Genomic DNA, 72,089 nt, shown 5'->3' on the forward strand with positions numbered 1-72,089 from the left:
CTCTATCACATGTGAGAACGCAAATGTTCTTTATTTTCAAGATAAAAACACGGTAAGAATTTTATACAGGCAGATGTAATTACCATATGTAACAGTATAGACTTTACGTCCGTCCCCTCGCCCCGACCTGGGCGCGAACCAGGGACACTCTGCACACGTCAACAGTCACCCTCGAAGCATCGTTACCCATCGCTCCACAAAAGTCGCGGCCCTTGCAGGGCAAGGGGAACCACTACTTCAAGGTCTAAGAGCAAGTGACGTCACAGATTGAAACGCCACTAGCTAGCCATTTCACATCGGCTACACATAGGTACATACAGTTGAAGTCGGAAGTTTACATACACATTAGCCAAATACATTTAAACTAAGTTTTCACCATTCCTGACATTTAATCCTCGTAAAAGTTCCCTGTCTTAGATCAGCTAGGATCACCACTTTATTTTAAGAATGTGAAATGTGAGAATTATAGTAGAGAGAATGATTTATTTCAGCTTTCATTTCTTTCATCACATTCCCAGTGGGTCAGAAGTTTACATACACTCAATTAGTATTTGGTAGCATTGCCTTTAAATTGTTTAACTTGGGTCAAATGTTTCGGGTAGCCTTCCACAAGCTTCCCACAATAAGTTGGGTGAATTTTGGCCCATTCCTCCTGACAGAGCTGGTGTAACTGAGTCAGGTTTGTAGGCCTCCTTGCTCGCATATGCTTTTTCAGTTCTGCCCACAAATGTTCTATAGGATTGAGGTCAGGGCTTTGTGATGGCCACACCAATACCTTGACTTTGTTGTCCTCAAGCCATTTTGCCACAACTTTGGAAGTATGCTTGGGGTCATTGTCCATCTGGAAGACCATTTGCAACCATGTGTTGAGATGTTGCTTCAATATATCCACAAAGCACCCCCACAACATGATGCTGACACCTCCGTGCTTCACGGTTGGGATGGTGTTCTTCGGCGTGCAAGCCTCCCTCTTGTTTCTCCAAACATAACAATAAGCATCTCCACAAGATCCTTTGCTGTTGATCTGGGATTGATTTTCACTTTTCGCACCAAAGTACGTTCATCTCTAGGAGACAGCAGGTGTCTCCTTCCCGAGCAGTATGACAGCTGCGTGGTCCCATGGTGTTTATACTTGCGTACTATTGTTTGTACAGATGAACGTGGTACCTTCAGGCGTTTGGAAATTGCTCCCAAGGATGAACCAGACTTGTGGAGGTCTACCATTTTATATCTGAGGTCTTGGCTGATTTATTTTGCTTGTCCCATGATGTCAAGCAAAGAAGCCCTGGGTTTGAAGATAAGCCTTGCAATACATCCACAGGTACACCTTCAATTGACTCAAATGATGTCAATTAGCCTATCAGAAGCATCTAAAGCCATTACATAATTTTCTGGAATTTTCCATGCTGTTTAAAGGCACAGTCAATTTAGTGTATGTAAACTGGAATTGTGATACAATGAATTATAAGTGAAATAATCTGTCTGTAAACAATTGTTGGAAAAATTACTTGTGTCATGCACAAAGTAGATGTCCTAACCGACTTGCCAAAACTATAGTTTGTTAACAATACATTTGTGGAGTGGTTGAAATACAAGTTTTAATGACTCCAACCTAAGTGTATGTAAACTTCCAAATTCAACTATATCTTAAATTAGTTCCAAGGTGTTAACCATTATAAAATGGTTGGGTCTAATCCTGAATGCTGATTGGTACAACCGCACTCCAGTCGGTGTCTATTACACAAGTTACCACTGGCTAAATCCATGACGTTAAATTGCCTATCCACTCTGTTCCATCTGACTACGCAATCCCCTGTCTCATCAGCGCAAACAAGCAATTTATAAACTTGATCTCCACTTTAAAAAACATTTAGACATTATCTCACATTTCCTTCAGACTAAAATGTAGTTTTCAACAGAGGGGATATGTATAAAATTGCGGTCTGTCTCTCCATCATTTGCAACATTGTTTCAATATTCAAATTTGATCTCCAGCTGTCCCATAGTAATGAACGCGCGGGACTCGGGACGAGACTGACAGACAGCCAGTGTTTCTCAGCCAGTTGAAATCATGAATCAGCTGGCATGGATATATACAAGTGAAATGTCAATTTAAAAAGGTCAAATGAAACGAAGTGCAGCTTGTTGTTTGCGCTAATAACATTTCAATCGGTGACTTCACTCGCTCTGAGACCTTGAAGTAGTTGTTCCCCTTGCCTTTGTGTGGAGCGATGGGTAATGATGCGTCGTTGGAGGCAGTTGTAGATGTGTGGAGAGGGACGGAAGCTATACTGTTACAATAGTATGAATCAAAATAACGTTTTTAATTAAAATATGTCAATCATTATTTGAATATGTTGGTAACCCATTGTATAAAAGTGATAAGGCCCTCGAAGCCGGTGTTTGGAGGATATATTGGCACGGTCTGCCAGCCCTCAACTTAATCTCGGTCCTAACAACACCCATGCCAATATCCTCCAAACACCGGCTTCTTGGGCATTATCACTTAAATATACAATGCCGTCTTGTGTACAAATTAAGTAGGCCAAAACGGCTCCTACATCTAATTGTTAATTTGATTGAAGGAGATAAATTACCAGCAAACGTTCGTTTCAAACAGTATCCTCCTTAGGCTTCATGAGTAAAGGATGGTATTCCAGAATAGGTTCTCTATCTACACTGGTTATGCCTAATGGAACAGCCTGCACTGTGTCTCTCCCTGCTGCCACACCATCAGTGGAGTGTACATTTCTGTGTCTTATGCATTTATTTAAATCAGGTCAAATCACAGCAGACCAGAAGTGACACTCAGTGTAACAGGATATCTGAGAACAGAGGTCTCTAGACACACTCACCCATTTTTGGATTAAATGAATCAATCTGAACCTCTCTCAGGACACGCACACAGAGAGAACGGAGGGGAGGGGGGAGAAAGAGGAGAAAGTGTGCTTTTATAACACTTCAGACAGAGATGGGCTATTTGAAGCTAATTCCATAGAAACTGTTCCACAGCTAACTGAGACGTGCATACAAAAACATTAGTTGATATGGAAATTAGCTGGCACCGTCACCTGCAGTCCCTTCTTCTCATATTGAGCAGGTCTACTAACCCAAACATGAGTATCAAATGTAATGTTTGCTTCCCTTGCAGGGAAATTTGATATTAAATGTAACAGCAACTTCAATGGGGATTTGGACAACATTGCAGGTACCTTGAGCCCAGGTCTGGGGAAAATAGCCATGCCCCAATGCCTACAACCACACAACAACAAACTACAGCGAGTATAGACAAAGCAGAACCTGACATGTCCTTTCTACCATAGAATAAAGTACAGTAGATCATAAGAGGGACAACATACCCTTACATCCATCTAAAACCTCTAGCAATAGCATAATCAGTAGCTCATGGTGAGTGGTTAGGTTATTTTAAGCAGTGAAACGTGTGGGCCCAGTCTGAGCTCCACTACTTTAGACTGACAGTAGATGTCATCACTGAGCTTCAGTAAAACATCAATGGATTTCACTGCTATTCCTCTGATGCCATACTACCACGCAATCACAATGGAGCCCGAGCCCATATGAGCTTATACTTACAGTATCTCATCCTATAGGATCCCCTCACAAGTCCGAGGCATGCAGTGCATGAAAAGTACATGGAAGATCATAGACAAATTAAGATGGTGAAATTAGGACACACAGGCATACCTTAAATCAATGCTTACAGTACATGTGTCCCAATCCCAAATGGTAACCAATTCCCTACATAGGGCTCTGGTCAAAAGTAGTGCACTATGTAGGAAATAGGGTGCCATTTGATATGTAGACATTAGAGCAGAATGTCTACTTTGCCCTTCACAAACACATGATGGCACACGACTGAGCCCAGGCAAGACACTAGGCCTGCAGTGAGACTGTTACCTCTTTTCTTTAGACAAATCAAAAATGCATTCCTGCTCTCCATACTGTGTCTGTTTGCCTGCCAACTCATCTGCTGAAATTGTTTTGGTCGTTTACACACACACACACACACACACACACACACACACACACACACACACACACACACACACACACACACACACACACACACACACACACACACACACACACACACACACACACACACACACACACACACACACACACACACACCCTTAGTGACAGCACTAACTGACTCCAGGCTAGGCAGAGAGGTAGAGAGTCATTGGGAACAGTCACTGTACAGCAAGCAGCACAAGCATCATCTCTCTGTCATCGTGAAGATCAAACATCATTAAACATTGAGTCTAATGACTGGAGCTACCACCACATCATCACAACTTAATGTCAAGGTCATGATCCCCCTTCTAGTGTAATCCTCCTCTCTAATATTCAACGAGTTATACGGATCATGACTGCCATCTCAATTACTGGACTACTGTTTAATTGCTAGGCCTAATAATCAATGATTGTTTGATTGCCAGTCGTGTCTGCTCATGCATTTTCAGCTAATTATATACCATTGTCCAATGGGCGATTTGCGTATACAATAGAGTAGCCTAACAGAGAAATAACTCCATTTCATTTCAGCAAGCCATGACACCCACCATCTCAGATTGTTCTGAAGTTTCTGTAGGTAGAAACAGGTAAGATTGCCATTGCTGCAACACTATTTAATTGACATTTAATTGTATATCTGAGAAATTAAGCTAACTGATTGCACCCATATTGGATAATATTCAATAACTATAGTACCCACTGGTGTACCGGACAGCCCCGCAGGAGGGGGGGGGGGCGCCTGTCATCGATGTCTAACCCTCCAAAAAGTAATTCATTAATAAACCATTCTCATTTCCATATGTACTAGGTAGCGAAGTGTTTGTTTCTTGGGCTTCAGGAATGTGATTGAAATATAACACATTCAGGGGGATATCAGCGAACAAATTCTGTGGTCAAGGCTACGACGGCGCCAGTGCAATGGGTGGAGCTTAATCAGGTGATCAAAAGCTCATATCAGACCGAGAGCCTAGTGCTTCTTATGTAGTTCTTTATGAGTTTTAGTTTCCGCAGAAGCGACAGTTACAGGGATGGTAAAAACAGCTTGATTGCCGTAGCAACACCAGGGAAACTGGGCAAGAGGGAGGAGTGCTTCAAATACAGCAGTACTGCAACATCTTACATTGAGCCTCTCATTCTCATTAATTGCCGGCCTCAACACGTTACGGAAAGATATTAACTGTATAGGAAGCTCTGGGAACAGGTCATCTGGATACTGGACAGCCAATAAACTGGCAAATGCAAACAGATTATCATATTTGGCGGACAACAGTTCTTGAGGGTTTGAACAGTTTAGTTTTTTTCTGGCTAATAGCCTACACAAATGGGCTGCAATATTATAGGTAAATTCAATTAGGCCTAAATCAAATTAATTTGCAAATAAATTCATTCAAAATCCTACAATGTGATTTTCTGGATTTATTTTCTCGTTTTGTCTGTCATAGTTGAAGTGTACCTATGATGAAAATTACAGGCCTCTCTCATCTTTTTAAGTGGGAGAACTTGCACAATTGGTGGCTGACTAAATACTTTTTTGCCCCACTGTATATATACACTACTCAAAAAAATTAAGGGAACACTTAAACAACACAATGTAACTCCAAGTCAATCACACTTCTGTGAAATAAAACTGTCCACTTAGGAAGCAACACTGATTGACAATACATTTCACATGCTGTTGTGCAAATGGAATAGACAACATGGAGGAGACGTGGAGGAAGACGTAGGAGGGCAACAACCCAGCAGCAAGACCGCTACCTCTGCCATTGTGCAAGGAGGAGCAGGAGGAGCACTGCCAGAGCCCTGCAAAATGACCTCCAGCAGGCCACAAATGTGCATGTGTTTGCTCAAACGGTCAGAAACAGACTCCATGAGGGTGGTATGAGGGCCCGGCGTCTACAGGTGGGGTTGTGCTTACAGCCCAACACCATGCAGGACGTTTGGCATTTGCCAGAGAACACCAAGATTGGCAAATTCGCCACTGGTGCCCTGTGCTCTTCACAGATGAAAGCAGGTTCACACTGAGCACATGTGACAGACGTGACAGAGTCTGGAGACGTCGTGGAGAACATTCTGCTGCCTGCAACATCCTCCAGCATGACCAGTTTGGCGGAGGGTCAGTCATGGTGTGGGATGGCATTTCTTTGGTGGGCCGAACAGCCCTCCATGTGCTCCGCAGAGGTAGCCTGACTGCCATTAGGTACTGAGATGAGATCCTCAGACCCCTTGTGAGACCATATGCTGGTGCGGTTGGCTCTGGGTTCTTCCTAATGCAAGACAATGCTAGACCTCATGTGGCTGGAGTGTGTCAGCAGTTCCTGCAAGAGGAAGGCATTGATGCTATGGACTGGCTCGCCCGTTCCCCAGACCTGAATCCAATTGAGCACATCTGGGACATCATGTCTCGCTCCATCCACCAACGCCACGTTGCACCACAGACTGTCCAGGAGTTGGCGGATGCTTTAGTCCAGGTCTGGGAGGAGATCCCTCAGGAGACCATCCGCCACCTCTTCAGGAGCATGCCCGGGCGTTGTAGGGAGGTCATACAGGCACGTGGAGGCCACACACACTACTGAGCCTCATTTTGACTTGTTTTAAGAACATTACATCAAAGTTGGAATCGCCCTTTAGTGTGGTTTTCCACTTTAATTTTGAGTGTGACTCCAAATCGAGACCTCCATGGGTTGATAAATTTGATTTCCATTGATAATATTTGTGTGATTTTGTTGTCAGCACATTCAACTATGTAAAGAAAAAAATATTTAATAAGAATATTTCATTCATTCAGATCTAGGATGTGCTATTTTAGTGTTCCCTTTATTTTTTGAGCAGTGTATATAAATGTATGGCACACGAGACACCCGTCTGATTCACACCCGTCTCAGTGGACAAAGTCACTGTGGAGGCTGCAGGGATGGTTTACCAGTATCACCAGCAGTACCTTTACTGTTCTAAATCTACAATGTTTGTTTGGCTATGGTCATTTCTGTTAACGCAGTCAATATATTATTATTCCAGGCATTTACCATTTTCATTGTCAGAGTGGACACGTTGTTTGCGGACCGCACAACCCAGGCTACGCTTGTAAGGATCAAGTTTTGGTTTATTTCATTCAATTTATGAGTTGTCAATTTATGAGTTGTCTTTTGTTTGTTGGGCTCCTGTTAACATTGATTAAGTACGCACACCTGATTATGCATAGAAGTAGGCCTAGGTTACCTGCCCTCCGTGTAAATGTAGGCCTATAAATGTGCCCATTTGGGGATCTGATAGTATTTCTGATGGTCTTATCTCACCGCCCCTATGAAGCTTCCAAATAAATGTATTCTTCACCTCAAACAGCAAGTAAACAAAGTCTGTTTTCACATCCATTGAGAATGGCAATAGTTCCTCAATTTAGCCTACTTGAAAAATCTTTCTTTCGATAACCACCCCCGTGAAAGGAGTGGATCTTTAACAGTGGATCTTTTTCAGCCTGGTCCTTGTCGAAGATCTTCTGCATGAAATCATGAAAATGTTCTTTCATGTCTGGCTTTCTCTTCAGAGTACGTCGCAGAGAAGTGAGTCGTTTTAGTGCCTGTTCTGTGTTGTTAGGGAGTTGACGCCAGGGTGAACGGAAAGGGAGAGGAGCTACCTAGCCTTTAGATTTGTCCATGAAGACTTCTCTGTCCATGAGTCAAGGAAGATGCTATCTTCAATTGATGGGGCTGGCTTGTGTTCTTTCAAACACTTTGCATCGGAAGTCGTCCGTATACCTACTCCTCCGCCCTCCCGCTCCAAGAGTGCACTCATCTGACTTGCATGCAGGGGCCACTGGCACCGGGCAGGTGACTTGAATACTAGTAGGAGGCAACTTTTAAGTTGTGGGTCTCTCACTGTTAGTGACAAAGAATGGGATAATTCGACTGTTTGTTAATAAGAGGCAGATGTCAGCAGCAGAACAAAACAAAAAAGTTTAAAATTAGTATGTTTCACTCGGATCTTTTCCAATGTCAATAATCTCTCGTCTTCTCTAGGCCTAGGAGTCACTGGCACTAGCTTGCAAACAATTTATGATAAGTGAGTGTGTTGTTGCAGAAATTAAATAGGCATATATATTGACCTAGAAATGTTTATTATGAAATAGAAATGTTAAATATATAAATAGGCCTATAAATGTTATGAATTATGAAAGTCACATTTTCGGAGGAGGGGAAGCTTTGTTATTGGGCACAGAGGGTTAGTTTTAGGTGCTTCAGTACAATCAGGGAGATATAGTAACATGTTACCAGAGAGCATCAAGTTGAAGTGTGAATAACTTTGTCCCAGAGCTAGCTATTGTTTTTAAGAACAACCTGCTGTGACCCAGTGTAAACATAGAACATGTCAACAATTGTTTACGGAAAGTTTCTACAGTTGAAGAAAACAAAGTGCGTTGTGTTTAGAGAGAACAAGGCTTGGGAGGGAAATAGGGGATGACCAGAGAATACCATACAGCACTCTCAAGACATCACAGAGACAGACAACACTCTGATCCTTTGTATTGAAGCTACAGGACACTTGACAGGACTTCCACTGTGGAGGAAAGGGAAGTGAAGCTCCAGCTGCGTTTCTCATGTCCCTCAGAGGTCATTCTTCCTGCATGACATCACGGCAGCTCCTCTCGCACTGTCATCACACAGATGCTCCTTTAACCAATTGACTATCAACAACCAATATGTTATCAATTATCAGTAAAGCATAACATTTCTTCATACTAAACAATTAAAGGTGTAGTCAATAGCATCCATTTTGCTTTATTGTAATAATGTGTAAGAGGTTGTTGTCCCCATGATAGTGTTAATCTGTGCTGAAGGTCACAGTGTGTTAAAGGATCAGCCCCTTTTTTTTCCCAATTTTCGCCTAAAATTACATACCAAAATCTAACTGCCTGTAGCTCAGGCCCTGAAGCAAGGATATGCATTTTCCTGTAACCATTTGAAAGGAAACACTTTGAAGTTTGTGGAAATGTAAAAGGAATTTAGGAGAAAATAACACATTAGATCTCGTAAAAGATAATACAAAGAAAAAAACTACATTTTTTTGTATTTTGTTTTGTACCATCTTTGAAATTCAAGAGAAAGGCTATAATGTATTATTCCAGCCCAGCTGGAATTTAGATATTGGCCACTAGATGGCAGCAGTGTATGTGCATATTTTTATTCTGATCCAATGAACCACTGCATTTCTGTTAAAAATGTTGTATCAAGACTGCCCAAATGTGCCTAATTTGTTTATTAATAACTGTGCACTCTCCTCAAACAATAGCATGGTATTCTTTCACTATAATAGCTACTGTAAATTGGAAAATGCAGTTATATTAACACGAATTTAAGGAACGTTCTTCTCAGTACAGAACAGGTCTTTGAAGTCCTGTGCATTTCCACTGCATCCGGCCTGCTGTATGTGTGTTTTTGTGGATGTTGTTATGTGTCATCATGGGATAGTTTACCCTTTAGGGGAAGTGCTCCTCAACAACAGCCTTTTATGGATGTAGAAAGACAAATAAGTCCCCATGCAGCTTCAGAAGTCACATCTGTCTGATCATCTCCAACAGGAAAGCTACGTATGTTCCTCAGAGTGGGACACTTCCTACAAAAGGGCTTTATGTGTGAATTGTATAACATCCTCAGAAATGAAAACCCTTACGTCAACCAGTACTGGTTGACATGGCTTTTTAGTGACCCTATCTGCTCATACTAAACCTGCTACAACGATAATAACTTAGCAGTAATTCAACAGCCAATGTTTAGTGATTCGTTCCTTTTGTTATAGCTGTAGCTAAGTCACCTTCTGCTTTTTCCTTCCGAGCTCTAGAGTCATTAATCCTCCCAGTGGATCTGCATTTGTCCAATTAACAGACTGATAAAACATCAGCTGAGAAATGCTACACAGAGATAAACACTAGTTAAATAATACACTACACCTAGGAGAATAACATGGCTTTACCTCCATGCCTAAGAAGTTCTTGAAGTTTTCCGGATTGACTGACTTTCATGTCTTAAAGTAATTATGGACTGTCGTTTCTCTTTGCTTATTTGAGCTGTTCTTGCCATAATATGGACTTGGTCTTTTACCAAATAGGGCTATTTTCTGTATGCCACCCTTAACTTGTCACAACAAAACTGATTGGCTCAAACGCATTAAGAAGGAAAGAAATTCCACAAATGAACTTTTAGCAAGGCACACCTGTTAAATTAAATGCATTCCAGGTGACGACCTCGTGAAGCTGGTTGAATGTCAAGAGTGTGCAAAGCTGTCATCAAGGCAAAGGGTGACTACTTTGAAGAATCTCAAATGCAACATATATTTTGATTTGTTTAACACTTTTTGGCTAACTACATGAGTCCATATGTGTTCATTCATATTTGGGATGTCTTTATTTTTTTCTATTTTCTACAATGTAGAATAATAGTAAAGAAATCCTGGAATGAGTAGGTGTGTCCAAACTTTAGACTGGTACTGTATATTTTGAATCAATGTTTGTGTGGTGAGAGACATTTACAATCCAAATGAATGCATAGCACTATGTATAGCACTTTGTGACATCGGCTGATGTAAAAAGGGCTTTATAAATACATTTGAGTGATTGCACATTGACAGGTTTTTAATAAAGAACTGTCTACATTACAGGTCTGACCAGTTTGGAGTTTTGTATGGAGAGTTGTGAAAATGTACCACATACTTGTGAAAAAAGTCAACACAGACATTCATTATGTATGCTATCTGCCTTGCTTTGCTGTCAGAGCATTATGTTTCAGTGTGTATTAAAAATACTACCAGTGCATCATAAGATGTGATAATCAGTGTAAAACAGGGGAGAAAGGACATCCCTATTCAAGGGAAAAGGACAAAACGTGATATGTGGAGTAATGTGTAAGCCTTGATTCTCTGTCGACCCTGTGAGTTGGTGCTCTCATCTGCCGTGTGTGTAATCTGAGTGGGTTCAAGAAGGCTGGGGAACATTTGCATGCTAGAGGTCAGTACCACACAAGGCTGTGTTCCACACAACAATGGGTCTGAGAGCATTTGACAGGTGGATATTAAAAATGATACCGGGCCAGGATTGATTCGATCCATGGTCAATGTCAATAGACCTGGACTTGCTAGACCCCAGGACTACAGGGCATGAACGATGATACACAATCTCCAGTGCAATCAATCATATTGAAGAGGTAGACATATGGAAAATCCTCTCGTCTCTAACCTACTGAATTCAACCCTTCAATTGGAGTCATAATCTGTGCTGTGGCCCATATGCCCAGACAACCCAATAGACAGGAACCGAGAGGGTAGAGAGGGTCAGAAAGGGGAGAGAACCACAGAGGGGTCCACATTCTTCAGACTTTCCGATGGCTTGTGCAGTAATATCTTCATGGCTGTGGGTCTATGTCAGTTGATATACTATTTTATAGACTGTGCAAGAAAGGAAGGGACAGGATAACGGCTGAAGGAAACATGGAATCATTCCATCCCTGAAGTGGCTGCACAGTAGAAAACTCCTCCATGGATTCTACGTCTATAGATTGACTGCCAATTCATAGTCTCTTTCTGTTCCTTTTGGATAATATGACTCCTAAAGCATACAATGTTTTTCCATGTTAACAAACTGCTCTCACCAACAATAAAACCAATGCAAGACAAACAAGGCAATGATTGATTAAAATAATAATCAATTCTATAAGCATGACTACGGAGATCCAGGGAGTAATTCCAGAACAGGGCTACAGAGCTGCTGAGCTGTTGTCCCTGCGATGGAGGGAGGGTGGTTTCTGGGCATTGCTCTGCTCCACATTGCTGAGTTTAATATGGAAAACTCTGACACACACACACTGAGGAAGCATTACAACACACCAGCTCTATCCTAAAACCCCTATAAGTCTGTGGCCTGAAGTTAACACAGGAATGAAAACCAAAGTCATTAATAGACCAAAAGCTATATTTATTTTTAACGTACTGTAAATGGTGGTAATGTTTGGTCTAAAAAAAATCCATCTCTGGAAGAGATCAGTGTTTTGGGGATAAATGTATGACTGCAGCACACTTGGAGCAGGTCTATTAATAGCTTAACATTGGTAGTAAAATGATTGCATCTGAGCTCCTAGAGTGTGAGGCTGTCCTTTTCTTTTTCGAGTGTTCTACTCCACTAGCCATCGCCTCAGCTAAAAAGGTGTGTGTTTTTTCTCCTCCCTATTAATAGCGTGTGCCACCCTGCAGCCTGAAAGTCACACCAGAAGATTTTGGGAGGGAGACCTTGGGCTACTCCATCAATGAGATTTGATGCAGTGACAAGTTTGCTGATGAGCTTGGTCAAAGTAAAGTCGCAGTGCACCTTTCCCTCATAAATGCATTCTATAAGTCCTCTCTACACGCCTACACATGCATGTACAAACACATACAACCTCACACACAATCACAGATGCCACATCAATATTGACAGGAATGTCAATATGTCACACGATTGTGTAGGGTTTCCAAATCACTAGCTCTCCCTCACAGCATGTGCCACATGTAACTTTACACACATCCAGCGTCTTTGTGGGGAGAAGGAATAGGAAAGTAAAAAGGCAAAATAGCAACTTACTTTTTTCCTTTGGAGAGGAAGAGAGAGGCTGCAGCACAGTGTTTTTTCCTCACTGTGAAATTGCCAATATAAAAACCCAAAACAAACAGAGAAGTATCCGCTCTCTATGCATCTGTTATCCAGAGCAGTCCCGCACTGCTGATGCTCCCTGGGACAAGGATGGAACTCAACTCAGAGTTCTCAGGCTCTAAGCCAAGGAGCTGAGAGAGGTCCCCGCCTCTCAGCCAATCCCACAGCTCCTGCAGCCCCCCTCCCCCCCCTTGAAATATCCCCATGGTGGTAGACAGGGAAGGAACAGAGGATGACAGAAGAGGAGGATGTCACAGTGACGAAAGAGAGAGTAGGATAGGACAGGGAAGGGAAGGGAAGAGAGTGGGATAGAGGTGTGAACTGAGAGAATGAAAAGTATTTCTCTAGAATATACGGGATAGAAAAATGAAGAGGAGGAGAATAGAGGGGATATTGCACTGTAGGACTCTCTTTCTCTAGCTCTCTTTATTTTGTAATCTGCTTTGCTGTGCTAGACACCCATTCACCAGCTACAGACTGTGTAGTACCGGTAAGGCCATATCACATTACAGAGAGGACTGCAGGGTGGAGAGAAGCAAAGCCTGTTTGGGGCACTTGTATTTTTTTTGTTGCAAAATGTTCCCATTAATAACTATTTAGAAAGCTTGTCTCAAATATTACTTGTTACTTGTTTATAGCTACAGTGATAGTCAATCAATCAAATGTATTTATAAAGCCCTTTTTACATCAGCAGACATCGAAGTGCTGTACAGAAACCCAGCCTAAAACCCCAAACAGAAACCAATGCAGATGTAGAAGCACGGTAGCTAGGAAAAACTCCCTAAAAAGGCAGGAACCTAGGAAGAAACCTAGAGAGGAACCAGGCTATGTGGGGTGGCCAATCCTCTTCTGGGGGGTTTTCATAGCCGATCATTCAGAGTTAGAGACAGCAGGTGTGGTAGAGAAAGAGTCCAAAACAGCAGGTCTGGGACAAGGTAGCACGTCCGGTGAACAGGTCAGGGTTCCATAGCCGCAGGCAGATCAGTTGAAACCGGAGAAGCAGCACGACAGGTGGACTGGGGACATCAGGCCAGGTAGTCCTGAGGTATGGTCCTAGGGCTTAGGTCCTCCAAGAGAAAGAGAGAGGGAAAGAGAGAAAGAAGGAGAAAGAGAAAGAGAGAAAAAGAGAGAGAATTAGAGGGAGTATACTTAAGAGCATACTTCACACAGGACACCGGATAAGGAGAAATCCTCCAGATATAACAGACTGACCTTAGCCCCCAAATGATTGCAGCATAAATACTGGAGGTCGAGAGGAGTGGTTGGGAGACACTGTGGCCCGTCAAAAAAATACCCCCGGACAGGGGCAAACAGGTGACAGTAACAGGTGTTCACTGTTTTCATACCAGGTTCAGTAAATCAGATGAACAACTGTCTTTATATTTCCCCTCATTTGGCTTTAGTATACAAGGATCCACACGTACACAATGTTTCATGGATCAGAAAACATATAGCAAGAGTGAACCGTGTACATATAGTCTTGGGTTGTGTGTTTACTTTAGTAACAACGAGTTGAATTCTGCTACATCCCTCTGACACACACAAACACACACAGCCATATTATCAGCAAGACAACTCTCCCATTCGAATAACTTCTGTATCTTCAGCTGCTGTCATGAATTTAGACCATCCACATAGCACATATACATTAAATAAATTACATGGCCATTCATGCTGATTTTTCTATTCTCATCATTATACAATAAGAGGAAGGCAGGATTGACATACTCAGCATGTTTTGCAGTGCCACAGAGACAGCCACAGAGTTGCTTCATTTGCATGATGCTGAGGCATTGCCTGTCATCTTCACTTTGGCTTTCTGTGTCCTAGCGTGTACACTAGAGCTGACCGCAATTAGTCGACTAGTTGATTGTTTGATCGTTAGGCTGTTGCTCATATATATATATATATATATATATGTATATATATATATATATATACACACACACACACACACTGCTCAAAAAAATAAAGGGAACACTTAAACAACACAATGTAACTCCAAGTCAATCACACTTCTGTGAAATCAAACTGTCCACTTAGGAAGCAACACTGATTGACAATAAATTTCACATGCTGTTGTGCAAGTGGAATAGACAACAGGTGGAAATTATAGGCAATTAGCAAGACAAGACTCTCCTTCCAGACTCATATTAAACATATCCAATCCAAAATTAAATCTAGAATCGCTCACGCCGCCAAACATACCCTAGTAAAACTGACTATCCTACTGATCCTCGCCTTTGGCGATGTCATTTACAAAATAGCCTCCAACACTCGACTCAGCAAATTGGATGCAGTCTATCACAGTGCCATCCATATTTGTCACCATAGCCCCATATACCACCCACCACTGCGACCTGTATGCTCTAATCGGCTGGCCCTCTCTACATATTCGTCGTCAGACCCACTGGCTCCAGGTCATCTATAAGTCTTTGCTAGGTAAAGCTCCGCCTTATCTCAGCTCACTGGTCACGATAACAACACCCACCTGTAGCACACGCTCCAGCAGGTATATCTCACTGGTCATCCCCAAAGCCAACACATCCTTTGGCCGCCTTTCCTTCCAATTCTCTGCTGCCAATGACTGGAACGAATTGCAAAAATCACTGGTTGGAGACTTATATCTCCCTCACTAACTTTAACATCAGCTACCCGAGCAGCTAACCAATCGCTGCAGCTGTATATAGCCCATCTGTAAATAGCCCATTAAATTTGCCTATCTCATCCCCATATTGTTTTTATTTACTTTTCTGCTCTTTTGCACATCAGTATTTCTACTTGCACATCTATCACTCCAGTGTTAATTTCCTGAATTTTAATTATTTGCTACTATGGCCTATTTATTGCCTTACCTCCTTACTCCATTTGCACACATTGTATATAGACTTTATTATTTTCCTATTGTGTTATTGACTGTACGCTTGTTTATTCCATGTGTAACTCTGTGTTGTTGTTTGTGTCGCACTGCTTTGCTTTATCTTGGCCAGGTCGCAGTTATAAATGAGAACTTGTTCTCAACTAGCCTACCTGGTTAAATAACGGTGAAATAAATAAATAAAAGTATACTACTTAAGTCGTTTTTTACTTTAAAAAATGTATGGCTACTTTTACTTTTACTTCACTACATTCCTAAAGACAATAATATATGTTTTATTCTATATATTTTCCCTGACACCCAAAAGTACTCGTTACATTTTGAATGTGTATCAAGACAGGAAAATGGTCCATTTCATGCACTTATCAAGAGAACATTGCTGGTCATCCCTACTGCCTCTGATCTGGAGGACTCACTAAACCCAAATGCTTGGTTTGTAAAGAAAGTCTGCATGTTGTACCCCTGGCTATCAGTAAATACAATTTAAAAAATACAATTGTTTGTCAGGTTTGCTTAATATAAGCTATTTGAAATATATTTTTTTACCTTTGATACTTAAGTATATTTATGCAATTACATTTACTTTTGATACTTAAGTATATTTAAAACCAAATACTTTCAGACTTTTACTGGGCAGCTTTGACTTTTTCTTGAGTCATTTTCTAGTAAGGTATCTTTACATTTACTTAAGTATGACAGTTGGGTACTTTTTCCACCACTGGAAGCATTGTAGGGAAGATGCGCTTCCCTTTCAGGCCCCAGAGCCTATAGAGATTGGAGTAGACCTTTGAATCTGAATAAAGGAGTACGTTGAAAAAACATTTGGGGGGGGTAATATCAGTACGTTTAACTTTTTAAAATTTATTTGTTTACCCTTTCTCTATTTTCCCGTCTTCTTCTGCCTGAAGTTCCCCAGTTTTCACCCCACACAGTAGGGAGCGACATGCGACTTTAACGTATGTTTGCGGACCGCCAAAAATACCATAGAAGAAGAAGAAGAATAATGGCTTCTCTGGTTGGATGTGAACACTACGTGCGCCGTTGTTTGTTGAAAGTGAGAAATAGTTTTTATGAGCAAGTGTTAATTCTACCAGATATTAAGACACATGTTATTGATTGCCTTATTTATGTTCACGTATGCTGCTTTGTGTAGCTAACGTGTTTTGCTCATAAAATACCTGTTATTAACTTAGCCAACTAATGCGTTAGCTTGCTTGCTATCTTAATTTACCATCTAAACGGGAGATGGATTTACATACGTCAGATCAAATGAAAAACCTTGTTTGGCAACCCATCAAGAAATGTATTTAACAAAGAAATTGGTGTAGTTGGAAATGTTGTATCTATATTTTACATTAATGGAGCAGTAGTTTCCTTGATGTCATTCGTATATTATACTAGCTAACTATCGCGGCTTGTCACCGGCGTTAAATTGATTGTCAGCGAAAGTTAGCTAGCTAAGTTCATATTGTATATATATTTTATATTCATCTAGCAGTTGTTTGCTTGGTGTCATTCGTATATTAATCCATTCATATCTGAGTAGCTATCGGCTTGTCACCGTCGAAAATGGTTGTCAGCTAGCTAGCGAGCTAAGGAAGTTCATGTCAGAGTTAAATCTTTCATCATGAATAGAGAGGTAAGCCTGAGCCTGGTTACCCTCGCAAAGTTATTACCATCAAGGTTCTAAGAATAGAAAACATGAACTGGCGCACACCCAGAAAAATTATTTTGTGTGTAAATCGCCGGTTTGGCATCACTGTGCCTTCCATCAAGGTTCTTGACACCAACAAATGAATGTGTTGGTTTGTTTAATTAAGCCCGTTCCAAACTTGGTTATATCCCTCAGGCTCCGTGTTGTGGTAAAGCATACGTTTGTCGCCTGTGCCATGATGCTGAGGAGGACCATCAAATGGACCGCTTCCTGGTCAAAGAAGTGCAGTGCTCAGTCTGCACAACAGTACAACAGGTAATTATGTTAAAGGGGAACTGTTGTCTCTCACTGAGTCCCATCTGTACTGTTCATTCAATATATCAAAATGGTCCCATTATTTGTTTATTTCATTTTTTTCCTTTCAGGCACAACAAACTTGCGTGGAGTGTAATGTGACCTTTGGGGAATATTACTGTGACATTTGTCACCTGTTTGATAAAGACAAGAAGCAGTATCACTGTCAGCCCTGTGGAATTTGCAGGTGAGTAACTCTGCCCTGTTTGACTTTGTTACAACTAACATTCTCATATATAGCTCACCCATATTCATCAGCGGATATGTTTGGCCAGCTGCTGGCCACCAGCATGTTTTAGATGTTAATTTTATTTGCATATTTGGTGTCTTAAAACACATGAATAGCGTAGCCACTATGTACAGTCATGGCCAAAAGTTTTGAGAATGACACATATTAATTTTCAAAGTTTGCTGCCTCAGTTTGTATGATGTCAAATGTGATGTGAAGAGTGATCAGATTAATTGCAATTAATTGCAAAGTCCCTCTTTGCCAAGCAAATGAACTGAATCCCCCAAAAAACATTTCCACTGCATTTTGGCCCTGCCACAAAAGGACCAGTTGACATCATGTCAGTGATTTGTCTTGTTAAAGAGACTTCTCCTTAATGCAACCGCTGTGTCAGATTTCAAAAAAGCTTTACGGTGAAAGCACACCATGCGATAATCTGAGTACAGCGCTCAGCCACCAAAACAAGCCATACAGATACCCGCCAAGTTGTGGAGTCAACAAAAGTCAGAAATAGCGTTATAAATATTCACTTACCTTTGATCTTCATCGGAATGCACTCCCAGGAATCCCAGTTCCACAATAAATGTTTGTTTTTGTTCGATAAAGTCCATCTTTATGACCAAATACCTCCTTTTTGTTTGCGCGTCTAGTTCTCTAATCCAAATGCACAAATCGCGGGCACTGAGTCCAGACAAAAGTTTTTAAAAAGTTCCATTAAAGTTTGTAGAAACATGTCAAACGATGTATATAATCAATCTTTAGGATGTTTTTATCATAAAGCTTCAATAATATTCCAACCGGACAATTCCGTTGTCATTAGAAAGGAAAGGGAATGACCAGCATGCTCACGGCCACACGCGAGACTAAACTAAAGGCTTTCAGCCTGACCACTTTTCGAAACAGCTCTTATTCGCTCCCCTTTCACAATAGAAGCCTGAAACAACTTTCTAAAGACTGTTGACATTACTGGAAGCCTTGGGAAGTGCAATCTGACCCCATTTACAATGGATATTGGATAGGCAATCACTTGAAAAACTTCAAGCCTCAGATTTCCCACTTCCTGGTTGGATTTTCCTCAGGTTTTTGCCTGCCATATGAATTATGTTATACTCAAGACATTATTTTAACAGCTTTGGAAACTTTAGTTTTCTATCCAAATCTACTAATTATATGCATAATCTAGCTTCTGGGCCTGACTAACAGGCAGTTTACTCTGGACAACTTATTCATCCAAGCTACTCAATACTGCCCCCCCATTCCCAAAGAAGTTAACACAGGTGTGAGTGTTGACGAGGACAAGGCTGGAGATCACTCTGTCATGCCGATTGAGTTCGAATAACAGACTGGAACCTTCAAAAGGAGGATGGTGCTTGGAATCATTGTTCTTCCTCTGTCAACCATGGTTACCTGCAAGGAAACACGTGCTGTCATCATTGATTTGCTCAAGGCAAGGATATTGCTGCCAGTAAGATTGCACCTAAATCAACCATTTATCGGATCACCAAGAATTTCAAGGAGAGTGGTTCAATTGTTGTGAAGAAGGCTTCAGGGTGCCTAAGAAAGTCCAGCAAGTGCCAGGACCATCTCCTAAAGTTGATTCAGCTGGGGGATCGAGGCAGCACCAGTACAGAGCTTGCTCAGCAATGGCAGCAGGCAGGTGTGAGTGCATCTGCATGCACAGTGAGCGAAGACTTTTGGAGGATGGCCTGTTGTCAAGAAGGCCAGCAAAGAAGCCACTTCTCTCCAGGAAAAACATCAGGAACAGAATTATATTCTGCAAAAGGTGTAGGGATTGGACTGCTGAGGACTGGGGTAAAGTCATTTTCTCTGATGAATCCCCTTTTGTTTGGGGCATCTGGAAAAAAAAACTTGTCTGGAGAAGACAAGGTGAGCGCTACCATCAGTCCTGTGTCATGCCAACAGTAAAGCATCCTGAGACCATTCATGTGTGGGGTTGCTTCTCAGCCAAGGGAGTGGGCTCACTCACAATTTTGCCTAAGAACACAGCCATGAATAAAGAATGGTACCAACACATCCTTAGAGAGCAACTCTCCCAACCATCCAGGAACAGTTTAGTGACGAACAATGCCTTTTCCAGCATGATGGAGCACCTTGCCATAAGGCAAAAATGATAACTAAGTGGCTCGGGGGAACAAAACACAAATATTTTGAATCCGTGGCCAGGAAACTCCCCAGACCTTAATCCCATTGAGAACTTGTGGTCAATCCTCAAGAGGCGGGTGGACAAACAGAACCCCACAAATTCTGACAAACTCCAAGCATTGATTATGCAAGAATGGGTTGCCATCAGTCAGGATGTGGCCCAGAAGTTAATTGACAGCGTGCCAGGGCAGATTGCAGAGGACTTGAAAAAGAAGGGTCAATACTGCAAATATTGACTCTTTGCATCAACTTCATGTAATTGTCCATTTTAAAGCCTTTGACACTTATGAAATGCTTGTACTTATACTTCAGTATTCCACAGTAACATCTGACAAAAAATATCTAAAGACAGAGACAGCAGACTTTGTGAAAATGAATATTTGTGTCATTCTCAAAACTTTTTGCCATGACTGTACAGTTAGTTATGTTTTGTACTCCTGCAGGATCGGACCAAGGGAGAAATACTTCCACTGTGAGAAGTGCAATCTCTGTTTAGCAGGAGATCTAAGAGGAAATCACAAGGTGATTGGCTCTTATTATATCTGTTGCTTGTGTGGGAATTGTCAATGCAATACTATTAATGCCATGGCTCTTGTCTTTCACTTGATTTATCGGTAATAGACTGTTTTGTTTCAGTGTGTTGAAAATGTTTCAAGACAGAACTGCCCAGTGTGTATGGAGGTAAGTTAGTGAATAGTAAGATCAGTAACACTATTGCTGTCCATTTCACTTTGTTAATGTAATTTAGCATACAATTGTGTAATATAGAAATTCACACAGCCTGTATTTGACAATTTCACCAGTACTTCACCTCTAATGGTTTATCATAGATATATAATGTTTGCGTCTTCTCTCTAACTAAGGATATCCACACATCCAGAATAGGAGCCCAAATTCTTCCATGTGGCCATCTTCTACACAAGTATGACCTTTTCCTTATGAGAGATACTCTCAAAACCTTTGTCATTAGCCTATAGGACCTACACAAGTTTGTATTGATGCCACTGTTAATCTGATGGATGATACAGAAGGTGCAATACTGGAGTCTTACTCTTGTCTTCTGGTATCAAACCATTTTTAGAATGTTCACTGCTTCTTTTGTTTTTCAGAACATGCTTTGATGACATGGTCCAAACTGGGTAAGGTCCATTGTCCTTTTCAAATATTGTGCTAGTTATGATGTATTTATCCTAATTACTGTCATTATCTTATCAATCATGTCATCTGCATGACATTCATATAAGCAATGACGATCTGCGTGACCAGGAATATGTCCTCTATATGTCCTCTTCAGTGCGTATCGATGCCCACTCTGTATGCACTCTGCTTGGAATATGGAGCACAACTGGGAGCAGATGGACAAGGAGATCACTCAGTCACCCATGCCCACTGAATACCAGGATGCCACTGTGAAGGTATGACACAAATGTATTCACTTTGAATGTGAATTGGAACTTTAAAAAGCAAAACATGATGACCTCAATTCTTGTGGTCCCTTGTGTTTTGGGGTGTACTGTAACTACACTGATCTGGTATAGATTTACTACACTTATCTGGTATTATGATTCACTTTAGGCTTATATTCAAGGGATATTTAAACTTATTTTTAAGTTTCAGTATTGAGCACAATTTCTGCCTCATGACATGGTTTGGTCGGTCTCTCCTTCTCCCTGACCTGTAGATCATATGTAATGACTGCCAAACCCAGTGTACGGTGCCTTTCCATGTTCTGGGAATGAAGTGCAGTGGCTGTGGGTCCTACAACACAGCCCAGAATGGGGGACTGATACGGCAGTCCCGGGAACCACAGCCCCAGGAGCCAGAGCAGCAGCCCCAGTCCCCATTGCCAGAACCATAGAATATGTATAATTTTAATTACATTGGGACTCCGCCCCCTAGTTCTCTATGCTCCACATTACTTCCCCAGTCTACGCAGACTTAATTACACTATCCAGCTCTTTCTCAACATTGCTCTGCCAAGAGTACAGGTAGTCGTGTCTGGGTTCCAGAACCTGGTGCCAGGACCTAAGGGCAATACACTTGGATCCCTCTCCTACTGTGTTGTACAGCAGTTTTGGGGTTGAATTTCTGTTATTACATGGCTATTGATCCATTTGTTACTCAGATAAAAGCCAGCATAAGATAATTGTGAATGAGGAATTAAATATAGTCAGCCACACAATTTATTTCCCATTTTGTCCCAAGTTGGAATGGATTCGTTTCTGTCATTAATGCTTTCACCAAATTATTTAGATTTTTGTTGGGGTGAAGAATGCTGTTATGTGAGAAGTTTGTAAAGCACTGCAATGTTTGACTGGCTTTGCGTTTCTAAAAACCTATGTAAATGCTTCAGACTGACATTTTTACAATGGTAATGGATTTCAATGTCTGTTTGCAAAACTCAGGTATTTGAAATAGTTTAGATACGGTTCAACATCAAGTTGTGTTCATTCTATGTTTGAGTGTAATTTTGATTAGACGAGTGGATTATCATGAGTAACACGTATGTAAATTATTGAATAATTACTACAGTTAGACAATGGCTGTTGGCAACTATCTCTCTCCATGCTTAGCTCATATTGTCAGTATTATCACTCAAATATGAGAGAAATAGAGTGAAAATATTGCATCTGTATTGCCTTTGGTGTCATTCATTGATGCAGGTTTTGGGATGGTGACATTTACTGTAAAGACTAATAAATACTATGATTGTTCTGAATAATGTTATTTAAGATTTGCATCACAGTAATTTCGAAATAAATCAGATAATAGTAGCTGGAAAGTGTTCTTTACAAAAACTGCAATGAACATTCTGAAAAATATAGTTGAAGTCGGAAGTTTACATACACTTAGGTTGGAGTCATTAAAACTCGTCTTTCAACCACTCCACAAATTTCTTGTTAACTATAGTTTTGGAAAGTCGTTTAGGACATCTACTTTGTGCATGACATAATTTTTCCAACAATAGTTTAGACATTACTTCAGTGTTTCACAAATCCAGTGGGTCAAGTTTACATACACTAAGTTGACTGTGCCTTTAAACAGCTTGGAAAATACCAGAAAATTATGTCATGGCTTTAGAAGCTTCTGACAGGCTAATTGACATAATTCGAGTCAATTGGAGGTGTACCTGTGGATGTATTTCAAGGCCTGCCTTCAACTGTACATACATACAGTATCAGTCAATTTTGGACACACCTCATTCAATAGTTCTTCTTAATTTTTACCATTTTCTAGGCGCACACAGACAGAGTATACAAAACAGTAAGGGCACACTGCCTGCCCTCCAGGACATCTACAGCACCCGGTGTCATTAAGGCCAAGAAAATTATTTATAACCATGCAAGGCCTGTTCACCCTGCAATCATCTAGCAGACGGAGACAGTACAGGTGTATCAAAGCCGGGACTGAGAGACTGAAAAAACAGCTTCTATCTCCAGGCCATCGGACTGCTGAGTTGCCATCACTAGCCGGCCACCGCCCGGTATTCTGCCTGGCACCTTAGAGACTGCTGCCCCATGTATACTTAGTGTTGAAAATTAGGAACACACATGGCAATTTGTAGGGCCTTCCTCTGACACCGCCTGCTATAGAGGTCCTGGGTGGCAGGAAGCTTGGCCCCGATAATGTACTGGGCCGTACGCACTACCCTCTGTAGTGCCTTGTGGTCGGAGGCCGAGCAGTTGCCATACCAGGCAGTGATGTAACCAGTCAGGATTCTTTCGATTGTGCAGCTGTAGAACCTTTTGAGGATCTGACGACCCGTGCCAAATATTTTCAGTCTCCTTGGTGTCAGCTTAAGGGGCAATGTACACAGCTGCAGATTTGTGGACTCGAGCCACATGACTTGGACTCGAGTCTGACTTGAGTCACAAATTTGATGACATGACATAAAATGACATGACTTGACTTGAATTTGAGAATGATGAATAGAAATCTAGCCAGGTTTTGTAATGCTTTGTCATTCATTTTGTGGCACAGAAGACAGTAGCCTCGCACTAGCACAAATGTTTAACAGATTGGCTAGTGAAACGCACACTCTTCCCTCTGATTGGACCAACAAACTGTCAATCAACAGGTCGGGTGAGCTAGTGATCAGATTGCTGATTTAATGTATAGCCAGTGTAGACTCGTCATTCAGAGCCCCACCTGTTTAACACTTTTTTCAAGTGTTTAACCTGATTTGCATGTTATTTTGGCATTAATGTGTCACACACCAGTTTGCAAACCATAAAATAAAAAACATCTAATTGAGTTAATGAAGCCGCATACATACATGGTCTCTATTAAGGCAGCTTCAAACTGCAGGCGTTTCAGCCTAGCTCAATGCTTTCTCTGGTGGTGGGGAAACAGCAGAAAATACATAGCATAGGGGTTGGTAATCTTCTCTAGTTGTGCCGTGATTGGCTCAGTGTTTTGTCGCTCATGGGGACACTACGTCACTGCAAAATCTACGGGTAGAGCTCGAAAATGAAAGCCCCTTGGGTGCTGCCATAGAGTTACATTAGAAGTGCCCATCCAAGAAGGCTCAAGGTCATTGTCCACAGATAAAATGACATCAAATCACGTTATATCTACAATAGCTTTGATTGGATTGATCATGTCAACATCATACTTTCAAAATCTTAGCTCGGAGGCTAGTGGTCATCTCCTTTTCATATGAAAATAAATTATAGATAAAACGTATCGGTCCTCATTGGCCATTGGACATAAACACAAGTTGGAAAGGGCAAATTCAACTTTGAGTGGCTTGGAAGGAATCCGTGGCTAACTGCAAGCGCTGCAAAGCAATCACTAGCCTGCTATTCAGTGGAGTGGGTGTGTGGTCCAAGTCTGCGTTTAAAAGTCTCTTTTCCAAGCTCAGAAAGGATAAACATTCAACACCATGGGCCGGAAAAGGTTGAATACATAGGCCATGCTATAAATCCAGCATGACTTCTGCTGTGTTCAAAACTTCAGTGAGTTCAAGACAACTGGGAACTCAGAAAGAAACTGGCTCCGACTGGGAAAATATGTTTTGAACAGTCATCCAACTCGGAATTCCAAATCGAGAACTCTTCCTAGAGCTCCAACCTGAAGATCACTGATGTCATGATCCGACTTTGTTTTTTTCCAAGTTCCCAGTTTTCTTGAAAGCACCATAAATCCAGAGAATGCCAGACTTTCATGACAAAGTTTGATGACGAAATTTGCCCACAAAGGACCACCGTGCTGCCTTCCTGTTCAAGTGAGCACTGCACAACAACGTCCAAAAATGTCTTGTATGCTGCTGCAGAAATGATGTTATATGCCAAGGAGATATGTATACTGCAGCTAAGAAGGTAATACTAAGTGTATGTTGTGTAGTAAGCTGTTAGTAGCCTATGTGTCTCACCCTAATAATTTGGTCCCTTTCCCTCTTCTAACTTAGCCTACTGTCTTCCCAGACAACTGGGAACTCTGAAGAAAACTTGGGGGGGGGGGGGGGGGGGGGAACGTTTGGAACGGTCATCCTAATCTGAATTCAAAGTCGGGAACTCGGGCCTCTTTCTAGTCCTCCGACTTTCTGATTTTCAGATCACTGATGCATTGATTTGACCTCGTTTTTTCCCTGAGTCCCCAGTTGTCTTGAAAGCTCCATGTGTCCTGTCCCTGTCATTCTGGTTGTGCATAATAGGATGTCATGGGCCCCAGCACGCATAGAAATACAGTCGTTTTGAGAATGACACAAATATTCATTTTCACAAAGTCTGCTGCCTCACTGTCTTTAGATATTTTTGTCAGTTGTTACTGTGGAATACTGAAGTATAATTACAAGCATTTCATAAATGTCAAAGGCTTTTCTTGACAATTACACAAGGTTGATACAAAGAGTCAATATTTGCAGTGTTGACCCTTCTTTTTCAAGACCTCTGCAATCCGCCCTGGCACGCTGTCAATTAACTTCTGGGCCACATCCTGACTGATGGCAGCCCATTCTTGCATAATCAAAGCTTGGAGTTTGTCAGAATTTGTTGGGTTTTGATTGTCCACCCGCCTCTTGAGGATTGACCACAAGTTCTCAATGGGATTTAGGTCTGGGGAGTTTCCTGGCCATGGACCCAAATTATCGATGTTTTGTTCCCCAATCCACTGAGTTATCACTTTTGCCTTATAGCAAGGTGCTCCATCATGCTGGAAAAGGCATTGTTCGTCACTAAACTGTTCCTGGATGGTTGGGAGAAGTTGCTCTCGGAGGATGTGTTGGTACCATTCTTTATTCATGGCTGTGTTCTTAGACAAAATTGTGAGTGAGCCCACTCCCTTGGCTGAGAAGCAACCCTACACATGAATGGTCTCAGGATGCTTTACTGTTGGCATGACACAAGACTGATGGTAGAGCTCACCTTGTCTTCTCCAGACAAGCTTTTTTCCAGATGCCCAAACAATCGGAAAGGGGATTTAGCAGAGAAAATGACTTTACCCCAGTCCTCAGCAGTCCAATCCCTGCACCTTTTGCAGAATATCATTCTGTTCCTGATGTTTTTCCTGGAGAGAAGTGGCTTCTTTGCTGCCCTTCTTGACACCAGGCCATCCTCCAAAAGTCTTCGCTCACTGTGCGTGCAGATGCACTCACACCTGCCTGCTGCCATTCCTGAGCAAGCGCTGTACTGGTGGTTCCCCGATCCCGCAGCTGAATCAACTTTAGGAGACGGTCCTGGTGCTTGCTGGACTTTCTTAGGCACCCTGAAGCCTTCTTCACAACAATTGAACCGCTCTCCTTGAAATTCTTGGTGATCCGATAAATGGTTGATTTAGGTGCAATCTTACTGGCAGCAATATCCTTGCCTGTGAAGCCCTTTTTGAGCAAAGCAATGATGACAGCACGTGTTTCCTTGCACCACCTCCTTTTGAAGCTTCCAGTCTGTTATTCGAACTCAATCAGCATGACAGAGTGATCTCCAGCCTTGTCCTCGTCAACACTCACACCTGTGTTCACAAGAGAATCACTGACATGATGCCAGCTGGTCCTTTTGTGGCAGGGCCAAAATGCAGTGGAAATGTTTTTTGTGATTCAGTTTATTTGCATGGAAAAAAAGGGACTTTGCAATTAATTGCAATTCATAACATTCTGGTGTATATGCAAATTGCCATCATACAAACTGAGGCGGCAGCCTTTGTGAAAATTAATAATAGTGTCATTCTCAAAACCTTTGGCCACGACTGTAGGCTACATGGCCTGTAAGAGAAAATGATTGCTCAATGTATTAACAGTGGTGGGAAAAGTACTCAAATGTCATACTTGAGTAAAAGATACCTTAACAGAAAATGACTCCCGTGAAAGTTACCCAGTAAAATACTACTTGAGTAAAAATCTAAAAGTATCTGGTTTTAAATGTAGTAGTAAAAATAGTTCTTGATTTGTCATAATTGAGAAGTACAAAGTAAAAGTAACACATCAAATTCCTTATATTAAGCAAACCAGATGGAACGATTTTTGACCACACATCATTTACAAACACAGTATTTGTGTTTCGTGAGTCCGCCAGATCAGAGATAGTAGAGGTTACGTTATATTGATAGGTGCCATAATTCTGTTCTGCCTGAGCATTCTAAATGTAATGAGTACTTTCAGGTGTTAGGGAAAATGTATGTAGTAAAAATAACATTATTTTCTTTAGGAATGTAGTGGAGTAAAAGTAAGTTGTCAAAAATATAATTAGTAAAGTACATATACCCCAAAAAACTACATAAGTAGTACTTAAAAGTATTTTTACTTTAGTACTGAAATATTAATCATCATTAAGTCTTATTAAGAAAAATCTCCCAATGTAACAATGTATGTGGAAATTGCCTTTGTAGAACCAGTTTAATGGTTGTAATTGTCAATTGGGTAATTGTATGGTCCCAGAAGGTGCAGTGCTTATGTACCTGTTTGAGCTCCTTTTAGGCTGCGTTTAGACAGGCTGCCTAATTCTGATATTTTCCCCCACTAATTGGTCTTTTGACCAATCACGTCAGATATTTTTCAGAGCTGATCTGATTGGTCAAAATGGGGGGGAAATATCAGAATTCGTCTGCATGTGTACACAGCTTCAGACAGATTCAATTTCTCAAGGGGGGGGGGGCTGTGCAGTTTTGCCCTCTACCTGTGTCCCTTCAGATAGGACAAGTTAAGCAAGATGCATAGGCTATATCTTTTGGGCTATTTCCCATGCATATTTGGTCAATCTTCTTGCATGACATGGCACTTTCACCATTGGACATCCAAGACTTGTAGATAAATCTACACTCTAAAAATAAAAGGTTTCACTGCAGGATCCTTCAGAATAATTTAAGGTTAATTTAAGAACCTATACTCTGCCATCAGTTAGTTTCTGAACCTTTGTAGACCTAAGGGGTGCTTTGAAGTACCCTTTCCAAAGAGGAGTTTGTTTTGGAGCCAGCAGTGGAATTGTGCATATAATTCAAATTGAGAACATTGCTCAAAAGAGGAAGCCTGAAGCGCGTGGATGGTTCAGTGTTGCCAACTTAGCGACTTTGTCGCTATATTTAGTGAGTATTCAGACCCCTCTAGCGACACATTTTCAAAAAAGCGACTAGCGACAAATCTAGAGACTTTTACTGGTGTTGTTGGAGACTTGGAGACTCTGACATGAAAGCACATATCGTTCCTACACTTCTCAACGAACAGCGGGTGCTGCAGCTGGCCCCACCCCTGTCCCAAAGCACTCACAGGCGGGCGGCCCAGTCCTAGCGCAGCAGTCCCTCCCAGCTGCAGTCAGAGCAGGAGATGTTCACCCCTCCACGTCCAGACTGCAAATGAATTGCGCATGCGGGAAGCCGCCACTGGCTGATCCCGCCCTGGCTTACATAAAAATAAATTTAGCTGGTAGTTGTTGTATAAGTGTTGGTACGTTTTAGCTAAAGTTAGCTAGCTAGTTTCAATATTGACAAATGTTAGTCCTTATTTAAACCCATGATACTCTCTCACCATCTCATCATTGTGTGTGAGCCTGAGCCTGTCTCCATACTCTCCTTCTCAATCTATGCAAAGCTCTTATTCAAAAGTAGCCCTTGTTGAGAGACCAGACAGGGAAGGGCTATGTAAGAATTCTTCAGTGTTCCTACTCACATTACTTCATACTAATAATCTCTTTACACCATTCATTGTGCCTACCCAAACCATAATGTGCTAGTTTGAATTTTTTCCTTCTCACACTGCACCTCTGACCTTGGTCCCAATAATCAATCATGACATTTCTCCTCTCTACATTTTATTTTAAGGAGGCACGGCATGATAGAGAATAAATACAAAAAAGAACACCAGCCGCTTGCTCACGTTGCACAAGTACAGGAAATGCAGAAGAGGTATGGAAGGTAAGGGGGAAAAAAATAAGCCCAGATGAAACCAAAAATGAAGACCCAAGGTAATTGCATATAAATAATGGCCAATATTTAGTTTGTCAAAGTCAAACTGCTGATCCCAGATCAGTTTTAAGAGCATAAATAAGATTGTATGAACAGGTGGAGTCCTGATATGGGACATTTAGCCTTTTTCTATAGACATTGTTTGATATTTATATTTGATTTTCAGATTGAGACTGGTGAGGATTCCTTCAGTCAGAAGTTACATGGTGAAAAGAGGCAGGTGGAGTGCCAAAAGAGACATTACATAAGTTCCCTACAAGACAAAAATGAAAAAGACTGAAAAATATAATTTTTTCTGAAACAAGGCGCCAAGGACATCTTAAAACGATAACCCGCACTCTATTTGTCAGCCATTGTAAGTAGTCAAAAAGTCTGACAGAAATAAATGGTCAAAACTAATGTAACATATCCAAGTACTGTCATCTGAAACCAAGATATATTGATGCATTATAAACAAATTGACTTTAAGATTTTCTCAGAGATGAGAATCAAATCCGGTATGGATGTGGACTGAAAGATTATGTTCGGGTTCTGCACAATGGCTGACAGAATCATTGCAGAAACTCAGAAGAGGGGTGTGGCCATGGAGTTGCTGAATCTCTACAAGACGACACTTCTCTCACACAGGAGGAGGCTCACAATGGCAATTTTTTAAAATCCATGTTACTGCATTGCATGTAAAATGCCTTTCCAGCCTTTCTATTACACAGCCTCTAATTTTAGGTTTGAAGGTCACTGCAGCCATTTTGCGCCTCTTACCTCTTCAAAGAAGATCCAAGTGGGCTGTACGTCAGACAGGGTATGTATTTCCCAGCAGACAAATAAATGCAAAGTTAGTACTGTGTAAGGTATGCTGTGCAAGACGTGCTGTGCTCAGTTTGAAATATGACTTGAGTAACCTTTGACTTTTTATTTTTACTTCTTGAAATGTGTAAAATTCCTATCACTTACCAGACCAATAGAGGGGAATCCCTTTTCAGATGAGAGCCACATCCAGCTCTTCCTGGATGGAGAAAAGCTACTCACTGAAAAGCCGTAGGACATCTCCATGGGATTGGGAGTGGCAATGGGGGTCATTTCCTTCTTCATATTGAGTATGCAGCATCAGTAAAAAGAACTATGCTGTTAATTCAGAAATGTGTTCTGGGAATTGATGAGGGGTTAAATGACCAACAAATGTTGTACGAATGGCAAACCTTTTGCTGTAGAAGGATAAGGGAGACCAGAGATTTCTGTGTCTGCAAGTGAGATTTGTGACCACTCAATGTAATTTGTATTTTGTTATAATTCATAACACCCTAAAAAAGGTGCTTTGAGGAAACTTTAAAAGGCTCCTCGGGGAAAAGGTTCCTGGGAGCACCATAAGGGGTTCCGTCAGTGTTGCAATCTGAGGAACCCCTAAGAAGGTGCCTCCAGGAACCTTTTCTTTTTAGAATGTACACTAAGCACATCAACCTGCCTTGCCTTCTGATTTCATGCCCTATTTTACATCAAAGTGTGTTGTAGACAAAATATTGAAGCGCGGTCTGGTTGCCTCAGACATTTGTAGTTGAACAAGTCATCACATTTTTTTTAACTTGAGTTGACAACTTGTGAATTGACTTGCTCTTAGAATGCACGACGTTACTCAACCCGTTCTACGTGTGACTCAGTCCCACCTTTGCACAGCTGTAACAATAGACACATTCTCAGAATGTAATGGGGTCGGATTTGATGGTGAGGTATTCCAAATCGGGAGGAAAGAACTTGTTCCTGTATGTTGCGACAATCATACCATGAGTTATAATGAAACACCCCTCAGCCTTTAATTTTCCTGGAGTTATTTCTTCCTACCCGTACGATGGATGAGAACCCTGGTGGGTGGGTTGGCTAGACACGTTGAAGAGAGACCCATTTCTGCACAGATTGCAGTTCCTTATGTCCCTCTGAAAAAAGATCCTCGCACTGAGCTCGTCTAAACTATTTTACAGGGATTGTACATTAGCAAGTAATATACGCAGAAAGCCTTTGAGTCCTTTAAATCACGGACACCTGTACTTATTACCCTAGCTAATGTCATGCAAGGTCACTGACGTGTAAATTATGGGCATTCCCATGGACGCTTTACATGTCTTTTGTACCTGATTCTATCATTTATTGCTGACTGTTTTTACTGATGTTGCTATGCCATATGTTTCTGCCCCGCTGTGTTGTGATATTTGTTCTGTATTGACTTGTGTCATATGTCCCTATCCTTCTGTGTCATCTGTCTTTGCAATGTTATACAAATGTTTTTTATTTCTCCAGGCGAGCCAATTTAAGGTTAAACAAGACTTGGAAGTCTCCTTCAAGCTCCCATTTAAAATAATGTCCAATACAGCTGTTTTTATTTCTATCAAATCATCTGTTACAATTGAGTATCTTACTGTGATTAATAGTCAATATGAACTGGAAAACCAGCTGTTATTGGCTGAGAGGAACAAGTCATTGGTCTATTAACTGAGACTGCCTAGTGACTTCAACAGGCGGTCCAAAAACCCCACCCAGCCAAACAAGCTGAAATTTCAGCGGGTCTTTTCAAGCAGCTCTTACAAAAATTCTGAATGCACTTTAGTGTATGAAAATCAAATGACTGCCTTGTCCATTTAAATGTAGCTTAACCCTTTACACTCATGGGAATTGGCCTATATGGATAGTGCAAAATTGAAATGTTTCTTAAACTATGAAAAAAACAAGTTCACCTGCCAAGCATTACATATTTACTGTACTTTGCCGCATTTGTTACGATACATTCAGTAACAAGAATATTCCTGGAAAATGTGGGTTAGGTACAACGTAAGATCAAAAATAATGACTCTGGTTTGAGAGGACTAACTAGTCTCACAGTGGTGCCACAAGTCCAAGGTGTGCCCAGTTTTAATTTTAATGCACTTTGACAACTAACCACATGACTCTCAAACTGGATGGAAAGGTATATTTATAAAAATGTTTTTAAAAAGACAGCTGATTGAAACAGGAAGTGTCTTTATAAAAGCCAGCAGAATTTGTTCATTTGACATGGTGGGATCTATGGAAATGGCAGTGGAAACACCTATACGCAAAAATATGAAAAGAAACATGGAAGTGTTAGTCACGTTTCATGAACTTAAGTAAAACATCCCAGAAATGTCCATATGCACAAAAAGCTTCTCAAATTGTGCACACAAATTTGTTGACATACCTATTAGTGAGCATTTTCTTATTTGCCAAGATAATCATCCGCCTGACAGGTGTGGCATATCACGAAGCTGATTAAACGGGTGCACCTTGTCACAAAACTATGCCACAGATGTCTCAGGTAGAAGTGTGCAATTGGCATGCTGACTACTGGAATGTTTACCATAAGACACCTCCAGTTTGAGAATTTGTCAGTACATCCAATCTGTCTCAACTGCAGCCCTATGGTGTCGTGTGGGCGAGTGGTTTGCTGATGTCAAAGTTAACATAAGTGCCCCGTGGGGGTGGTGGCGTTATGGGCAGTTAAATCACATTATCAAAAGCTATTTGAATGCCCAAAATACCATCCGCCTGAGATCCAATTAAGGTGTGACTGGAATTCTAATTCCTTAGTGTCATCTTTCAAATTCTAAATTTACAGCATTATCCTTAATCAGAAAACAAATATTGCCCAATTAGCAGGAGGGATGGGGCTGTGTGTCACAAGTTAAGAACAGCTGTCAGTCAAAACAGCGCAGAGCCCTATAGTCACACACTACAGCCACGGCATTCCAATTTAGGCACTTGTCAGAGCCCAAAGCTGACATTTTCAACCTGTATATGGTATGAGTGTAAAGGGCTACATATCAAATGTAGCAACCCATGGTGCAAAGTACTATTTGCACCCATTACATTCCTAAAGGACAATGTAATTCTTTTTACATCATACATTTGACACCAAGTACATTACATTGACAGGAAAATGGTCCAAGTCACTTAAAGGGAACAGCCTTCATCTCTACTGCCTCCGATTTGGCGGACTCACTAAACACAAAATGCTTAATTTGTCAATTCTGAGTGTTTGTGTGCCCCTGCTTAGCTGTGAATAAAATTGTGCTGTGGTTCTTAATATAAGCTATTTGAAATAAATTTACATTTGATGAAGTTGATAGTACATTTGAAACATTTGAAACACTTGCTCAGGTAGTATTTTACTTGATGACTTAAAATGTAGAACCAGGAACAGATATAGCCCTTGGTTCTCTCCAGACCTGACTGCCCTTTAAAAAAATCCTATGGCATTCTGCATCGAATAGCCCGTGATATGCAACTTTTCAGGGAAGCTGAAAACCAATATACAGGCAGTTTGAAAAAGCTATCCTTGGCTTTAACAGAAATTTGCTTCCTGCAACAAACTCAAAGTCCATGGAGAAGAACATCTCCTCCCAGCTGCCCACTGCACTGAGGATACGAAACACTCACCGATAAACACTATAATTGAGAATTTCAATAAGCATTTTCCTACGGCTGGCCATGCTTTCCACCGGGCTACCCCAGTCAACAGCACTGCACCCCCCACAGCAACTTGCCCAAGCCTTCCTCATTTCTCCCAAATCCAGTCAGCTAATGTTCTGAAATAGCTCCAAAATCTGGACCCCTACAAATCAGCCAACGCTAGACAATCTGGACCCTTCCTAAAATTCTGCCGAAATTGTTGCAACCCCTATTACTAGCCTGTTCAACCTTGTGTCATCTGAGATTCCCAAAGACTGGAAAGCAGCTGCGGAACATTCTTGACCCACACTGCTACAGACCAATATCTATCCTACCTTTAGGGTCTTCGAAAGCCAAGACAAACAGATAACCGACCATTTCAAATCCCACCATAACGTCTTCGCAATGCAATCTGGTTTGAGCTGGTGCACCTCGGCCACGCTCAAGGTCCTAAACGATATCTTATCCACCATCGATAAGAAACTGTGCAGACGTATTCATTGACCTGGCCAAGGCTTGACTGTCAATCACCACATCTTCATTGGTAGACTCGATAGCCTTAGTTTCTCAAATGATTACGTCGCCTGGTTCACCAACTACTTCTCTGATAGAAGTCAGTGTCAAATCGGAAGGTCTGTTGACCAGGCAGTCTATGGGGTGCCTCAGGGTTCAACTATTCTGTATACATCAATGATGCCCGTGCTGCTGGTGAGTTTGATCCACCTCTACACAGACAACATTCTGTATACTTCTGGCCCTTTGGACACTGTTAACAACCTTCCAGACAAGCTTCAATGCCATACATCTTTGTAGCCTCCAACTGCTCTTAAATACAAGTAAAAATTAATGCATGCTCTTCAACCGATCGCTGCCCACACCTGCCCCCCCATCCAGCATCACTACTCTGGACAGTTCTGACTTAGTTGTCCACATATTCTAGGCGTCTGGTTAGACTAACACTCCTTCCAAACTCACATCTCCAAACTAAAGTTAACTCTAGAATTGGCTTCCTATTTCACAACAAAGCATCCTTCACTCATGCTGCCAAACTGACCATCCTACCGATCCTCAATGATGTCATTTACAATAGATCCTCCAATACCCTACTCAATAAATTGGATGCAGTCAGTGCCAGCCGTTTTGTCAAAGCCCCATTTACACACTACCCACCACTGCAACCTGTACGCTCGTTGGCTGGCCCTCGCTTCAAGCCCACTGGTTCCAGGTCATCTACAAGACCCTGCTAGGTAACGTCTCCCCTTCTCACCTCCCTGGTCACCATAGCAGCACGCATCTCTGTCACCCCCCAAAACCAAATATTCCTTTGGCCGCCTCTCCTTCCAGTTCTCTGCTGATAATGACTGGAAGGAACAACTAAATCTGAAACTGGAAACACTCATCTCCCTCACTAGCTTTAAGCACCAGCTGTCAAAGCAGCTCACTGCACATAGCCCAGCTTTAATTTAGCCCAAACAACCTCATCCCCCTACTGTATTTATTTTGCCTTCTACTGCAGATCTGCCATTCGTGTTTAACTTGCTATATTGTATTTACTTTACCACAATGGCTTTTTTTTGCCTTTACCTCCCATCTCACCTCATTTGCATAGACTTATTTTCCTACTGTATTATTGACTCTGTTTTACTGTGTAACCGTGTGTCGAACTGCTTTGCTTTCTTGGCCAGGTTGCAATTGTAAATGAGAACTTGTTCAACTTGCCTACCTGGTTAAATAAAGGTGAATTAAATAAAACTTTTACTCAAAACAATGGAATACTTTCTCCACCACTGCATATAACGTTTTAGAATCATAAGCACTCGTTTTATAATTTAAATACTTGCAATGTCAAAGTCAATATACAATGTGGTCAGAACCAAATGAGTCAGTTATTGCTTGAAGGTCTATAATCTGAAAACAAGGTTTGATTCACATCTCAAATCCAGTTGCCTTTGTGTAGCTTTACACAAGTTAATCCCCATAGATCAAAATTGAGTGGAAATGTGTATCAAGAAAAAGCCCATAGAAAATGCAACATCTTTATTGATTAGGAAAAAAATATGCCGTTTAATTAGTTACGCCACAGATGATGCCACTTCCTGTGAAATAAAACAAAATTTTATTAGGTAAACCTTGGAAGTTAATTTGCTTTGAAATACAATATAAAACCTACTGTACCTCTGAAAAGTTAGTGTCGTCAGGTGAATGTTGTGTAGAGGGAGAATCTCCATGTTTCGCCAAGTCAGTCATACTGGTCTGCTTTACCACAGGACTGGATCGCTAGGAATGGAAAAGTGAATAGGGTCAATCTATTGACAAACAGCTCACATTAGAAAGCATTCTGAACACCAGCAACCTAGTAGATTGACATGTTCAACTAAATGATGGAGCCACAAGCAGTTGGGATGGCGTACCTTGCGTTTGCAGTCTTGCTCCTGACCACGGCAACGAGGACACTGATAACTACAATCGCAGCACAGAGGCCAACGGCCCCATAGATTAGTGGGCCTTGCATGGTGTTGGCGAGCTGGTCTTGGCAGGAGTCTCCACTGTAGCCTTTACCACAGGCACAGGAGGTGCCCCCATTGGTCTCCACACACTCCCCATTCCCATTACAGTGCTTCTCACTACACTGCTGCTTGACATCCAGGTTTCTCACCAGCCCACTGTTGTCCAGAGAGGTGGTAGAGCCAAGATCTGCAGATGTGGGAATGCTGGGGCTTGGAGGCAGGGTTGGAGCTTTGGACTGGACTTCAGACTGCCCTTTGAGATGGACACCTGGTGGAGAATCAGAATTGTTTTGTATTCAATTGAGGTTAGGTTATGACATCAAATCATGGTCCTGGGAACCCCAAGAGCTGCACATTTGTTTGCCTTAACACTACACAACTGAATTTAATCAAAGCTTGTGTTAAAAAAAAAATTAAAAAAAAAAAAAACACTTCAGGTGTGTAGTGCTAAGTATCCTCTAGGAGCAGGTGTGGGAAATGCTGAGTTACAGCTAAGATTGTTAATTTCAGGCATTGCTAATGAAAATCTCACAATTCTCATCCGAGGTGTCAAGGCAGTCAGGATGCCCATCACAGAACTTCTCTAGGGGGAGGCATGTGCGCCCATCCAGACAGGGTCTACTACCAGCTGGGCAGTGCTGGTCTAGGGCGCAGTGTGTGGCATTGACTGGTCGATGGCCATGGGCACACCTACATGTCCTACCACCAGGGACAGCCAGACAGAAGTGACTGCAGTCTCCATTCCCATCAGAGCAGAAGTTGAAGCCTAGAAAGAGATGTGTATGAGGAAGAGTAAAATGTGAAGAGTCTCAGTAAATAGAGTAGTGTGCAAATGTTGTGGCCTTTCTTACCCATCTGGCTGGACTTGCTGTAGGCCTTCAAACTGACAACTTCAGTGTTGACCTCAAACCAAAGTGTCTTGATCAGTTGGTCATCTCTATACCAAACTTGGGTTGTGTCTGAAACATTTGAAATGTTCAACAGCAATGAATCCAAAACCATGGTGAAAGAACCATTATCCTTAGTTCTACTTTGATTAAAGTATCAGAGCCATCTCCTGGCTACAGTAATGTGGCACTGAGTACTGGCGATGGCAGCGGTGTTAAGAAATAATTATCTAAATTACCACGGTCTGTCACCCAGATGAGCATGCTGTTGCTGAGCGCAAATGCAATCAGGCCATCCCCAGTTGTAAACTCAATGTATCCAGAACCATCAACTCTGACAGAGCTGATCACCCCAGCGCCTGGAACATAAAATCCAAGTATTCCATCACCACCTATAGATTGACTTAAAGTGAAGGTTTGTATTGTATAACAATGGTTCCTCACCGATGTCAGCCCAGTAAATCTCCCCGCCATCATTGGAGAAAGTCAGGGAGGTGGGTTGCACAGCATCCTTCCAAACCTGCACTCGCTTCCCCCCGTCCATGTGAGCACACTCCACATGAGCACCTTCCCCCTTCTTGGCAAAACAGAGTCTTCCACTAAGTGGGTGAAGAGCTATAGACTCCAGACTTCCAATGTCATCAATTAACACAGCAGTGTGTTCCCCATTGGAAGAGGTGACCTGCAGGCGTGACTGTTTGGTGCTACTCCAGTACACGTTGAGGGTTATCCAGTCCAGAGCCAGGGCTGTGACAGTGTCCCCTTCAAGTTGCAGGAACTGGCCGCGAGGCACCAAGCTGGTCTCCTTCAGCTTGAAGAGGCCTACAGAGGACTGGCCGGAGTCAGCCAGGTACAACATCTTGTCTCGTAGGGTGTAATCCAAAATAGCTGCCTCATTGACATTGGCGAGAGGTAGAGAGAGGTGCTCAGGCCAGGTCTTCAGGCCCACAGAACTGAGCATGGTCTGCAGGTAGATCTAGAGACACACATGCATATGTCTAAGTACATGGTGGAGAAGTTTGTCATTTACTCCTGAATAACTGCACACAAGTAGCACGCAAAGCCAAGGGCTCGACTCAAAGTACAGGTTATTACTGAGAGCTTGTGACCAGGCATTCTTAAGAGCTTTTCATTTTAGAGGACGGACTTCGATTCATTAACATGTAGCTAGTGGCATTGAATATTGTGCAGTATCAAGTGAAGTGGGTAAACCTGAGTGGGCAGAGTCCTACCTGTGTGACAACTGTTGGAGACAACACCAAGAGGAAGGCAGAGTTGACCAGGTTGGAGCAGTTGAGGCCATCCTCTGCTAGGAGCAGACCAGAGGGACACTTGCAGACCCCTTTGGGGCCAGGGGCCAATACACACAGGTGAGAGCAATGAAGTTTCTCACAGGGACTATCAGTGCTTGTTTGCAGCAGTGGATGAATGACCTGCATTCCCAGATACATGCAAATCATTACGCACACATTTGAATATAAACATGTTCTTTGTGCAATTACAGGAAACCCATGATTGCCATCTTATTTAGGTGAAATGAAATCTTTACAATTCAATTCACACATTAAAATTGGGGAAAAAGATACTTGCTTTGAGTCCAAAGGTTTGTGCAGGTCGTTTGAGTAGAACTTTGCAGTTCTTTCCAGTGATTTTATTAGCCCCTTGAATAGTTCCCCTCTTGGAGTCTGACCAGTAGAGCAGGTCATTGAAAACTGTGACCGAGAACGGGTTGGTGGTCTCCGGCAACTGCAGAATCTTCAGGAGGGAAAGGAATAGATAGCGGACATTGAAATATGGCTTTAATTAAGTTATCCAACTCCGGTAGGATTTAATTTAATGTACAAGTCTGATCTAGTCCTATGCAAACACCCATCCATTTGTAGTACCTTGACGTCCCCGCCATTCAGAGTGGCTGAGCCAATGCACCCAAGCTTCTTGTCCGTCCAGTAGAGCCGCTCCCCTATTGGGTCCACAGCCAGACTGCCTGGCCAGCCAAGGCTGTGACTGACCACCACTCTCCTCTCAGACCCATCCATTCCGGCCCGCTCAATCTTTGCCTCGTTACTCATCTCCGACCAGAACAGGAGCCTGCAATGAAATCCAAATCAATGTTATTGTGGATTACTGAAAAGGTCGGTCTCCTGAAAACACAATACATAAATTAAATAACTTGAGCCTACAATAGGACAGCAGTTCAGTGGAAACCAACTCAAGACCCTGATCAAGATTGTTTAGCAGCATGTATTAATTTAGTCAAAATCACCTCTCCAAACACAAAAGCACTAGAATGTTTGGGTGGGTGCTGTTCATCAGTCACAGCTACAAAATATACTTGCCCCTTCTGTGGCAGGAGTGCCAGAGAGAGAAGTTGTTCAAATTCCTTTTCAAGAATGACAGTGAGATCCAGAGCGCTTGTAATGGTAGAGTTTAATCCAATAGCAATAATCCGACCACCTCCAATACCATCAATCCAGTACAGGTTTCTCCCTACCCAGTCAACAGCAATGCAGTCAGATTTGATGCCTGTAGAGATCAAAATTGTTTAAGGTTTAACAATTGAACAAAACTTAGCACTGTGAAAACAGGTCTATTCACAGCCTCAATCGTTGTGCTTAGTTTAACCATAATACTAACCTTTGAAAAGAGTTCCTTGTTTTTTTTGGTCTAGAGAGGACCACTTTATGCTCTCTGAATCCAGGCTGACCCAGAACACCCTCTGATCCTTCCAGTCATAGTCCACAGACAGGATGGCTTTCTTAGCAGAGGACACCAGGACATCCAGACTACTGCTTCTCAGCCCAACAAGGAACAGGTCTGTCTGCACAGAGGCCAGAAGATAAGGCTCACCTGTGGGAAAAGAAAGTGGGTTGGTATAGACCGACTGTGACATACGAGTACTTCAGCCAACATACCTTGCATTCCCAAAGTCAGTTCACTGTCGTGCACAGTCATTCCCAATTCAAAAAATAAAAATCAAGGAAAGGGAATTTCCATGATTGTCACTAAGCCTTGATATTTCACTACTTTTACCCATGATCTTGCAGTGGCGGCCATCAGATTCCAACAGGTAACCAGGGTTGCAGTGACAGTGGAAAGAGCCCTGAGTGTTTACGCATGAGTGGCTGCAAACACCTTGTCTACCACCTACACACTCATCAATATCACCACAGGACACTGCATCCTCGTCAAGCTGGTAACCAGCCTTACACCCACACCTCTTTATGGGAGAGAAACAGAATCGGTAGAGGTGGTCAAACACAATGAGAAGCAGATAAATATTTGTTTTCACTTAAAAGCATTTCCCCATTACTCACTGTTCCCTGTGGTGTGCTGTCGCAGTTTTGGACACATATGGCTTTGTCTGGACACGTGGTTTTGCAGTCGCCACCCTCATCAGAACCATCAGCACAATTTCTGACTGAGTCACACACCAGGGCCATGTCCAAACACTCTGATGTATTAGCACACTGGAACTGGTGAGAGGGGCATGTTGCCCCTGGCCACCTATTAACAAATGTACAAAACAAGTTAATTGATTTTTTTTTTTTACAAATGTCTAAATAATTGAAAGGCTTATTCATTTTGTATTACAAAAATCAGTTTCAACATAACAATCCAGTAATTAACAAATCATACACAGCTGGAATAAGTTTCTCATTACGCACATCCTGCCTCGTCACTTTCATCAGCACAGTCCTTTGTTCCATCACATCTCCATGCTTTGGGAACACATTGGCTCTTTGATGTACAGGCCCACTGGAACGCGCCACACTTCAATTGAACCATCTCGCAATTCTGGAAGAAATCAATATACCGTATTATACTCAAGTTGAGTCACATCACGAAGTAAAAGCACATTAGCTACTAGCCTCGTAACTACCACTGCGCTATTGTATAGCGAACAGCCGCGCAAGCTCAGGTGGCGTGAGGCTATCCTGAGTCATTCAAAAGCAATTGAGTACTAAGGCTGTAACCCATTAAAATAACTCAATTCTACCTATCTAATATTAGCCATCCTGCCTGTCAGTTTCTGCCAACTCCTTATGGAATAGTCATGCCAAACAGACTTTCACCCAGGCCAAATATTCCCACCTCTTCATCAGAGCCATCTTTACAGTCCTGCTCCCCATCACAGACCCACTCCTCCAGCAGACACTCCTGGCTTTGTGGGCAGCGGCGGTTGGTGGTGCACTGGGGGGGCTTGTGGCAGCTCTCCTCGTCAGAGTGGTCCCAACAGTCAGGATGCCCGTCGCAGCGCATGCTTATAGATACACACTGACCACTGGTGCAACGGAACTCCCCACTGCTGCAGCTCTCATCAGCTATGGGTAAAGGAAACCAATTGGAAATTTCTTAAATTGAACTTCCTCTAAAATCGAGAAGTTTGGACAAGATTCAACATGGCCACAGTTCTGCTTAACAGTTTAGTGGTCCCTTGGAAATGGAACAAACCACAGTTGGTCTCGTCGGTGCCATCCAGGCAGTCCCTCTCGCCATCACAGAGGAAGGTATCAGGGAGGCAGCGGGTCTTGTCACAGTGGTGACCACAGCCTTCCATGGGCTTCAGGCAGTGAGTCTCATCAGAGCGGTCCTGACACTGGGCCACCCCGTCACACACCTGCCTCTGGTCAATGCACTTCTTCCCATGGGCACACTGAAACTGGCCTGAACATACAGCACAGTTTAAGAGCAGTCAATAACAATGAAATGGTGACCTGTGAGGAATATGTCTAAGATGGAACTCTAAACATGCACACCATGCAACTATGTTCTATTGGTATTTGAGTGAATTCCAGCTAGTTAAAAGTTACAGTAAAGATGCATTACACTAGAGAGCAGTATTGTCATGTACAGAACAATAAAAGCAGGGGGAGGAATATGCTTTTCAAAATGTCAAACAATTTGTATTTTTAAGTTGACTGATTCTTACCACTTCCACATTCTAATGAACACTCTTCCTCATCGGAGCCATCTTTACAATCTGCCTCTCCATCACACACATGGCTGTAAAGCACACACTCAATATTGTTCTTGCATGGTTTAGTGCCAAAAGTACACTTGAGGGGTGCTGGTACAGACATTGAGGTGGAATTCCCGTCGTTGGTGCCGTCATAATCTTCAGCAACAAAATAGCGATGATTTTTATGATCATCAGTAGAGTCTGAATCTAAGGATGAAATACTGACTTTAGTATCAAAGGACAAGAGGCAATATTATAATGCAACTTGTGTAAAGATAAATAAGGGCAATTTTGAGCAGAGCTCAAACAGCAAGTGTGACAGTGGGGGGGGCATTACCACAGTTGGCCTCGTCGGTGCCGTCCAGGCAGTCCCTCTCTCCATCACAGAGGAAGGTATCAGGGAGGCAGCGGGTCTTGTCACAGTGGTGAGCACAGCCTTCCATGGGCTTCAGGCAGTGAGTCTCATCAGAGCGGTCCTGACACTGGGCCACCCCGTCACACACCTGCCTCTGGTCAATGCACTTCTTCCCATGGGCACACTGAAACTGGCCTGAACATACAGCACAGTTTAAGAGCAGACAATAACAATGAAATGGTGACCTGTGAGGAGGAGTGGGAGTGGGTCTAAGATGGAACTCTAAACATGCACACCATGCAGTAGTCTATGCAACTATGTTCTATTGGTATATTAGTGAATGCAACCAGGCTAGCTAGTTCAAAATGTTGCTACAGTAAGCATGTATTACACAAGATGAATTGGTTCCCACCTTACGCGGTTACTGTACCACCGACTGAATTGCTCTGCCTGAAGTACCCCCTCATGTGCATTTTACCAGAAGGCCTACGGACTCATTAGTCTTGAAGTACCCCCTGTGGATAGGCCAAGTAAAACCCAGGGATCCTAGTAGCCCTGGGTGGGAACCACTGCACTAGAGTAACATTTTCTTATACAATAATAAAACGGGAGAAATATGCTTCTCAAAATGACATACACATTTCTATGCACTGATTCTTACCATTGTCACATTCTAATGAACATGTCTCCTCATCTGAGCCATCTTTACAATCTGCATCTCCGTCACACACATGGCTGTAAAGAACACACGCAGTCTTGTCCTGACATGGTTTCATGCCAAAGGGACATTGGAGGGGTGCTGGTGCAGACATGGTGGTAATCCCTTTGTAGTTGCGCGAGTCATTTTCAGAAACTTCATCATGATGATTTTTGTGACCATCGGAGTCTGAATCTGGGGAGATTGTGAAACTGACTTTAGTGTCAAAGGACAAGATTCAATAAAAATCTACATGCGTTTACATAAGTTGAAAGACGTAATAAGGACCATGTTAAAGCTAAAATCTACAGGCAATAGTGACATTACCACAGTCTGCCTCATCAGTGCCATCCAGGCAGTCCTTCTCTCCATCACAAAGGAAGGTGTCAGGGAGGCAGCGGATTTTGTCACAGTGGTGAGCACAGCCCTCCATATGCTCTAGGCAGTCCACCTCATCAGAACGGTCCTGACACTGGGCCACCCCGTCACACACCTGCCTCTGGTCAATGCACTTCTTCCCATGGGCACACAGAAACTGGCCTAAATGAATTGATGAAACACTAATTCAAAATGTTGGAGGGACAGAGATGTAACTGAAACTGATGATTTAAAGACCCTGGAGTCCATCCTTCCTTGAGGAAATCACTGAGCTAACACTAAATTGGTGAAAGCAATGGAAAGCGAGTGGAAACCTTTAGTGCATGTGACAGTGCAGTCCTCCTCATCAGAGCCATCCCTACAGTCAACTTCGCCGTCACACACATGCTGGTAGAGAATACACTCAGATCCATCCTTGCAAGGTTTGGTGCCCAGGTTGCATTTCAATGGAGTCCGCACAGCGACACTCAAAACTATTTGGAAGTAGAGAATAAATTACTCTTTAAATATGAGAATTCTGAACAAATACACATAGGAATTAAGAGTAATCATTCTGTGAATAACAATGTGGATTGTAGAGGGCGGTCTAGTCAGTTTTAGTACAACTATTGGGCATTCAATGCTGTTGGAGTTATCAGAAGTTCAGAGTTATGACTGAAAATTTTACTTGAATGACTAAGTAATAATTACAAGTTAGAACCAACTAAAGTTAGGTACTGACCTTTCACCTGAACCAAAGACAACAAATCTATTGACAATTCCAAACAGTGTTGATAACATAGTTAGCCAAATATATTATTAGCAACATTGGCTACTTTATGAAGCTAGCTAAATTCTTACTGGTGGCAGATTTAGTCCAACGTCAAAAAGTTAAATACAAGCGTAAAGGATTGGTGAAAGCCGTCAACCACAAGCATGCCCCATTACTCACCTGAGATTTCCAAAATTGATATACTCAGAAGCAGATAGAAAGCCATGCCTGATGAATGCAAGATGACCAAATAATGCAATAATGTTCAGGTCAAGGATTTTTATAAGGATGCCAGGTGATACTAATTGAACATTGAACCAATCAGTGAGGGTGAAGGAGCTCTATGAGGACAGATGACAATTTTTTTTTAAAATTTACTACTAAAAAACAGGATTACAATGTCTTTGTTCAATGTCCGATTACAATGGCCTCCGACTAACTGATCTACAAATGACTGTGCATCATAAATAACAACTCATTATTAATTGTAGAACAGTCAGTCATTCACAATTTACCTATGATACATTGAGGTTTTGATCCTCTCCAACGTGACCTATGAGGACGACTTGTGGAGTGTGGGAGAATCTCAATTGCATTTCCTTGATTCCTTGGATCATCTCTCCTCACCTCCTTCTAATGGGGTTTGTGAAGGAGGTGAGGAGAGAACACGAGGAGGAATCAAGGAATGCAATTGAAATTCTCCCTGTGACCCAGTAGTCGACATTGGCTTCCTCTCTTTGGCAGTGTTTGAATGGATCAAAACGAATGTATAATGGATAAATTGTGACTGACTGATCTAGAAAATAACAATAAGTAGTTAGTTATGATGCAAGGTTCTTTGTAGATCAGTCAGTCGGCAGTTGGCTGCAATATTGAACGCAAAGGCCTTGGCTACTTTAAAGGCGATTCTTTTGACATTGCAGCTGACTTTAAAGGTTAGTCGAGACTGACTGAATGATCTACAAATCACCTTACATCCTAAATAACTACTCAATATTATGTGTTGATCAGTCAGTCAGTCTAAATTTACTCATCATGGTTTTGATGCTCCCTAAATTTAGCTTCCGCCCGTACTGGTTTTCCACATCCATGCAGATGAATGGAAGGAAAGAAGGAAAGGAAGCCACTTAGACTATTAAGATGATACCATGGTGGTGAATTCGAGGCCCTGTTTGAACACTTTTTAAATTGCTTCTTTCATCCCTTCCTTGATGTGGTCACGAACATATACTAGTGGTGTGGCGGCTGTGCTTTGGCAAAGTGAGTGGGGTTATATCCTGCCTGTTTTGCCCTGTCCGGGGGTATCGTCGGATGGGGCCACAGTGTCTCCTGACCCCTCGTGTCTCAGCCTCCAGTATTTATGCTGCAGTAATTTATGTGTCGGGGGGCTAGGGTCAGTCTGTTATATCTGGAGTATTTATCCTGTCTTATCCTGTGTCCTGTGTGAATTTAAGTATGCTCTCTCTCTTTCTCTCCTTTTTTTCTTTCTCTCTGTCTTTCTCTCTCTCGGGGGACCATGCCTCAGGACTACCTGGCCTGATGACTCCTTGCTGTCCCCAGTCCCCAGTCCCTAGACCTGCTGTTTTCAACTCTCTAGAGACAGCAGGAGCAGCAGAGATACTCTGAATGTGATCCAGCTACGAAAAGCCAACTGACATTTACTCCTGAGGTGCTGACCTGTTGTGCAACCACTGTGATTATTATATGTCCCTGTTGGTCATCTATGAACATTTGAACATCTTGGCCATGTTCTGTTATAATCTCTACCCGGCACAGCCAGAAGAGGACTGGCCACCACTCATAGCCTGGTTCCTGTCTAGGTTTCTTCCTAGGTTCTGGCCTTTTTAGGGAGTTTTTCCTAGCCACCGTGCTTCTACACCTGCATTGCTTGCTGTTTGGGGTTTTAGGCTGGGTTTCTGTACAGCACTTTGAGATATCAGCTGATGTAAGAAGGGCTTTATAAATAAATGTGATTTGATACTGTACTAGTGTGCTCAGCCCCCTCTTGTACACCCTGTTCACCCATGACTGTGTGGCCACACACGTCTCCAACTCATTCGTCAAGTTTTCTGACGAACAAGTGGTAGTTCCTGATTACCAACAATGACCAGACAGCCTACAGGGAGAAGACCCTGGCAGAGTGGTGCCAGGACATTAACCACTTCCTCAACGTCAACAAAACTAAGGAGCTGATCGTGGACTTCGGGAGCCAGCAAAGAGTACGCCCCCATCCACATCAACGGGTCGCAGTGGAGAGGGCGAAAATATTCAAGTTCCTCTGTGTGCACTGACAACCTGAAATGGCCCATCCACACAGACAGTATGACGAAGAAAACCCTCACAAACTTCTACAATGCACAACTGAGAGCGTCCTGTTGGGACTGTATCGTCTCCAGAGGTTGGTGCGGTCAGTGGTGTAGTGGTGGGTATATGCAGGTATACCCACTTATTTTTCAGTGATCATTGCGTATACTCACATGTTAATCCCCACGATGCATATCAAAGTAGTGTAGTGGAGGAATATGCTGTATCAATTAATAAGGCTTGCTTTGATGTATTAGGATACCCATTAGCCGGCTCCAAAACCGACAGCTAGTCTTACTGCGGTCCGACGCGTAATGAAAAGTACATTACAAACAAAATAAAAGATGACAGACTAATGGAAAAGACTAGAATGTTTAGCTTAAAATGTTGATAAACAATTTCTTCACATTTTAGACACAGCAATGTGCAAGCACAATGTGGTAGGCCTTACGCACCTATGTTCCAAAATGCAATTTGCGGGAAACCTCTTTCTAAAATGTGCACCGCACATGCGAGCAGTTTCATCGACAGAGATTAAAATATCCATTCGAAAATTAGGAAGAGGTGAGATTAAAGATGCAACAACTATCACGGTTATTAATATGAATAGGATAATGCCTTTCCCAGCTAACCAATGAAAGGAAGAAAACCAACAGAACAGGAAAATAATTAATCAGAAACCTGTGAATTTCTGAGTCAGTTGACAGCCTCATTTATCTGTTCCACCATTATATACATATATATATTATATTCCGGACTCTGACATATCTTGTTCAGATATTTCTTAAGTTGTTTCTTTTATTTTGTGGATTTGTGTATTAATGTTTTGTATTGTTAGGTATGGTGCGTTGTTGGAGCTAGAAACATTAGCATGGATGCACCTGTGCGGGGGTACAGGTTAGTCGAGGTATGTGTAGATTTATGCGACCAATACAATTTGATTTAGGAAGAGCTTTGAAACCTGCCACTCAGATGTGTTAGATCAATGATTTCAACGGAGGAATGGGAGATACACAAGCCGCGGTTGCTACTTTCAAACAGAAACATCATATAACGTTGTCTCATCAACCTGTTATCTAAAGTAGCCTGGATTTTTTTCCGCGTGAAATCTTATCTTTGAGTAACGAATTGTGCATCATTTCAAATTAGGGGATGCCGCTACATGCAATATTTCTGTCCTCACCTCTAGTCTTTATGGACTATGAGAAAGGTGTATCAGTTATATCAATTCATATAAAAGTATGTATCGCAAGCTAGTTCCTCACTCTGACAATGTCAACGACAGATTCGAAAAATAAACCATGCTGTCAAATAAACAAAAAAGATTGACATTGCTGTAGGCCAATCCGATATGCTAAAATAATGTGATTGTCTTCTTTGATCCAATCAGGAGGGATTAAGATTCTGCGTGCAGCTAGCCTATTAGGGTGTCTTTCTTGTTCAGGTCTAGCTAACTTGTGAAGCTAAGCGGCTAGCCAGGTATCAGACTTGAGAAAATACAGCAATCTTCTCGTCGAGATAGCGGCTACATTTATAGTTGGGTTTAAAGGAAAGGTTTCCCCTTTGTCTACTGCATATATCGTTTACACGGAGAAGAGCTCGAGATTCTCATCATCAAGGGGTAATGCAATGCTTTTAATTTTCCCTCGACTTTTGTTTTGTGTGATGTTAGCTGCTATGATTTTTTTTTTTCATTTGGTATAGCTATCTTATTTATCACTTCAAGTGTTAATATAACATGTAATTGTTATTCTAACTGGCAATGGTGGTGGTGTATCATGTCGCCATCAAATAATTGTTTCATTATAGCTTACGTTAGCGAACTAGCTAGCTCGTCATTTTGCTAACGTTAGCTGTATTGAGAGTAAGCCTGGGTTAGCCAACATTGGCTAACTAGCTAATTGTTGTAGCACAACAATAGGAATGGGCGATAATGTACTCCAACCATACAAGTTACGTACTCAATAATTTCCTTAGCTTTTCATAGCTACCTTTTATATATGAATAATCAATTGTTAACTTGGCTATCTAATTTGACTAGCTATATAGTTAACGTTAGTTGATTTACTGCTGATAAAATGGCCATCAACCAACTGGCCTGGAAGTGCTAGCTAGCTAACGTTAACTATGGCCCGGATAACTAGCTAGCCCATTACTTTAGCCGAGATAGCTAGCTTGCTACTACTTGTACCTACAATAAATAATCTAACCAGCATTGGAGTTTATCAATTAAACAGTTAATCACTGCAGCTTGCTAACCACCCGGTAAATTAAGATGTGGTGTTATACAGAATCCACCCGCACTGTTAGTATTTAAATATGATTTTTGTACATGTGTATATTCGCAAACAATGGTAGCTATGATGTTAACTTGTTGCTATAGCTAGCAGATCCGACCCACTTGCTTACAGCTGCACTAGGGTTGGACAGCATTCTTGTGTATATTAAAGGGGAATGGAAACACTAGGCTTTAGAACACCAGCTAACTAACGTTAACTGTAAATCGCCATAGTGGCATTGTTGCATCACTGGCAGGTTTTCCAAACTGTCTGAAAGACCATGAACTCGGAGTGCATTACAGAGCAACATTACGAATATCAAACAGTACATGAAAACATGATACATTTTGAAAGTTGAGAAACAGTCCTTTCAACTATGACATACAATAGCACCACAAAAATCAAATGACAATCAGTCAAGACAAAACATGTGATCATCTATCTTATAAGAGCATCTACGCTTTTCCCCCAAACTGCCATTTACACAACATCCTAATGAAGATAGAGGAAACACTTGAATATTGAGTCTTCCTTATTTTTGTAAGGATTGAAACTCAGAATAGTAATATACTACATGGCCAAAAGTACACTACCATTCAAAAGTTTATGGTCACTTAGAAATGTCGTTTCAATGTCAACAGTGAAGAGGCAACTCCGGGATGCTGGCCTTCTAGGCAGAGTTCCTCTGTCCAGTGTGTGTTATTTTGCCCATCTTAATCTTTGTATTAGCATGTCTGAGATATGGCTTTTTCTATGCAACTCTGCCTAGAAGACAAGCATCCCGGAGTCGCCTCTTCACTGTTGACGTTGAGACTGGTGTTTGCGGGTACTATTTAATGAAGCTGCGAGTTGAGGACTTGTGAGGTGTCTGTTTCTCAAACCAGGCACTCTAATGTACTTGTTCTCTTGCTCAGTTGTGCACCGGGGCCTTCCACTCTTTCTATTCTGGTTAGAGCAAGTTTGCACTGTTCTGTGAAGGGAGTAGTACACAGCGTTGTACAAGATCTTCAGTTTCTTGACAAGTTCTCGCATAGAATAGCCTTCAATTCTCAGAACAAGAATAGACTGATGAGTTTCACAAGAAAGTTCTTTGTTTCTGGCCATTCTGAGCCTGTAATCGAACCCTCCAAGGCTGTTGCTCCAGATACTCAGCCAGTCTAAAGAAGACCAGTCTTATTGCTTCTTTAATCAGTACAACAGTTTTCAGCTGTGCTAACATAATTGCAAAGGGGTTTTCTAATGATCAATTAGACTTTTAAAATTATAAACTTGGTTTAGCTAACACAACATGCCATTGGAACACAGGAGTGATGTTTGCTGATAATGGGCCTCGGTACGCCTATGAAGATATTCCATTAAAGATCTGCTGTTTCCAGCTACAATAATCATTTACAACATTAACAATGTCTACACTGTTTTTCTGATCAATGTGATGTTATTTTAATGGACAAAAAATTAGCTTTTCATTTCTAAGTGACCCCAAACTTTTGTGTGTGTATGTGTGTGTGTGTATAAAATACGTGTATATGTATGGGGGAGAGATGGAAATATTTGTCAAATGCGTTATGGAACCATTGTCATTCTCAATGGTTTCTGAAAAAGGTTACTTGCTGTTTTGAGCAGTAGTGAGTTAATTAGATCAGCAATACTATCAGAGCTCCCCAAATGGGCCAGGTAGGCAAGGCCTACTTCTGTATGCGTAATCGGGTGCGTACTCAACATTGGCGTAATCGGGTGCGTACTCAACATTGGCGTAAGCGCACCAAATAAAAGACAGTGAATAAAGTGACAACTCTTAAATAGAATTAAATAAACCAAAACTTGTTTCTCAAATGTAGCATAGGTTGTGTGCTCTGCAAACAACGTGTCCACCCTGACAATGGGAAAGGTACATGACTGTAACAATATATTGAATGCATTTAGAGAAATTACCTTAGCCAAACAAACATTGTAGATTTAGAACAGTAAATGTACTACTAGGGTGCCAGCCACACTGCCTCTGCACTTAGACATGTGTGAATCAGGCATGAATGTATTAACAGAAATTACCATAACCAAAGAAATATTGTAGATTAGAAATTATGGGAATTAACTGTAAATGCAGGCTAATACTGATATGTGTAATGGGGATAGACATTAAAAATCAAAGGGTGAACTATTCACACAATTTAAGTTATGAAATGCTGATTGAGCATGAAATGGTGAACGAGCACATTCTGGAAAGAGATGTGCCTTGTGCATCTTATTAACCACACTCCCCTTCCAGGACCGTGGCTTCCCTGCAGACTCAATGAATTAGCCCTCTGAGAAAAAACATATTTTTGCTCCTTCTCGACCCCAATTGTTTTATCTCGGCTGACCAACAGCCAATCAACCAAATAATCGACCAATGGACTAATTGGGGTCAGCCCCTGAACCCCTATTATTTCATAGTCCATGTAACTTATGTGATTTGTTAAGACATTTTACTCCATAACTAATTTGGCTTGCCTGAACAAAGGAGCTGTGGCTACATTTGAGTAATTACTTTGTATTTAATTTTTTTTTAATTAAATGCATTTTTATTTCACCTTGACAGAGTATTTTGAGTAGATTCTTGACAAAAAAAAATACAATTTAAATAAGTTTTCATCCCACTTTGTAACACAATTTGAAGAAATCCAAGGGGTCGGAATACTTTTGCAAGGTGATAGTACACAACGACCATTACCAGCTAAACCAGGATGATTTTGTTGCAAAACTGACTACCAGCCAAAGCTTTCAAATGTCATAGCTATTAGCTAGTTTTCATCATAAGGGTTAAGCTTCAGTCTTAGGCTACATTCATTCTTGTAATCATCAGCCAGCAGGTTTGCTATTTTTAGGAATCATATCACATATATAAACAGACACCTAATGATCTAGCTAGCTAATCATTATATGGGTATCATACATTTTACTGGTAAAATAGCAATCCTGCAGCCCTCTTAGTTGTGGCTGGTAAGCTATCTGCTGTAGCTCGTTAGCTACAAATCGAATCAGACACTAGCCAGTTAATTTTTAGCTCTTAGCTAGCTAATACTAATGATAATAAATGTTCTTCAAATTATCAATATGAGCACTTAATTTTAGTTATCAAAGTCTACATTAACACAAAGACAAAATGAGCTAAATCAAGTCGGCTGGCAAACTAGCTACCTTGTTTTTGGCTGACTGTCAAAAGTACATTTCACAGACTTGTCTTATCAATCAAAGATGTATATGTACATATTATAATTACTAACATAAAATCAAATTGTTTTCCTGATCTCAAAGCTGTCAAAGTTGTGAGAAACCTTTCAGGTCCAGTGGAGGCGAGGAGCCTCCCGGTAGTAGCATTCATTCACTTTCAGTCCCCGTACCAAAACTCACAATTTGCTCAAACCTGCCAATATCGCAATTGCCGTCAATCATTACTATGGCAATTCAAGATGGCGCTACACATACCTCAAATAAACGTTCAATATAAAAATACTAAAAAGAAACAAACATGAAAAGTGTTGGTTTTATGAGCTAAAAGTGAAGTAAAAGATCCCTAACTGCAGTTCGGTGTCGTAATGAACTTCAGTGGACAAATACTCACCTTCGCTAGACACTGGCATACTAGAGAAGTGTGCTCTTCATGGTTGAATCGTGGTTTCAATTGTACCGGACATCCAGCCAACTTGACACAACTTTTGGAAAGCTTTCGGCACCTTGAGAGTCCATGCCTGACAAATTGAAGCTGTTCTGAGGGCAAAAGGGGGGATGCAACTCTCCATCGATAGACACTGGCACGCTAGAGAAGTGTGCTCTTCACGGGTGAATCCCGGTTTCAACTTAACCAGGTAGACTGCGTTGTGTGGGTGAGGGTTTTGATGATGTCAGCATTGTGAACAGAGTGCCCCGTGGTGGGGTTGTGGTACGGGCCAGCATAAACTACGAACAAAATTGCATTTTATCAATGGAACTTTCAATGCAGAGGGATACTGTGACGAGATTGAGGGCCATTCTCATACCATTCATCCGCTGCCATCACCTCATATTTTAGCATGATGATGATGATGAGGATGCATGGCCCCATGTCACAAGGATTTGTACACAATTCCTGGAAGCTGAAAATCAAAGCCTGAGCAACTCTATGTAAAGATGTGTCGTGCTGCATGAGGCAAATGGTGAGCCACAACCCTACTTTTTTAAGGTACCTGTGACCAACAGATGCATATCTGTATTCCCGTTCATGTGAAATCCATAGACTGATTTTCTTAAATGAACTAGAGGTTGACCGATTAATCGGAATTAATTAGGGCCGATTTCAAGTTTTCATAACAATCGGAAATCTGTATTTTTGGGCGTCGATTTCCAATTATAATTATTTATTTGTGTTATTATGTATTTTTTAAATACCTTTTTATTTAACTAGGCAAGTCAGTTAAGAACACATTCTTATTTTCTTGACTGCCTAGGAACTGTGGGTTAACTGCCTTCTTCAGGGGCAGAACGACAGATTTTCACCTTGTCAGCTCAGGGGTTTCAATCTTGCAACCGCACAGTTAACTAGTCCAACACTCTAACCATTGCACTCCACGAGTAGCCTGCCTGTTACGCGAATGCACTAGAAGCCAAGGTAAATTGCTAGCTAGCATTAAGCTTGTCTTCTAAAAACAATCAATCATAATCACTAGTTATAATTACTAATCCAGTTTAGCAGGCAATATTAACCAGGTGAAATTGTGTCATTTCTCTTGCGTTCATTGCACGCAGAGTCAGGGTTTAAACAAGTTTGGGCTGCCTGGCTCATTGCGAACCAATTCGCAAGAATTTTACGTAATTATGACATACATTGAAGGTTGTGCAATGAAACAAGAATATTTAGACTTAGGGATGCAACCCGTTAGATAAAATACCGAACGGTTCCGTATTTCACTGAAATAATAAACGTTTTGTTTTCGAAATTATAGTTTCCGGATTCGATCATATTAATGACCAAAGGCTCGTATTTCTGTGTGTTGTTATGTTATAATTAAGTCTGATTTGATAGAGCAGTCTGACTGAGCAGCAGCAGGCCTGTAATCATTCATTCAAACAGCACTTTCTTGCGTTTTGTCAGCAGCTCTTTGCAAGCACAGCGCTGTTTATGACTTCAAGCCTATCGGCCTGATGGCTGGTGTAACCAATGTGAAATGGCCAGCTAGTTAGCCGGGTGTGCGCTAATACTGTTTCAAACGTCACTCGCTTTTAGATTTGGAGTAGTTATTCCCCTTGCGCTGCAAGGGCCGCGGCTTTTGTGGAGCGATGGGTAATAATGTTTCGAGTGTGGCTGTTGTCGATATGTTCCTGGTTCGAGCCCAGGTAGGGGCGAGGAGGGGAACGGAAGCTATACTGTTACACTGGCAATACTATAGTGCCTATAAGAACATCCAATAGTCAAAGGTATATGAAATACAAATGGTATAGAGAGAAATAGTCCTATAAATACTATATTAACTACAACCTAAAACCTCTTACCTTGGAATATTGAAGACTCATGTTAAAAGGAACCACCAACTTTCATATGTTCTCATGTTCTGAGCAAGGAACTCAAACGTTAGCTTTTTTACATGGCACATATTATTTTCTTCTCTTCTTTGTTTTTGCATTATTTAAACCAAATTGAACATGTTTCATTGTTTATTTGAGGCTAAATTGATTTTGATGTTTTATATTAAGTTAAAATAAGTGTTAATTCAGTATTGTTGTAATTGTCATTATTGCAAATGTTGTAAAAATGGCCGATTTAATCGGTATTGGCTTTTTTGGTCCTCCAATAATCGGTATTGGCGTTGAAAAATCATAATCGGTCGACCTCTAATATGAACTGTAACTGTTTTTGAAATAGTTTGTTTTTGTTCAGTGTACGTTAGTGTATGCTTGGCTTGACTTCCAATGGTGTTTCCATTCCCCCTTTAAGACACCACAGAGCCAGCGTGAGATATGGCTCGGAAAAAGTACCTCAATCCAGGGATGTACTCTGAATTGTCCCGTTACACCGAGAAGATTGAACAACTGTTTTCCAAGCCACATCTTGCGCCGGCTCCTCAGTGTCTTGATATACACTGTGTACCAAATATTAAAAACGCATGCTTTTTCCATGACCTAGACTGACCAGGTGAATCCAGGTGAAAGCTATGTTTCCTTATTGATTTCACTTGTTAAATCCACTGCAATCAGTGTAGATGAAGGGGAGGAGACTGGTTAAAGAATGATTTTTTTTATGCCTCGCGGCAGTTGAGACAAGGAATGTGTATGTGTGCCATTCAGACTGAATGAGCAAAACAAAATATTTAAGTGCCTTTTGAACGAGGTATGGTAGTAGGTGCCAGGTGCACTGGTTTGTGTCAGGAACTGCAACGCTGCTACGTTTTTCACGATACACAAGGGGGGGTAACTGTTGAGCAAGAACGGTCCACCACCCAGATGACATTCAGCCAACTTGACACGAGAACATCCAGCCAACTGTGGGCACGCGTTGCCCAAAAAGGGAGGGTGCAGCTCAATATTAGGAAGGTGTTCCTAATGTTTGGTATACTCAATGTACACAGGAAGGCTGTCTGTGACCCTAGTGCAGCTGTAAGCAAGCGGGTTGTATCTGCTGCCTAATGTAACTGCAGTTGTTGCTGATAAAAGAATGTGATGGTGGGATTGAATCACTAAACTCAACTCTCTGATTTTATGAGTGGTCTTGAAAAATCCCTTATCCACCATAGCCGATTAGTGTGGGCACACTGGAGCTCCGATGTCGCATTTTTACATTTATTTCAGCACACAAAGAAGAGCCCGCTATTACACTAAACTTCGGCGCTCCAGGTCACCCACACTAGTCGTTGCTCAACTACATAAATTGTGGGGTTGAGTTTAATCGGCTATGGTGAATAAGGGATTTAATAAGTTTTTCAAGACCACCCATTCACTTTGTAAAGGACCCCACACACACAATTTAATGCATTATCACACATCACAATCTTTTTTCAGACATTCATTACTGAATTCCTGTTTGATTTCCCCTCAGGTGTCATCTCTTCTGCACATATCTAGCTCATCCTCACACCAGCCCTGTGATTCCTCACGAAACAGAGGGACCACACCAGAGAAAGGGCCAAACTGTGCCTCCCTTCCTCCAGGTCCCCTCTGCCTCCCGAGTGTGTTTGAGTTTTCTCAAGAATCCTCCTCGCTATACCCAAAATGTCCTCCATCTTGCCTTTCACCCCTCCGGTCGTGAAGAGGCTCCTGGGGTGGAAGAAGTCAGCCAGTGGCCCTGGGGGAGCAGGGGGTGGAGAACAGAATGGCCAGGAGGAGAAGTGGTGTGAGAAGGCTGTCAAGAGCCTGGTTAAGAAGCTGAAGAAGACTGGACAGCTGGACGAGCTGGAGAAGGCCATCACCACCCAGAACTGTAACACCAAGTGTGTCACCATCCCCAGGTATGTAACACCATGCCAGGTAACAACACAGAGCTCTGCTTACAGTCGTTGTATGGTTCTGTAGAGTGAACAGTTGACCATGCATCAGATAATTTTGTATGGGGATGATTATATACTGTGTATTTTACCTGTGTATTTACTATCGGCTAACCCTCTATAGTGGCCTCCTTCTTTAAACAGCCTCTCGAACATACAAGGTCCTAAAACATAAAGGTATTATAACTCTCAAATTATTTAAATCTTTCTGTCCTCCATTGAATCTCAGATTGTCCTACAGTTAGTTTTGTAAATGCTGACTCAGCACCCCAACATGTACTTATGCAATGCTTTCAAAAATATTCAGACTCCTTGATGTATTCCACATGTTGTTGTGTTACAGCCTGAATTGAAAATCGATTCAATCGGTTATTTTTTACCTCCTAGCATGCCACCACCATGCTTCAAGGTAGGTATGGTGTTAGACGGGTGATGAGCTGTGCCTGGTTTTCTCCAGACATAGAGCTTTGCATTCAGGCCAAAGAGTTCAATTTTTGTTTCATCAGATCACAGAATCTTTTTCCTTATGCTCTGTCTTTCACATGCCTATTTGCAAACTACAGGTATGATGTGCTTTCATGTTCTTCCATCTAGCCAGTCTCCAATAAAGCCCAGATTGGTGAATTGCTGTAGACTGTTATTCTGGCAGGTTCTCCCATCTCAGCCAAGGAACTCTGTAGTTCTGTCAGTGGTCATTGAGTTCTTGGTCACCTCCCTGACCAAGGTCCTTATTGCCCGGTTGTTCCATATTTTTTCCATTTCCCAATGGAGGCCACTGTGCTCTTAGAAACTTTCAACACTTTAGAAATGGTTTTATATCCTTCCCCAGATATATGCCTCATCACAATTCTTTCTCGGAGATCTACAGACAGTTCCTTGGATTTCATGGTATAGTTTCTGCTCTGTCATGCACTGTCAACTGTTGGACCTTTTTATATAGACCGGTGTGTTTATTTCTAAATCATGCCCGAACAATTGAATTGCCCACAGGTGGACTCCAATCAAGTTGTAGTGGGTTCGATCCCCGGGACCACCCATCCGTAGAATGTATGCACACATGACTGTAAGTCGCTTTGGATAAAAGCGTCTGCTAAATGGCATATATTACAATATATTACATCTCAAGGATGAGCAAAGGAAATTGGATGCAGCTGAGCACAATTTGGAGTGTCATAGCAAAGGGTGTGAATACTTATGCAAATGAGATATTTCTGTATTTCATTTTCAATAAATTTGCAAAAATGTTTAAAGATATTTTCACTTTTGGCATTGTGTGTAGATGGGTGACAAAATACATTTTCAATTCAGGCTGTAACAACAAAATGTGAAATAAGTCGAGGGGTATACTTTCTGAAAGCATTGTATGACATTTGTCTGAGGATGTAAGGTAATCAGCCAGTTAACCTTGATGTCCTAGAGTAGAACATGCTCTCTGGGTATGTTGTAAAATACCCTTTTTATTTGTTGATGACCTGCTTAGAACAGTTCAGATGTTTGTATGTTTATTAGATAATGAGTAATTTGGTATAGATCTTGTTGACAGGTGGAATCAATATTGTGTAGATGGTCTTGCAAAATTTATTGCAACCAGGGCTCGGAAGTTCAACCATTTTGTTCACACATGCTCCTAAATATTTTGCTGTGCTACCAGACATTCTATTTTGGGAGCACCAGTGCGGAGGGAAAGAGCATCTCCCAGACAGTAGTTCGCTGTACCGTTTCCGAGTGCCCTAGAGAAAAACCACTCATGGGCATTTGTTTGCACCTTGTTCAATCATGTTACTTCATTAGGTAGCGAACAGCCTGGTTACTTTACCAGTATATCCAAGGAGATCAATCAATGAATGAATGACTGATCTCTTGCATGTTGTCACACACCAACCTGGCGCTCTTTAGACCCTCTAAGATCGATGTCCGCGCCTGTGCGGAAATCGGCGACGTCATCACCTTTTTTATTAAATACAACCCTGAGTTTGCGCTACAAATTTCCGGGGTTTTGCATGGGCTGCGTCTCAGTCTGTGGAATCGCTGGTGTCAGGCATCTGAATCTGCGGTAGTTTGGCGCGGTGTTTGTCAGACGTGAGACTATCCCAAAACGTTACGGTTCACGAAAACACCCGTAAAGTCGTCAGTGGTTTGAGCTACGATTCCACTATCGAAAACTGAGATTCTCACGAACACAGACATGTTGCCTGTTTTGCTATACGACGCCCACAAGCTCCACAGGAGTTGTGACGTCAGTCCTTTCGGTGTGCTAACTTTTTGATTTCTTCTCAATAATGTCTGTAAACTCAATGGTTTGAGCTCACTAGGGTTGGGTGTTTTATTACAATTGCACCGTCTATCGACGATGTTTGACCACTATCGTTGATGGTGATGACATTGTGATGTTACAAACGATGGTTTAGCATATTTGAGCTTGATTGCACACAGTCGGGCATCGCATGGAGAACACAGTAGGCTGCCATGCCAAGTGGCCTATTCCCTAATTGCCATTGCATTCATTTTCAATACATACTGTAAGAGGTAGCTAGACTACTAACATAATGCAAGAGAACAATGTAGAAAGAGCGAAGCGCACCAAAGCAGCGCAAAAGGTCAGTTGGGGCCTAATGTGTCTCTCTCCAAAGTCTGATCGTGGGCCTTTTGCAGCAGACAAGTCATTGTCTGGCTTATCGTTTTAAAATCGTAATTTTCTCCCCGTTTTGATTTGAACGTGACTTGTTGGCCTAGGCATAGCCAACTCTTTCATGATCAACCATCGACTGAATCTGTAGTCCTAACGGATTTGCATCTTAAAGTTCTTTGCTAATAGCCTAAATAAGAACATAGTATAGTAACATGGAGCGAGAGAGAACAAACAATTGCAAGATGGAGTAATCGAATAGGAAGTTTAAACAAACCTGATGCGTTTCTGCTTTGCTTGACCAACGTGTAGGCAAAATAAATTGTGCCGTCAGAAAATCCCTCTTTGCAAACCAAACGGCCAATAATATAGGCTAAGACAGGCTACTGTCAATAAAAATTTCAGTAAACTTTACTTTGACAGTTTTTTTTCTCATATTTTTGAATTGCACAACGTGCTTGGAAAAACTACTGCAGCAGCACTTTAAGTGTGAACACTTTATTTAAATTTTATTTTTATTTTTGTGGGATTTGTCTCAAACAACTTTTTTAATTTGAATGACGCATTTATATAAAAGTCAACAATCAGTTAAAACCACTTATTATTTAGCCTATTACATTCTTTAACAATTGAATGAACACTGGGCTAAAAATGAATAGTCCTGTTATCATAAGGCTATGCCTTTTTGCTTATCAAACTTTAAAAATCCTAAATATACAATCGGATAAAACAAATAATTCGTAACATTCTTTATAACAAGGATCACCATCATGTTCTCCCCCATAGTAGCTAACTCTGCAGGATGACGGAGGTTTGCAGTCCTTTGCCCTGATAATCTTTTTGCAAATTCTGTAAGTGACTTCTTCAGACTGAAACTGAAGAACTGCCGAGAAGGTGAACACGTAGTTTTCTTTCCCACCAAGTCAGCCATCATGCGAAGGCAAATCCTGTCACTTGTTTATTTTTGCATATTGGAATGTAGCCTGATGGAAGAATGTTGCAAATGCGCCAAATCACCGTTCTTATATAACCAATGTATCCTTTTTGATTGCTTTCTCTCCCCCCCAAAAAATCAAAAAAAAATATATATATATATATATAAATAAATAAATGATACAATCGTATATATAAATAAATGATACAATCGTATATCAACGATGTTTGGACCGGACGATGTGTCAGTGCAGACACTGTCCAACCCTAGAGCTCACGCCCACAAGCTTCACAGGACTTTCATGAAGGTAACCCGGTACCGGCCAGTATAAAGGAATAAAAGTGAATTGAAGTAGAATATGCACAAACGCGATCCAGATTTTCATACTGTTTCTGTACCATACCGGGGTATACAGTATTACCGAATGTGCACACAAGGGGTGCTATTTCAAAACGACACACAAAACCAATTAGACAACAGGGATCTTTATCCATGAGGGGATTGAATGCATCTGCTGTAACCAAGAAGCATGATCTTGACATCTAGCCACTTCGATAGCAAGCTAGCAAACCAAATGCAAAACTGGAGCCCTCGGCTGGACATAATTTATTTGAGGCTAGTTATAAGCACTGGCGTAGCACGGTTTTGAAAATCATACTGGAATTCGATATATCGCACAAGTGGTATATTTCTCAGATATACGGCAGACACTTCAAAACATACTTCCTTTTGATATCATTTTTAAAAATCTGTTTTGGCATGTGTGAAAGTTACTCAATGTGTTTCTATGGGCTAATAGCAGTAAGGCCAAATTCAATGTTTCATCAAATAATTGTTTTTATATATATATACCTACAGGGTTGCTACCAATTTAAAAAAAAATATATATATATATATATATATATATATTATTATTATTTAGAGCCCTGATTGCAACTCGCCAGTCTCCATGTGTCATGCTTATCATGTATTAGAGGGAAGTTGGGAACCTATTTCAGAGCTCTTTTAGGAACATAACATACTATCCAAGCCTATAGTTTAGATTCAGTCCCACTTCTGAGGTAGGCTATATCAGCTCTGAATTCTGATTCTGGATATTGTATCAGAAGCAAATATCACATCATATTTCGCCATTCCATTTTTATTTAATTTCTAGAGTTAATTTTCTGATCATTCCTTTCTACGTGTCCATTAGAATCACAAAGTGAATTGTAGAGGGTGGTTAAATGGAAATGTACTTTTTTTCCAAGGTTGCGCCCTCCTTTTCTGTTAGTCCCATTGTGTGTCTTCTGTGTTTACTTGAATGTCTCAAGATAAGTAAAGTGCTTCCAACCGACACAGCTGTGGTGGAAAAGTTTCACAGTTTTTTCAGAATATTTGGTACAATGCCACAGTAACATTAATGTTTTTTTTGTCTTGCATACTGTTTCTTTGTATATACTACTATACTCCAGAGGCGGCTGGTGGGAGGAGCTATAAGGGGACGTGCTCATTTTAATGCCTGGAATGGAATTAATGGAACAGTATCAAACATATGGAAACCACATGTTTGACTCTTACATTAATTCCATTCCAGACATTACAATGACCCCTACTGCTATAGCTCCTCCCACCAGTCTCCACTGCTGTATTCCCATCTTATGCCGTTTTTCTTTATTCCGTCAAAAGGCTTCTCTTATTTGGCGTGTCTTTTTTCAGTTCCTGACTGAAAGAATGAAATACCTAATTGAAAATGACTCTAATAAAAGAGGCCTTTTAATGTTTACATTACCCATACTGGTATTTCTGAATGACTCATGACCCATGTTTATCATTTGTTTTTGTTTTGTTTGGTTTTTCTGTGCACAGCAATTGCTCTGAAATATGGGGACTGAGTACACCAAATACGATAGAACAGTGGGATACCTCAGGCCTATACAGCTACCCTGACCAAACCAGGTGACTATCTATCCTCAACTGTCCTGTGCTACATACTGTTGTACAACCTTGATGTGGGAAGTAATCATTCCAGGGGGGTGAGAGACATTGAGAACACAAATTCCATTCATACCTCATCACTCCCCTCTTCCCCTCTCCACACTGCCACCTTTTGTCTTCCTGGCCACATGCGTCTCCATCTCTTCTTCTCTTCCTCCCCATTTCTTCCTTCCCTTACACTTTCAATTCTCACATCTATTTCCTCTATTGTCCGTCCTGTCAGATCCCTGGATGGGCGCCTGCAGGTATCTCACAGAAAGGGTCTTCCTCACGTCATCTACTGCCGCTTGTGGCGATGGCCCGACCTGCACAGCCACCATGAACTGCGTGCCATCGAGGCCTGCGAGTACGCCTTCCACCTCAAGAAGGATGAGGTCTGCATCAACCCCTACCACTACCAGAGGGTGGAGACCCCGGGTAGGTTGTCTTTTGAACCAGTGGTGTGTGTGCTGACTTGTAGGTGCCATAAAAGCCTATGTTAACAGCTAGTTCTGCGATTCTTTCTGCTGGCATGAGACATGAAAAAGGATGGGATAAGTGGGAATAGTCTTCATTGATATTTTGTAAAGAACTTTGTTTGACATTTGAAGAATCTTCTCTCCTCTAGTTCTGCCTCCTGTACTTGTGCCAAGACACTCGGAAATTCTGACAGAGCTGCCCCCATTGGACGACTACACTCATTCCATACCTGAGAACACAAGCTTTCCTGCGGGGATCGAGCCTCCAAATAACTACATACCAGGTTTGTGCATCTACCATGAGTTGATATGCAAATGGCCTTCATGATAACGATGTATCAGGTTCAGCTCATCAGTAGTTTCCCCCCTCTGTTACTATAGAAACACCACCACCTGGATACATAAGTGAGGATGGGGAAGCCAGCGATCAACCGATGAATCAAAGTATGGACACAGGTATATTCCACTTACCTCAAATATGATGTTCTAACATAAAATAAGAAAGAAGACAGTTGTCAAACTGTCAAGTTTTGATTTGTTGATTAAATATCTTAGTGGATTCTTTGCAACAATAAGTCCGACCATGCGATTTTTTTTTCTTTTTTTTTTTTCTTCTTTTTTCATATCAGGTTCTCCTGCTGAATTGTCCCCTGGCACCCTCTCACCTGTCAATCATAGCATGGGTAAGAATAACTGTCTGTCTAAAGCATCAGTCATTTATCAGTCACTTGTAATCTGACGTAATCTGACCAAATTTGACAACATTCATTGAGTACTATTTAGACAGCCCAGTGCCTACTTTGGAGATCATTGGTCTACTCCCATGTTTTTCAGACCTGCAGCCGGTGACTTACTCTGAGCCTGCGTTCTGGTGCTCTATAGCCTACTATGAGCTGAACCAGCGTGTTGGAGAGACATTCCACGCTTCGCAGCCCTCTCTGACTGTGGATGGTTTCACAGACCCCTCCAACTCAGAGCGTTTCTGTCTGGGCTTGCTCTCCAACGTCAACAGGAATGCCACTGTAGAGATGACCAGGAGGCACATAGGTACAACGGGCTACGCCACAAGAGGCACAATATTCCTTATGTGGTGCACCACTTTTGAAGGCTCTGGCCAAAAGGAATATGGTGCCAATTCAGATTTGCACAGGATTTGTTCTGTGATTTAACACGCATGTTTTGTTAGTGCTGAGAGATTAGTGCTTTTTGAGTTCAGTTCTATTATTTAAAAAAAAATATCACTGTTTTCAGTTTTGATAATTAAAAAAACAAACATTAAATGTATTGTGAAATAGTGAACTTCAATTTCCAAAAGATTGAAAATATTCCATTGTCTCTGTCAGGTCCACATTGGGTAGATGTAAATAGGAAAATATGAATTAATATATTTGTTGTGTATATTACTTTGTTTTTATTTTATGACTTTCCATTTTTTTTGTATTTTACCCCCTTTTTCTCCCCAATTTCATGATATCCAATTACGATCTTGTCTCATCGCTGTAACTCACCAACGGGCTCGGGAGAGACTAGGTCGAGTCATGCGTCCTCAGAAACGGACGACCTAAATCAGCCTGCAGGCGCCAGACACGCCACAAAGTGTCGCTTGAGCGCGATGAGCCAAGTAAAGGCCCCCCCCGGCCAAACCCTCTCCCAACCCTGACAACGCTGGGACTCCCAGTCACTGCTTGTTGCGACACAGCCTGGGATCAACCCGGGTCTGTAGTGACGCCTCAAGCATTGCGATGCAGTGCAAGCTTAGGTCCAAAATAAGCCCATAGATTGAGTTTATTTTAGAAAGATTTTGGCGAGAGTGAAACTTCTCGCTTCGCCTCTTCCTCTGATTAGTCTCTGAGCTGGAAAAAACTGGCGCAATGGATTATGGTCATTATAGTTAATTACCACATTTCTGCACTGAACTAGGTTGAATATTTCCGTAATGAAAACTACAGCTCCCTTCAGCCCAGCGTAGTTCTTGACTTGATTTCTCTTGTGAATTATTTGATTTCTCTCTAAAGAAACGACGTGTTGGACTCACAGAAAAACCTATAACTAAATGGAATTAAAGTAATTGAACAGCACTGTTTTGTAGCTGAAATACTCATGCTTATTTACACTGAACAAAAATATAAACGCAACATGTAAAGTGTTGGTCCCATGTTTCATGAGCTGAAATAAAAGATCCCAGAAATTTTCTGTACGCACGAAAGGCTTATTTCTCTCAAATTGTGTGCACTAATTTGTTTACATCCCTGTTTGTGAGCTTTTCTCCTTTGCCAAGATAATCCATCTACCTGACAGGTGTGGCATATCAAGAAGCTGATTAAACAGAATGATCATTGCACATTATAAAAGGCCACTAAAATGTGCAGTTTTGTCACACAACACAATACCACAGATGACTCCTTTTTAAGCGAGTGTGCAATTGGCATACTGACTGCAGGAATGTCCACCAGAGCTGTTACCAGAGAATGTAATGTTCATTTCTCTACCATAAGCAACCTCCAATGTCGTTTTAGAGAATTTGTCAGTTTGTCCAACCGGCCTCACAACCGCAGACCACATGTATGGCGTTGTGTGGTTGAGCGGTTTGCTAATGTCAACGTTGTGAACCGAGTGCCCCAAGGTGGCAGTAGGCTTATGGTATAGGGAGGCATAAGCTATGGAAAACAAACGATGGCATTTTATCGAAGGCCATTTGAATGCACAGAGATACATTTTCGTGCCATTCATCCGCTGCCAGCACCTCCATGTATCAGTGTGATAATGCACGGCCCCATGTTGCAAGGATCTGTACACAATTACTAGAAGCTGAAAATTATCCAAGTTCTTCCATGGCCTGCATACACACCATACATGTCACCCATTGAGCATGTTTGGGATGCTCTGGATCGACGTGTACAACAGCATGTTCCAGTTCTCGCCAATATCCAACAAGTTCGCACAGCCATTGAAGAGGAGAGGGACAACATTCCACAGGCCACCATCAACAGCCTGATCAACTCTGAGAAGATGTTGTGCTGCATGAGGCAAATAGTGGTCACCAGATTTCTGATCCATGCCAAATTTCTATTTATTTATTATATACACGGTATCTGTGACCAACAGATGCATATCTGTATTCCCAGTCATGTGAAATCCATTGATTAGGGCCTAATGCATGTATTTCAATTGGCTGTTTTTCATATATGAACTCTAACGCAGTAAAATCTTTGAAATTGTTGCGTGTTGCATTTTTTTTTGTTCAGTATATTTTGCATTATTCCACAGGAAGAGGAGTCCGGCTGTACTATATTGGCGGTGAGGTGTTTGCTGAGTGTCTCAGTGATAGCGCCATCTTTGTTCAGAGTCCAAACTGCAACCAGCGGTATGGGTGGCACCCAGCAACCGTTTGCAAAATTCCTCCAGGTAACTTAGACAAACACCATCTCTTTGATTTCGATGTGCTCACTCCTATTATCATTTCATAGTATTACTAATATGTTTTCTGTTGTCTCAGGTTTAGATTATGTTTAGTTAGTCTTCCTACTTGTTTCTACAGAAAATATAATATTGATTGCAGGGAGGTTCTGCAGGCTTTACTTATGTTCTAAACAAAGTCCATACATGATTCCCAGCTGACCCTCTCCTCTCCTCCCCTCGCTCCCTCAGGTTGTAACCTGAAGATCTTCAACAACCAGGAGTTTGCAGCACTGCTGGCCCAGTCCGTAAACCAGGGCTTTGAGGCTGTGTACCAGCTCACCAGGATGTGCACCATCCGCATGAGCTTTGTCAAAGGCTGGGGGGCTGAATACAGGCAAGCATGATGACTGACTATTACAATAATACTTTTATTCTTGCAGTTGTACACATCTAAGTAGTTAGCAAGACGATGGATAGTCGGAGGAAGACTGTAATATTAATATACTCATCGGGATACATTTAAAAAACAAAAAATAACATTGTAACTTGCTGATGGTCCGCTTTTCTGGATTTATTAGAAGTTTGGAATGTTTGAGGAGCTGGAGGGGTATTCAAATGTTACTTGACCCTCTTCAACAATACCTCTGTTACAGGGCACGAAGTTTTAAAAAAGTTCAGGCTAACCTTGGGTTTTGGGTGATGTTCCTGTGCTTGCATGCCGAGTGATTTCACTAATTTGGCTTTGTTGTGGTCTTTCATTTGTCTCCCAGACGGCAGACTGTCACAAGCACTCCCTGCTGGATTGAGCTGCATTTGAATGGACCCCTACAATGGCTGGACAAAGTGTTGACTCAGATGGGATCCCCTTCTGTACGTTGCTCCAGTATGTCATAATCCTAGAAAACGACCCAAATAGTCGCCCACTCAAAGATCATAAAATTCGAACTTGAGTCCCATCGTGAAAAAAAGCTGCAGAATACATTTCTGCTGTAACATACTTCATAGTATTTGTGGCCAAGTGCCACTTCCCTGTCTAAACGCACACACGCCGTGAGACAGACTTTTCCGAATATAATTTGGCACTTTGTTACCCATCTTTGTGTTGCACCTTGTTAAATTGCTTTTCCCCAAATCCTTAATATTAGATCTATTTGTGGTACAAATAAAATGTATATTGGTTTTAAAGTCCAGGGATTAATTGTTGTAGGCAGGGGAAATACCAAAAAAATCTTCTACACATAGTTTCTCAGTAAGAGAATGCTTGTATAAGTAACACAAGCGTAAATGCTAAATATATTCATCCATCTTTTTGACCATGAGGTAACTTTTCTCTGGGAAACATCGATACATCTTTTTTCTGTCAGGGGGAGTTAGCTTGGTTAAGAAATTATGATGGCCTTTGTTGCTTTCTCCTTTAAGGGAAATGCTAAATTATGTTTTTAAATGTAATTGCTTAATTGACGTAATTAACTCTCTTACTCTTTTGTCAGAATATTTCTTTTTTTATTCCAGATGTGTGTCGTTGTAAGATTCACTTCTTAATGGACATATAGGAATGTTTAGCACAAAAAAAACCTAAACAAGCTGCAAAATCAATCTGGCCAAAGCTGACATTCATTTGAGATCTTTGTCATTATATGGCATCCTCAATGTTATTATAGGTAGCCTATGTTTCATTTCCACCACACACAGCCTCAGAATGCAGGCTAGTGAGTCCTGAACTTGCTTAAGTTTGGATGCACAAAGCAGGGACCAGAGAATATCAGCTCCAAAAGCTTTTTCTCATGTTTCACTGGGTGTCTAAGTCTCTGGAGGTGAATTATTGAAAGGTTATTTCACTTGGAGAATTAAAGGTATCAGTGAATTTCATTCTATATTGTGTTTAGCCTATATCCCCTTTCTTTTGCTACTTTTTTGTATTCTCATGTATTTTTATATATAAATATACTTAAATGTTCTTCTGTCATTCACTTTTTATTAGAGTTAATATTTTCAAGACTGCCTGTTTTTAAGTGACATGGCTCGCAATCTATGAGGAGCATGGATCATTCCAGTTTATTTTTTTTAAAGGTTAAACTTTAATCTAATTCCAAAAAAACACTGCCCCACGTAATGTAAACAGGTATATTCTCAACAACAACAAAAAACACATCTGGTACATCAAAAGTACACAAATCAAAGCTTAAATGTCTGTAACCTGATATCTGTTTTCCTGCAATGTATGGTTAGGTTATGTGACTCAGAGGCATGTATGAACCTTTTTTTGACTCATTCATCTCTTCACTCTTGGAAGCCATTTGGTGCTCAATAAAGGATAAAAGGTCAAACATAAAACTGATATTTTATTTTTTTTTCCAGTTTTTTTTTTTTAGCTAAATGTTACAGAAACTTGGCAGTAATTCCATGTTCTTACATGAGAGATGAAACTGCACACTGGGACATAGATTCTGTATTAGTGTATGTATTTGTTCTTGTCTATAAAATACAGTATGTACAACAAGACTGAGCTTGCAGTATGCCATTGTCATTTTGTGGCTGTTGCAAGATTTTTTTAAACATCTGTTTTCTCCCTTCTCCTTTATTGATGTTATTAATCTGTTAACCTTACGGCACTAGTGATTGTACTTTGTAAGTGCAACTACTGTAGTGAGTTTGGATTTGGGGAACTGAACCATGTGTTAGGGTCCAGTGTTGAAGCCTTGTACCATTGGCCTACAAGATATGAATGTGAAGAGTACATAACAAATCTGAAGTGGACCAGACGTACAGAACAGTAATATGTGTATTTAACAGTAAACTATTTGCAAAGCAGTCAGTATAGTAGTTGTCACAGTTGTTTTACCAGTAGAGGGCGTTATTGATAGAGCAGGGTTTTTTTTCTGACCATAAGCTTCTCAGGCGTGTGGCATATTATGCAGACTTCATAAAACACTAATAAAGATTTTTATTCTCATGATGACCATGTTTCTGTCATCTTTATTAACACGAATGTTTTCCACTGATCTCAGTCTACAGTGGCGTACTCATGTTTTTTACCTTTTCTTATCTACAGAAATTCAATTTGACCGTTATAGTAAATCGTTGCAAATTCAGTGTTTGATCTTATTAAATGAGAGCCATTCAATTATATGTTTATGTTTACATCCCTAGCCTCCCAGGAATATTCGTTTTTGGACAACGTTTTCAAGCACTAACACCGTCAAATCAATAGCTACCCCTTTGGCCATGAGTATGGATTATTATTATACATTATTGGTATTACATTGGCCGTTTACTGTGTCCCTCGCTCTTCAGGAAGTCACGCTTTCGAACTGCTCGTTCAATTCGTCCTTCTCATGCTGCCATAGCTGCATTTAGGCAACGTCACAAGAAATACGTGAAGCTGCTAAAGTTAGCTAGCTAATACTTTACAGATATCAATGGCGTTTACATTATATTCCCTTATTCAAGCGGTGATTTTGTGTGTTAATGCTGTCGCCGTATTGCACGAAGATAGATTTTTAAGTAAAAGTAAGTGGCTGTGCATATGTTGTTTAACATGACTTTCAACAGTGTTTTGCTAACGTTAGCTAGCTACACCAGTAATAAGTGGAAAAGCTTGTTTATTGATACAATGATATCTCTTATGGTCTAGTATTTGCATATAATATAGCATTTTTTCCCCTCTAGTTGGCTGGGGTGTGGACCAAAGTGTTGGTGGATTTGGTGATGAACCAGGCATCAAAGTGCAGCTAATGAACCTTGTCCGCTCTGTGAGGACAGTGATGAGAGGTATGACCATAGAGATGGATAGAGAACTTTAGCAAAGATGTGTGTGTGTGTGTATGTATATTATAACTAACCCAAGATTCACTACATGATCAGAATTATGTGGACACCTGTTGGGTGATTAGGCCTGGCTTGCAGTTGGCATTTCAATTCATCCTATAGGTGTTCGATCAGGGCTCTGTGCAGGCCAATCAAGTTCTTCCACACCTATCTCGACAAACTATTTCTGTACGGACCTCGTTTTGCGCACAGGGGCATTGTCATGCTGAAACAGCAAAGGGCCTTCCCCAAACTGTTGCCACAACATTAGAAGCACAGAATCATCTAGAATGTAATTGTATGCTGTAGCCTTAAGATTTCCCTTCACAGGAACTAAGGGACCTAGCCCAAATGGTGATAAAAAGGTCCCAGACCATTATTCCTCCTCCACCAAACTTTACAGTTGCCACTATGCTATGCATTGGGGAAGGTAGCTTTCTCCTGGCATTTGCCAAACCCAGATTAGTCCGTCGGACTGCCAGATGGTGAAGTGTGATTCATCACTCCAGAGAACATGTTTTCACTGGCACTGAGTTTTACACCACTCCAGTCGACGCTTGGCATTGAGCATGGGAATCCCAGGCTTGTGTGCTGATGCTCAGCCATGGAAACCCATTTCAGGAAGCTCCCGACGAACAGTTCTTGTGCTGACGTTGCTTCCAGAGGCAGTTTGGGACTCGTTCGTGAGTTTTACAACAGAGGACAGACGATTTGTATGCACTCAGCGGTCCTATTCTGTGAGCTTGTGTGGCCTACCACTTCACGGCTGAGCCGTTGTTACACCTAGATGTTTCCACTTCACAATAGCAGCACTTACAGTTGACCGGGGCAGCTCTAGCAGAGCAGAAATTTGACAAACTGACTTTGGAAAGGTGGCATCCTATCACGGTGCCATGTTGAAATTCACTGAGCTTTTCAGTAAGGCAATTCTACTGCTAATGTTTGTCTATGGCGATTGCATGGCTGTGTGCTCAATACACGTGTCAGCAATGGGTGTGGGTTAAATAGCCGAATCAACTCATTTGAAGGGATGTGCACATTCTTTTGTATATACAGTGTAGTTCATCTGTGTCGTTTTCAATGGGAGCAATGAAGCATAGTGTGTAGAAAAATGCAAGGAGGTGGGCAGAGCCAAGCACAATCTAGTAAGATCCTATTGGCACGTTCTGGCATGTATTTGCATATTTCCATTAGGGAACGCCTTCTCTGTGAAGTGCATGTATGCAATAACTCAATTTGCCCTTGCACTCCTTGTAAATAACGTACTTTTTAAAAACTCTGTCAAAGGGTCACATCTACAAAACTTTGGAAGTTTTGGAAACAGAACTGTATTGTGGTTGGGCTTTTCTTCGATGAGAAAATCTGCAGAATGTCGACTCAGTTCCATCTCGCTTCATACTCTCCCACTGCCAACCACTGGGCTTCCTCTCCTCACCATATTTAGTGAGGGGTGAAAATTCCTTCCGGATGCTTCAGATTTATACATCCGGTGAAACATCTGGCTCCTTGTTCTATCTGTGACTTTAGTGCCCAAAAGCTTGTTTTAGACTGAGCAGCGCCATTGATTACTTTCACCATTTTGAAGTAATCAACTGGGTGGGACTTCATATGGGTTGCGTTGATGTGCAGTTGGTGAATGATTTATGCTTTTTGTACTGACTCGAAGAGTCATGATTCATTTTTCTGAGTGACCTGTCATTTTAGTTGTTTGTTTGATATGCTGGCCATAATAGGTCCCACAGCATGATTGATACACACTCGGTGGCTCCAGAGACGTTCTCCGACCAACAACTGTCTGTCATATATGCGCACAGGAAAATAGATCATGCTGAAGGCAGCATGGATAAGAAAAACTGATAATTAATCGCATGGTGCAATAATTATTTAATTAAAGCTGCAATATGCGGGAAACCGCTCTGCCATTTCCTGTTTGCAAAAATTCGGATAGTTTTCCTAATTTCAGTTTGTGACAAAACAAGCAATAGTGTAGAGAATCCTTGTACCGTCTAAACCGCTGTGAAATATATTTTCAATTACCAAAAATACTGTAATTTCAGCTGTTTGAAGCTGGCGTACAAAACCAAAAGTAAGACGCAAAAAATGAAACTTAAGGACAGGAAGCATAGAAATAGCGTACATAGAACAGATGTACTGCTTCTTAGACTGGCTTTCAATTAGAATGTTGGATTTATAACTCACATTTCTATGTGAATTTGATCAGGTTGCGGAAAAGTTATGATGGACACAGCTTTATAAACAAACCTGAACTCGAGAACAAATAGTTTGAGGTGCTGCAGTTCGCTAACGGTATTGTGCTCATCACCCTCACAGCAGTCAAGCAAGAAGGAGTTGGCATAGAATCAAAGGATTATTGACAAGATGTAAACTATGTTTCCTTTCCTAATATTTATTGAAAACAGAAATAAATCTGTACAATGAGCACTTGCCTTTTAAGTT

The 72,089-nt window shown here is 41.4% G+C and overlaps 4 protein-coding genes across 5 annotated transcripts in view; 3 read left to right on the forward strand and 1 right to left on the reverse strand.

Annotated features, from left to right (window-relative positions):
- Positions 1–16,511: 16,511 nt before the first annotated feature.
- LOC124035157 (RING finger and CHY zinc finger domain-containing protein 1-like) lies at positions 16,512–22,711 on the forward strand. Its single transcript, XM_046348578.1, has 9 exons — positions 16,512–16,638; positions 17,434–17,553; positions 17,664–17,779; positions 20,428–20,506; positions 20,621–20,665; positions 20,848–20,906; positions 21,094–21,123; positions 21,279–21,399; positions 21,666–22,711. Exons 1-9 carry the CDS (start codon positions 16,543–16,545, stop codon positions 21,840–21,842), a joined length of 843 nt encoding a protein of 280 aa, XP_046204534.1. The 5' UTR covers positions 16,512–16,542; the 3' UTR covers positions 21,843–22,711.
- A 13,184-nt stretch (positions 22,712–35,895) lies between these two features.
- Positions 35,896–44,667, reverse strand: LOC124034902 (low-density lipoprotein receptor-related protein 2-like). Its single transcript, XM_046348302.1, has 23 exons — positions 44,539–44,667; positions 43,922–44,080; positions 43,557–43,769; positions 43,194–43,424; positions 42,515–42,727; positions 42,148–42,384; positions 41,670–41,882; positions 41,310–41,539; positions 40,879–41,012; positions 40,532–40,721; positions 40,248–40,434; positions 39,852–40,064; positions 39,554–39,740; positions 39,104–39,305; positions 38,808–38,972; positions 38,450–38,650; positions 37,662–38,193; positions 37,457–37,576; positions 37,182–37,289; positions 36,863–37,096; positions 36,231–36,598; positions 35,999–36,100; positions 35,896–35,919 (listed from the first exon to the last, which is right to left on the reverse strand). Exons 1-23 carry the CDS (start codon positions 44,582–44,584, stop codon positions 35,896–35,898), a joined length of 4,509 nt encoding a protein of 1,502 aa, XP_046204258.1. The 5' UTR covers positions 44,585–44,667.
- A 3,421-nt stretch (positions 44,668–48,088) lies between these two features.
- On the forward strand, positions 48,089–68,784 carry LOC124036100 (mothers against decapentaplegic homolog 2-like). 2 transcript variants are annotated; one of them, XM_046350245.1, is made up of 11 exons: positions 48,089–48,283; positions 55,987–56,395; positions 61,840–61,929; positions 62,192–62,385; positions 62,576–62,710; positions 62,808–62,882; positions 63,056–63,109; positions 63,261–63,473; positions 65,694–65,831; positions 66,075–66,219; positions 66,596–68,784. In XM_046350245.1, exons 2-11 carry the CDS (start codon positions 56,160–56,162, stop codon positions 66,717–66,719), a joined length of 1,404 nt encoding a protein of 467 aa, XP_046206201.1. In that variant the 5' UTR covers positions 48,089–48,283; positions 55,987–56,159; the 3' UTR covers positions 66,720–68,784. The 2 variants fall into 2 exon arrangements, with proteins under 2 accessions (XP_046206201.1, XP_046206202.1); XM_046350246.1 differs by having other exon boundaries at positions 62,808–62,870.
- A 376-nt stretch (positions 68,785–69,160) lies between these two features.
- Positions 69,161–72,089, forward strand: part of LOC124035159 (immediate early response 3-interacting protein 1-like) — a 4,500-nt gene continuing 1,571 nt past the window's right edge. The window contains exons 1-2 of the mRNA XM_046348579.1: positions 69,161–69,335; positions 69,495–69,596. Of these exons, the coding sequence (XP_046204535.1) occupies positions 69,245–69,335; positions 69,495–69,596 (193 nt within the window). The 5' untranslated portion in view covers positions 69,161–69,244. The remainder of the gene's footprint in view (positions 69,336–69,494; positions 69,597–72,089) is intronic.

The sequence above is a fragment of the Oncorhynchus gorbuscha genome, linkage group LG05 (assembly GCF_021184085.1).
Source record: "Oncorhynchus gorbuscha isolate QuinsamMale2020 ecotype Even-year linkage group LG05, OgorEven_v1.0, whole genome shotgun sequence".
NCBI classification, from domain to species: domain Eukaryota; kingdom Metazoa; phylum Chordata; class Actinopteri; order Salmoniformes; family Salmonidae; genus Oncorhynchus; species Oncorhynchus gorbuscha.

Bases quoted from the DNA above. Each gene is read 5' to 3' on its own strand.
- LOC124035157 (XM_046348578.1), top strand. From the start codon at position 16,543: ATGTTTGCGGACCGCCAAAAATACCATAGAAGAAGAAGAAGAATAATG. The intron at 20,507-20,620 runs GTGATTGGCTCT...GTTTTGTTTCAG, and splicing joins ATCTAAGAGGAAATCACAAG to TGTGTTGAAAATGTTTCAAG. The intron at 20,907-21,093 runs GTATGACCTTTT...TTTGTTTTTCAG, and splicing joins TGTGGCCATCTTCTACACAA to AACATGCTTTGATGACATGG.
- LOC124034902 (XM_046348302.1), bottom strand. From the start codon at position 44,584: ATGGCTTTCTATCTGCTTCTGAGTATATCAATTTTGGAAATCTCAG. The intron at 39,306-39,553 runs GCAAGTATATTT...ATTTCATTGCAG, and splicing joins GCACTCCTGCCACAGAAGGG to GCTCCTGTTCTGGTCGGAGA. The intron at 35,920-35,998 runs GTACAGTAGGTT...TTTATTTCACAG, and splicing joins ACGACACTAACTTTTCAGAG to GAAGTGGCATCATCTGTGGC.
- LOC124036100 (XM_046350245.1), top strand. From the start codon at position 56,160: ATGTCCTCCATCTTGCCTTTCACCCCTCCGGTCGTGAAGAGGCTCCTG. The intron at 56,396-61,839 runs GTATGTAACACC...TTCTGTGCACAG, and splicing joins AAGTGTGTCACCATCCCCAG to CAATTGCTCTGAAATATGGG. The intron at 61,930-62,191 runs GTGACTATCTAT...CCGTCCTGTCAG, and splicing joins AGCTACCCTGACCAAACCAG to ATCCCTGGATGGGCGCCTGC.